This window comes from Nuphar pumila, chromosome 9, assembly GCF_984573655.1.
Source record: "Nuphar pumila chromosome 9, dmNupPumi1.hap1.1, whole genome shotgun sequence".
NCBI lineage: Eukaryota > Viridiplantae > Streptophyta > Magnoliopsida > Nymphaeales > Nymphaeaceae > Nuphar > Nuphar pumila.
The window spans coordinates 45,238,468-45,310,556 of NC_143257.1; positions in this window are offsets into that span (position 1 = coordinate 45,238,468).

Genomic DNA, 72,089 nt, shown 5'->3' on the forward strand with positions numbered 1-72,089 from the left:
GAGTATATCGGCGTACCTTGATTGAAATCAGATGATCTAAATCTTAGAGTTAGGATTAAGGTCCTATCAGCCATTTCAAATATTGCATATAGAGTCAGCTTTAGGGAGTGCTGTTTGTACATCCTTGTTTGTATATCTGTGATTGTGTGATACTTTATATCTTTCTTATATTTTCCAAAACCCTGGGTATATATTATTTAAAATTTCCTCTTTTAAAACCACAGGTGTATCTTTTTTTCTTCTTCTTTTCTTGATTTCTTTAAATTCTTTTCTGATCCTGCCTGCAATTTTTCCAACTTTTCAAAATTTACCATCCATTATTCTAAAATTTTCTTCTACATATCTTATAAGTCTATTTTGTAACAGAAATCTCTTTCATCAAGAGATGTCCTTTTAATCATATTCTAAATTGTTTATTTATTCTCACGGGAAAATAATACGACTGTCGTACCTCTCGTGCGGGCTCAATCCCTAGTAGTGGGATATCTCTTTGTCAATTTTGATTTCTTCCTTTATCAAAGTTTCCTCCAAAATCTTTCTAAAAGGGTCCCATTTTGTCCTACCAGAGAGAGCATTCGGTATTAACGGGTGGTTCAGACTAAGATCAGAGGCCGCACCAGTCAGAAGCAAGAATTGAGAAATGGACTCTCAGAGGTTTGCCAGAGAAGGAGGTCAGGACAGCCAGAATGAGATTGATCCGGCCATATATCGGTTGTTCAAAAAGATGATGGTTGAGATATTATCCGAGCAGGCTGAAGCCAGTTTTGGAAAAGCTCCCACCAACGAAGAGACACCTGTCACTTTCCGAACGAGCAAGCACAACGATGGCAGTGCAGGAAGTTCTAAAATTAGCAGGAGTGGCAACAAAGGCAACTCGGGCAATCAAAACAGCAATTTGGAGTCATCTAGGAACCAGAAGGGAAAGTTCAGCAGAAACCAAGATGAACCACTTCAATCCAATCCTCCGCAGAAGGAGAAGAATTAGGAAAAGCTAAAGCGTAAAGATTGGAGTAGTAACCGAGAGTTCACTCCCTTGGATGAGCCGCTGGATAAAGTTCTTGAATACATGTTAACCAAGAGACTAGTCAGGCTCTCAAAAGCCACGAGTCCTTCCACTATCTTGGGAAAATACAAGAACCAATTCTGCAAATTCCATCGGACAACAGGACATGACACTGATCATTGCTTTGTTTTCAAAATATTATTCAAGACTGCATTGATAGGAATCTTTTTGTTGAAGACGAAGAAGAAAAGTGCCTGATTCCCCTAACCAAGCATGCTCAGTCTAGCTCTCAAGAAAGGGACGACTCTCGACAAAAATCAGGCAAGCCAAAGGAGACAAAGCATGTTGGCTGGAGTTATGATCGCCAGTTTTCCTCTTTAGGTCAGCCAGTCGAGGAGGTTCTCAAATACCTGCTCACGGAAGATATGATCAAGCTTCCCAGGGGAGTTGATCCTTCAGTCACCATGGGAAAATGGAAAGAGTGTTTTTGCAAATTTCATCAAGTAAGGGGGCACGATACAGAGCATTGCTTCGTCCTCAAAAACATCATACAGGATTTCATCAACAAAGAAATTTTGGTACCAGAGGAAGGAAGGGAGCAACCTGCAGTTCCAACCTAGACTCTTCCGGATCACCTGAAGAATCGATGAAGCCAAAGTTTCCTGCTTTCGTCTCTTTTTGTTAGTCATCTTGTAGGGGCAAGTCAGCTCGGCCTTCTACAGATCTTTTCCTTTTTTTAAAAAAGTTCTTGTAAATATTCAGTTTTGTCACCAAAACTTTGCTTATGGAAATGTCAAGTTTTCTTTATATCTTTTGATATCTAAATACTTCCTTCTTTCACCATACTGGGGCATTTAAATTCCTGTTCTTTCCAGAATGCGGGACAATCCTGACATCATTCATGAGAGAAATGATATTACCTATGAGGGCTTTTCAAAAATCATGAAATTTTGAAAATCTTTGTTATGACCAAAGAGTTCAAATGTTCTTTGGCCCGACCTTTGTCAAAAATTAACCCTCGTGTTGATCATATCTTCAAAAATAGGTTTTCGAACCATTGCATTGGCAATCAACCCTCGTGTTGATCATGTTTTCCAAAATAGATTTTTTTTTTTTTGAGCCATTGCATTTAAGGATCAACCCTGGTGTTGGTCTTATCTTCCAAAAATAGGTCTCAAATCTTATGTTGATCATATTTTCCAAAAGTGATTTTTCAAAACCTTTATATTCAAAGATCAATCCTTGTGTTGGTCTTATCTTCCAAAATGGATTTCAAATCTTTATATTCAAAGATCAACCCTTGTGTTGGTCTAATCTTTCAAAATGGTTTTCAAATCATTCAAAAAATCAATCTTTGTATTAAATTTAAATCATTGTATTCAAAGATCAACCCCTGTGTTGGTCTTATCTTCCAAGATTGGTTTCTAGAACAGTATATCCAAAGATCAACCCTTGTGTTGGTCTTATCTTCTAAAATCGGTTTCAAAAGCATTTATTCAAAAAGATCAACCCTTGTGTTGATCTTATTATCAGTTTCGAACTATTACTTTCAGAAATCAGATCTACTATTGATATTCTTTTTCGAAATTTAGATTTCAAACCATTTTCTTCAAAAATTGACCCTCATGATGATCTCTCATGTTGATTTGAAGGATCAGTCCTCGCACTGATCATTCTTCTTACGGTGGATTTTCTTTCCAAAAATGATGTTTCACTTAAATAAACATTTTCCTTTAAAGATCCCACGTGCAGGCAGGATCAGACAAACTCTTTTTCAAAAAATCTTCTCAATTTTTTAGTTAATCTTATTATCTTTATTAGTTGCATTCATTTCATCTTCAATTTAATCAAATTTTCGTCAGTTTATTATCTTTATCAATTTTTTGTCAAGTTTTCATCAATTTCATTAAATTCTATCAATTTTTATTCTTAAAACCCTTTCAGGTTAAGGGATAAACCTGATGCCTCTTTCCCATGAGGTATTTTCTAAATCTTCTTTTTTTGCCCTTTCAGGTTAAGGGAAAAACCTGACCCTCGTTGTCCGAGCTGCTCCCATTCAGGATAAGGGAAAATCCTGAAACCCCTCGTAGGAGCAATAACGCTACCTATGAGGATTCTTTTGTAAATATAAGTTTTGTCAATCTTTGTTGATTTTTTTAAAGATTTATATCAATTCCCCTTCATTAAATCTCTTTAAATTCTATTCTTTTTCCCATTCAGAATAAGGGAAAATCCTGAAACCCCTCGTAGGAGCAATAACGCCACCTATGAGGATTCTTTTGTAAATACAAGTTTTGCCAATCTTTGTTGATTTTTTAGATTTATATAAATTTCCCTTTATTAAATTTTCCTTAAATCCTATTCTTCTCCCATTCAGGATAAGGGATAATCCTGAAACCCCTCGTAGGAACAACAACGCTACCTGCGAGAATTCTTTTGTAAATACAAGTTTCATCAAGCTTTATTGATTTTCCAAATTTATATCAATTTCTCTTCATTTAAATCTTATTCTTTTCCCTCTCAGGTTAAGGGATAAACCTGAATTATTTCTCATAAATTCCTCAATTCACATCAAATTCTATTCTATACTCCTTCAGGATAAAGGAAAATCCTGAAGCCATCATAAATAGATTCGAATCTTAGGCCATCTTGGGTCAAGGATCTCGAGTAAATCTCTCCTCTTCATTGTCGGAATCTAGTCATACATCTTGTCAATCCTTCTAAAATCCGACTCTTGGGTAGAAATTATCTCCTTCCTGTCTGAGTTCCGACTCAGGTTTTTGTTTTGTTTTTGTTTTCATTTTTATCTTTAAAAGATCCGGGTTCCGACTCGGGTTTTCCCTTTTTATATATCATTTGAAGTTTCGAGTTTTGACTCGGACTTCCAATCGGATTCAACGCTCGTGTTGGAACCGATCGTACCCCTGAAGATTCAAGTTTTTCAAAACTCGGGTTCTTCCATTTTTTATCATTATTTTTAAAGATCCGGGTTCCGACTCAGGTTTTCCCTTTTTATATATAATTTGAAGTTTCGAGTTCTGACTCGGACTTCCTATCGGATTCAACGCTCGTGTTGGAACCGATCATACCCTTGAAGATTCGAGTTGTTCAAAACTCGGGTTCTTCCATTTTTATCATTATTTTAAAGATCCGGATTCCGACTCGGGTTTTCCCTTTTTATATATCGTTTGAAGTTTCGAGTTCCGACTCGGACTTCCTATCGGATTCAACGCTCGTGTTGGAACCGATCGTACCCTTGAAGATTCGAGTTTTTCAAAACTCGGGTTCTTCCATTTTTTATCATTATTTTTAAAGATCCGGGTTCCGACTCGGGTTTTCCCTTTTTATATATCGTTTGAAGTCTCGAGTTCCGACTCGGACTTCCTATCGGATTCAACGCTCGTGTTGGAACCGATCGTACCCTTGAAGATTCGAGTTGTTCAAAACTCGGGTTCTTCCATTTTTTATTATTATTTTTAAAGATCCGGGTTCCGACTCGGGTTTTCCCTTTTTATATATCATTTGAAGTTTCGAGTTCCGACTCGGATTTCCTATCGGATTCAACGCTCGTGTTGGAACCGATCATACCCTTGAAGATTCGAGTTTTTCAAAACTCAGGTTCTTCCATTTTTTATCATTATTTTTAAAGATCCGGGTTCCGACTTGGGTTTTCCCTTTTTATATATCGTTTGAAGTCTCGAGTTCCGACTCGGACTTCCTATCGGATTCAACGCTCGTGTTGGAACCGATCGTACCCTTGAAGATTCGAGTTTTTCAAAACTCGGGTTCTTCCATTTTTATCATTATTTTAAAGATCCGGGTTCCGACTCGGGTTTTTCCTTTTTATATATCATTTGAAGTTTCGAGTTCCGACTCGGACTTCCTATCGGATTCAACGCTCGTGTTGGAACCGATCATACCCTTGAAGATTCAAGTTTTTCAAAACTCGGGTTCTTCTATTTTTTATCATTATTTTTAAAGATCCGGGTTCCGACTCGGGGTTTTCCTTTTTATATATCGTTTGAAGTCTCGAATTCCGACTCGGACTTCCTATCGGATTCAACGCTCGTGTTGGAACCGATCGTACCCTTGAAGATTCGAGATTTTCAAAACTCGGGTTCTTCCATTTTTATCATTATTTTAAAGATCCGGGTTCCGACTCGGGTTTTTCCTTTTTATATATCATTTGAAGAGTCGAGTTCCGACTCGGACTTCCTATCGGATTCAACGCTCGTGTTGGAACCGATCGTACCCTTGAAGATTCGAGTTGTTCAAAACTCGGGTTCTTCCATTTTTATCATTATTTTAAAGATCCGGGTTCCGACTCGGGTTTTTCCTTTTTATATATCGTTTGAAGTTTCGAGTTCCGACTCGGACTTCCTATCGGATTCAACGCTCGTGTTGGAACCGATCGTACCCTTGAAGATTCGAGTTTTTCAAAACTCGGGTTCTTCCATTTTTTATCATTATTTTTAAAGATCCGGGTTCCGACTCGGGTTTTTCCTTTTTATATATCGTTTGAAGTTTCGAGTTCTGACTCGGACTTCCTATCGGATTCAACGCTCGTGTTGGAACCGATCGTACCCTTGAAGATTCGAGTTTTTCAAAACTCGGGTTCTTCCATTTTTTATCATTATTTTTAAAGATCCGGGTTCCGACTCAGGTTTTCCCTTTTTATATATCGTTTGAAGTCTCGAGTTCCGACTCGGACTTCCTATCGGATTCAACGCTCGTGTTGGAACCGATCGTACCCTTGAAGATTCGAGTTTTTCAAAACTCGGGTTCTTCCATTTTTATCATTATTTTTAAAGATCGGGGTTCCGACTCGGGTTTTTCCTTTTTTATATATCGTCCGAAGTTTCGGTTCCGACTCGGACTTCCTATCGGATTCAATGCTCGTGTTGGAACCGATCGTGCTCTTGAAGATCCGAGTTTTTTGAAACTCGGATTCCTTATTTTTATCATTGTTTTAAAGATCCGGGTTCCGACTCGGGTTTTTCCTTTTATATATCATTTGAAGTCTCAAGTTCCTACTTGAACTTTCTTTTGAATCCAATGCTCGTGTTGGACAAAATTGTTGGGTTGAGAATTCGAGTTTTCAAACTCGATTCTCACTCATTTCTTATATTTGAAAAACCGAGTTCCGACTTGGATTTTCGCTTTTGTATATCCTTATTTTCTCAAAGTTCCTCCTTGAACTTCCCCTTCAGGATAAGGGATAATCCTGAAACACCAGCAATCATTCTCGCTTAATTCTCAAGTATCTTTGAATGTCGGTATCATTTTCAAATTCTCCTATTGAACCATCCAGTGCTCGTGCTGGTGTACATTTCGAAAACCCGGTGCTCGTACTGGTGTGTATTTCGAAAACCCAGTATTCGTGCTGGTGTGCTTTTGGAAAATCCAGTACTCGTACTGGTGTGCATTTTTCAAAAAAACCCAACGCTCATACTGAGGCATTTTCCGAAATTCAGTGCTCGTGCTGGCACATCTAGCGCTCGTGCTAGTGTTTGGCTGACTAATCAGTTAGCCCTCCAGGTTCAGTCTTTGTGCTAACCAAGCATCTTCATTTCAAATTCTCAATTTCGACCTTCAAGTCACCATTTTATCAAGAATCAATCTTTTTCTCTTGCAAAGGACCCTCTTCAGGGAGAGTTCGAGGGAGCTCGTTCTTTTCGCATGCAACCATCTTTCGTTCGCAAGGACCCTCTTCCAGGGAGAGTTTGAAGGGACTCGTTTTCTTCGCGAACAGTTTGCAAAACAACAACCAACTTTACACAAAAGAACCCTTTTTCTAGGGAGGGCTTCGACGGAAGCTCGTTTCTTTTGTGGCCCCTGTTTTATCATCTTTGGCCAACTCCTTCACAGAGGACCCTCTTCTAGGGAGAGTGTGATGGACTCGTTCCTCTGTGATACTTTCTCAACTTTGTTTTTCGGCCGCCTTTCCATAAGAGAAGCCTAGAGATAGGGAGTTTTGACGAAAACTTAATTTCTCTTCGAAAGTTCCGTTTTGCAAACACCTTCTCTTTCAGGGAAGAGAGGAGTATTTCCAACTTCCCATTCAGGTAAGGGCTTAAGCCTGAGTCTCTCTTTTTTGGGGAAAAAGAGAGGAGAATTTTGTCATAGACGTGTCAGTTCGATATCAAGCAATCTCTTTCATCAAGGACTTCTAGAATACGTTGCCAATTTGCTATCAAAAGTCATTGTTGATCTCAAAGCTTTCATCGCACAAAGAATTATCTCAAACTACCTTCAGTATCATTTTCAAAAGAGCAAGACTCTTGCGAAATAAGAGCTAAATTCAAGCTTTTTTTTGTTGGTCAACCAAGAGGTTCAAGAAAAATCTTTGATATGACCGACAAAGGAAAATTCAATGATGTTGAAAAGCCATAAGTGAACTGATATTAATCATAGCAGTGGCACATTCTTAAAGATTATTCTTTTGGCGGTAAGACAGTGGAAATATCCTGGGCAGTAAAAAGAGCCTACCCAATCCATATATCCTAAGTCATCCAAGCTAAGCTGCAATCAAATATCTGCAAAAGGGATCTCTCAATTGTCATCAAGATGAAGGCGAATTAAGCGAGTGGACCCCCAGGGCCAAAGAAGATTTGAAACATCTCCAAGATGACGGAGTTTGTGACGGATCCTTCCAGGGAAAGTTCGGATCACTGTCGAGATGAAGGCGGATGCGATGAACCTACCGACAAACCCTAAAAGATATTTGATTTCTGCTATCATTTAGAGATTTCAACCCAAGAATCAATGTCATAATTCCCGAGAAAGAAAAAGAAGGATCGGAGCATCTCCAAGATGAAGGAGTTTGTGACGTACCCTTCCTCGAAAAAGAGAGAAAAGTCAGGACATCTCCAAAATAAAGGAGGATGTAAAAGAACCCAGAAAAGATCCATAGTTCAAAAGAGTGCAAACAGACCATCATGGGAAATGCCCAGGATATCAAACTGCCCGAAACTGTCGAAGAATCATCTTTTTCTATATGGAATTCTTTATCAATATCTTTTCACTTAATTGCTTTTATGAAGCTGAGAATGTTTCCTCTCTTTTCATATCAGGGAAATTGATATCTCCCTTGAAGAAACTCAACAGCAACAAATTTGAATTTTAGTTCTCAAATTCTACAAAGTTAGCCCAATTGAAGCAAATACTCTAGGTAGAAAGAGGTGATATTTTCACACATGAGCACAATTCAATCATTCTGAATCAACTACAATTTTTGGCATCTTATTGGCAATATTTTCTAGTTATCCCAACATGAAGTGTGAACTTGAGAATCGTTTTGACGTATCCTGACGTCATCCCTCCTTAGGACTGAAAAGTCCTTTCCTTCCGTCTGATCTGAGCATTCTCGGATCCACACACTTCCCTGTGTCCCCCACTGTCCCGCCATGGACAGTTCCCGCTCAGGATAAGGGTTAAACCTGAACTTTTTGCAAAAGATCTGTTATTGTCAAAAGGCTATTTTTCAGTCTCAGCAATGAGACGCACAAGAACAACCCCTTTTCAAGCTTTAGGGACCCCCATTTTCATCCTTTTGCAAAAACCCCTCTTGGACTTGTTGTGCAAAGTCTAGAGGCCCATCACAGTTTTCCTCGCTCCTCGAGGATTCTGTATCCATTCAAGCTAAGGATTAAACCTGTTACCTCGCTCCTCGAGGTACCACCCAAAACTTCTGCGAGAGGTCATTTGTTTTTAGAAAGCTGATTTTAGTCTCAGCAATGAGGCGCCCAAGATCATCCCTTTTCCAAGCTTTAGGGAATCCCTTGATTTTCTCTTCTCGCAAACCCCTTCTGGATTTGTTCGTCCAAATTCCGAAGGCCCCATCACGGTTTCTCCATTCGAAGATTCTGCATCATCTCCCACTCAGGTCAAGGGTTAAACCTGAATCTCGCTTCGGCGATGCATTTGTTGTCCCATCACGGTTTCTTCACTCAAAGATTCTGTATGGTCATCCCTCTCAGGATAAGGGTGAAGCCTGAACCTCGCTCTACGAGGTACCTTCCTTTCAGGTTTGGGTTAAACCTGAGCCTCGTTTAGACGAGGTAATCCTTCCCGTCCCATCATGGTTTTCCCCACAAAGGAATCTGTGCTCTTTGTGCATCCATCCAGGAAAGGATCATCCTTGAGTTTCATCTCATGAGGCATTTCTCTCAAAATGTCCCATCGAGGTCCGTTTATGTTTCCTTTTCCCATCCAAATTATCTTGATCTTTCTTCGTCCCATCCAGGTTAAGGGCTAAACCTGAGTCATTCCAAAGGGCTGATCTTGTCTCGCCCATGAAACTTGATCAAAATTCTTATCTTTCACCATCCCTGGATTTTTCACCCAAAGTCCCATCACGATTTCCTCATTTTCTACTCAATCATATCAATTTTCGAGGATTTCGTCTCCCCCAAGTCATTCAGGATAAGGTTTTAAGCCTGAAAAAACATCTTTTTAAAAAATAATTATTCCACACCCAGTTCAGATCTGCTGACTGGGCATTTTTCAAAATTTGGAGTATTTTCTTTGCCACTAAGCTCCGCTTTCAACCGGCTTAGTAGCAAAGAGGGGCATCTGTGAACACCCCAAATTTTTCAAAATCTTTTAAATATTCCCTTTCTGCCCCTAAAATCATTTTTTGAGCAAATGAGTCATTTTAAATCTAAATTTCAGTTCATTTCTCTAGTTTTATTGAAATTAAATTCATTTCATATGTTTAAATTGATTTTGGATCTGGATCCATTATCCAGATCCAAATCTGAATCTCTTTGTTCAAATTTTAAATTAAAATTATAGAAAATACCAAAAATAGTCTTTAAATAGCTCGGATAGTCCATTCGACATCCGTTTGGATCCATCACATTGTATTTCTCGATTCGAGTGTCAAAACTCAAACATTTTCTCAAAACCTGGGTCCAAACCCATTCTTCTGAAGAAATTTACCCGAAATGGTCTGAAATTCTCAGAAAATTACTTTTGTAAATATTTCTCAGAAAAATACAAAAATTAGTGCTTAATCTTTGTTTTCGTGTAAAAAACTTAGATTTTGTTCCAAAAATACAAAAAAATGGAAAAATCATGCAAAAAAAAAAAAAAAAAATAGGAAAGACTACGTGGTTTTCAAAGATTTTGCCTAAAAAACTCACCCTTAACCACCTTTTTAGAAAAATCTGAAAAGGAGGCCCCTTTTTGGAAAAACTGATTTTCGATGTTTAAGGGTCGAGTTAGGGTTTTGAAAACCCTAACTCGCCTTCCTCCCTAAACACCCGATCTCCCTCCATGGCCTCCATTTACCCCTCTTCGCAGAACCGCCTTCCTTATCCTCCGCCCTCGATCGCCATGGCCATTGGCCTCCTCCGTTCATCTTCAACGGCCTCGCAGGCCTTCTGCCTCTCCCCGCCAGCCCCATGTGCGACATCTAGCTCAACCCTCCGATCCCCTGCTGCTTCCATAGATGAACAACCATCGGCCCTCCATCACCAACAATTTTTTCCATTCAATCTCTACCTTCCGATCGATGGCTCGAGACCATCCGCCCTCCATCTGCAACGGAAAACCCTCTCTTGAACCCTCCACGCCCTCCTTAAGAAGCGACCTCGATCCCCTTTGGGGGATCATCCATTTTTTTTCTTCCGAACATCCATTCCCTGTCTCTGGCATCCATCTTCTTTATCAGCATCCCTTCATCCCCATTATCTATAAAAGTCTTCTCGGCAAAACCCATTGTAATCCATCAATTCTACCGACTACCAACATTTTTCATACCATTATCAAGCTATTTTCTGAGGAATCCATTGCCAACATTCGGGAACGACATCCATTATCGAGTAAAAAGGAAGCTGATCTCCCCTCTCCAACATCCGCTTCTTCCTGATCAGGACGAGAGCTTCGAAGGAGATAAGAAGGAAAATCCTCCTTCCCCATTAAGGGACCTGCGAACAGAGAAATCAATCTGGTCTCTTCCTAAAAAAGGTAGGTCATCCTTCCTGTTTACTATTCCTTCCTAGTAGCATCGTCTAATAAGATATCGTTCATCTGCTTATCTTCTTTAATTCCTCTTCATTTCATTTATTTTCTTCTCACTATCTTATCTTTTTTTTTTTCTCTTCTTCATTGTTTATCTCCTAATTCGACCCCTTTTTTTCTTTTGTTTTTGTTGGAACACCACGGTGTCCTTGGTTCTTGCTTTTTAGTAAAACCAGTCTACCTTTCATGCGATAGTAATGGAATAACCATTCCTATATCTCGTTTCTTTTTTTTTTGGGGGGGGGGCTCAAATTCAATGACCCGATAGGGTCAATCTGAATTCCAGTTTAATTTTGCATGCTAGGATTTATCTTTTTATGTGTTGTTCGGTTCTATAGATCTGCTGCTACATTTTGTTGATTAATGGTGGAATCATACCCAATGATTGAGCATCGATTAACCACCATGGGAGATTCACTCAAAAGGGGGGAATAACAAGCTCTGCTGGATGCCTTCAGGCAATCATCAAAGTCGATTCCCACAAAGCCTCTGTGCCCTAAAAAAAAAAATGGAATGCTTAACAAGTGAAAATCTGGTTAGTAACAGTGGACATTCCATAGGAACAGAATCATTGGACAAATACTGTTAAGGAACAAAGGGCCACCAAGAGGTCATCCGTTCATTAACATGGTGGTGTTTCATTTCTCTTTAATTGTCAATGTAATCATAATTTACGTTCTGATATAAGCTCATATGTTAGCTGGGTAATATCTCCAAGCAGAAAATTTCAGTGTTATAATCCAGATAGCACAGCTATTTGCATCTGTTTCGTCTCTGATCATACACTAGGCTGACATTTTCAATTTAGAATTTAGCATTATAAATGCTGGGGAAATTTCTGCTATTCTGGTTTCCCTCTGAACACCATGGAGATGGGTCATGTAATGTAGAGGTTGAATGTTTCACACAGCATCTTGGATGCTCTTGGGAGCTTAATCCTGGGACCCTATCCGTTCACCCTTCCTGCTAGAACATGGTTCTGAGATGCTCGATTTCTGTGGAAGACGACATGCAGGCTGAAGCAATTCATAGCAAATGAGCCCTCATCTTGATTGTTTATCTAAGTTAAGTAGTTCACGATGAACGTGTTGCTGCTGGTAGTTGATGGTCAAATCCTCCCCTGTACAGTACCATCACCTATTACAAATTTTGTTTAGTCATTTTTTTTTTTTTTTTATTGATTACGATTGTTATTAATCAAATGCTACTGATTGATACCACTAGTGCAAGCATTCTCTCCTTGAATGTCTAGCACGATGAGGCTACAGATATTGGCCACCTCGGAGAAGTAAATTTTATGAGACGATGTTCAAGAACTTGATTCATGGAATGCTCCTGTGAGCATTGGCAGCCAGTGCCTGTCTCTTTTATCTTTGCTACATCTTCTTGAGCCCTTTTTTTTTTACTATCTTATACTTTGCTATAAAGTCTGAAGCTATCTCTTGCATTTAGTAATCTCCAACATGTAGTGTCTGCAACAGAAAGTCAAAAGAGCCCCCGTGCTTCAGCTTGTGCCAAGGGATGCGTCCATGGAGCCCAACTCACTCAGGAAACTTTACCATGCCTTAAGAAGATTGCTTGAATAATTGTTTAAAAGTGTGGATCAGTCTCTTCTGTGAAGAATCTCCTGTTTATTTTCCACTATGATTATCTACTGATTTTTACTTTTTTTTTTGCTCCTCTTTGTTTTTCATGCCATCATATGTTGGCTTAATTTTCTCTATATCCATCATCATCTCCCCGTTTTCATCCGATGCATGGTAACACTCTCTATCTTCTTTCATCTTTAGGTACCCTGTGTTTCTTTTTATAAGTAAGTCTCATCCAAGACTAAGGCTACCACCCATGATATCTTCCAATGTTTTGCCTTCTGTTTACATCTCATTCACACAAATACACATACTCCGCATGCTTCTACCCTGTCATTACTTCAGCTTCCAGTTACTTCCCATCACAAATATCCCCACAGCTACTCCTGCGGCTTAGCCTACACACAGCCATAGGTTCACCCACATCACTGCACCCCTAACATCCCACTAATCACTATCCTATACAGGTTTGCTTCCACAGCCAATCTCGCATAGAAGCATACTATCCAACATAGTTCAAAGTTGAATTAACTATCTCTGATCTAGATCCGAAGACACTAAAAAAAAAAAAATGAGTCGGGAGTCGTAGTTCCTGATATTTTCTCTTTCTTTATCTGGATTGTGGATATCAAAGGTCGAAGTGAGTAAAATTAGCGAACCGTATTCCTTGTCTTAAGCTGATATATTTGTTTGGTTTTTGGTAGGACCACAGTATTAGCCAGAAGCCACATCTCTGGGAAGGGCCCAGGTATGTTCTCAAGATCAGCAGAGCTCTACCAATGAAATTACCATTTTTTTTTTAGTATTGTTGTTGTCCCTTATGATTATTTCTGAAAACGATATCTTGAAGCATGTTTATCTTTGTTATCTGTTAAGAATCAGTATGAAACCATATTCACCTAAATGTCAAATCTGGAATAAACTCATTGTGTTTTCAACAAATCTGGGTTATCTGTACTCATGGCCTCGTTGATTCTCACACTTGTTGCATCCTGCAAGTTTTGTACCATTGAATTTTGTTTTCATGGCTAATCCATACTTCCCTCAGATCCATAGCAATAGCAGAAATAATAAAAAATTTACCAAGATATGCTGCTTCTTCGGATCCATATATGATGAAATTATGTCAAAAGATATGTTGTTGACATTGTAGCCAATTTCAGTGAGAGGACATTGGTTGATAGGATTAGATGGGAGGACTGGGGAGGAAGTTAATTTTTATCATTCCAGTGGATATGCTAAGTGGTCTTGAGGAAATGACCATCAGGTCAATAAGGGGCCTGTTCGGTAGCTTCAGAAATTTAAGGAGTCTAGACCTTCGGCTGCCTCAGATTAATCAACCTTTCCACCAGATCAGTCCAGCGCCACCAATTGCACAGGACTATCTTAAATAGCCAGATTGTCAGCCATCAGCCGTGCCACTCCACCTGTCAATCATTTCATCTAACTGAAGCCAAGCGGCAAGGGTCGACTCACAGAGAGTCTATCAGCTGCTAAAAACACCTCGTTAAGCTATTATGACAGTTTGTGAAGCTTACTTGCAAAATAGCGAGCTATGAACATCAGATTGTATTGATTCCAATACAGGTAAGTATATCAATCTGCCATCACAGACTTTTGCTGCCAGGTTCCCCACTCCATATATTTCCATAGGACTTCAGTCTTACAGTATTTTGTTGCCCATCATCATCCCTGATGGTGGTATATGCCTTCATACCCACCTATAGCAACTCCCCTAGTTGTCATGATATCGTGATTGCCCCAAGCAGCTTGGAAAACTGCTGTAAGCAATCTTCTAAACCCTCATCTGTCATAATAGTTCATGCATATTAGTTACTTATTGGGCTGCAGCTTTACTTTGCTATTCATATATATATACCACCATGCGGTATCATGCATTCTCATGATATCTTTGTATACTTTTAGATCATTACACTCATATACACATTTCTCATATAACATAACCATAGTATTTCAAATTTTACTTGGCATCTCTCATCATTACCCACATTCATGCAGTTTTGCTTTATGGTTAACTCTATCTTTTGCAGGGAATGTATAGAAAACATCATTTCTTCTTTGTGACTCAATATTGTAATAACTAGATTATAATGAAAAGTGTACATTTTCAGCTTTAGATAAAATGAATGAGCATATAAACATCATTTGTTGCATCATTTTTTTTTTTACTTCAAAAGTTTCACAAATGGTGAAGACACGAATGGCACATGCACCATTTCATAAGAGGTAAACCAGTCCTAAGTTGATGATTTACATCAACGATCATAGTCGGGATGTAAACAAGACTTAGGATTTTTACCTTTTATAAAATAACATTGGATCCACACTGGATGCCTTTTCAAAAAATCATCATATTTTCAAATATTTTCTCCTTTTATTAGAGTTTAACTTAGAATTAATTCAATATGTATACCAATGGCCATAGTCAGGGTATATTGAGAGTTAATTTCATTTTAAACTCTATAAAAGCACCAAAATGTATTTTATTCTTCACCTGAATCTAAATATAGATTATTATATAATACATCCAATGACCATAGTCAAGGATGTATTATATCTTCAATCTTATTTCAATTCATCTAAAGAATGAAATAGCTTTTCAAAAATCCAATTTCAAAAATTTAAATTCATTCATCACTTAGGATAGAATTGCATCATATTTTTAAAATTTTCTTTTTCATAAATCCAAGCCATTCTTTCCTTCATTTCTCAGATCAAATCCTATTCATAAATTCAAATTGAATTCTACTTCTCAAACGGATTCAAGAATTCAATTTCAAAGTACCATTTGACTTTGAAACTTTAGAATCATCTTGTATTTCAAATTCCAAATTCTATCTTAAATTTAAAATCCAATTTAACTTTGAAATTCATATATTCAAGATTCAATTTCTAAAATTCATTTTCCAAGTTCAAATTAAAACTTGGAAGTTCTTGATTCATCTCCTGAATTTAACTCCAAATCCATTTTAGGATCCAGGATTCAACACTCATATTGGATCTCAGACTTCAGATCCAATTCCTCTTTAGGATCCAGGATTCAACACTCATATTGGATCTCAGACTTCAAATCCAATTCCTCTTTAGGATCCAGGATTCAACACTCATATTGGATCTCGGACTTCATATCCAATTCTTCTTTAGGATCCGGACTTCAGTTTCACTTTGGATCTTAGATTTCAGATCCAAATCCATCTTAGGATCCAGAGTCAAACTCTATATTGGATCTCAGACTCAAGATCCAAATCCATCTTAGGGTCCAGAACCCAAATTTACATCGGCTCTCAGATTTCAAATTTTTAATCCATTTTAAGATCCAATTCCATTCCTAAATTCTAGATTTCAAATCCAATTCCATTTTCAGATCTCGTCTGAATCCATTTTCTACTTTCTAGATCTCTCAAGCTTGTCCTGATTTCAAATCTTAAGATTACACTTTCAAATTTCATCTTCTTCTCCTAAATCCATGATTAAATTCAAAGTCCATTTCTGACTTTGAAATTCCATTTTTCATTTTCAAAGCTTCAAATCTTTCTCTTCAAAATCAATATTATTTCTCAACTCTGAAAACTTAGAACTTCTCTGATCAATCTCAAGTTCTAAGTTAAATTCAAATATTTCTTCATTCCCTTACCAAATTCATCTCAGAACACTTGGAAATTTCCAAAGCATCTTTGAAAAGAGCATACATCCTCGCATTGCACAAGCATGATTCTTTGTGCATTTAGAGTTAGAATAAATTCTTAGATTATATTTAGGCAAAGCAAAAGGCATAAATTCGATCCTTGGTTCGATTACCCCTGGTAAAGGCGCCAGGAACGGTCGAACCTCGTACCGACGAGCGAATCCCGTCTCTCCATTTTTCCCGCAAATTTTCAAAACGGAGGCGAGTTAAATTTCTAAATTCTTTTCAAATCAAGGTCAAGTGAAAACCCGCAAAATAGTTCCTCTTCTCTCTTTCTTTCTTTCTTTTCTTTTCTCTCTTTCTTTTCTCTCTTTTATTCTTCTCCCTTCAAAAAGGAGGAAAATAGAGGTTAGAAAGGAAAAAGAGAAGGAAGAGAGAGAAACCACAAGAGAGGAAAAATTTTGCGATGATCACAGTTTTGGCGACCGTGATGGGACTTGTCTCCGTCCAGTTGGATCTATGCCTTTGCTTTGCTTTTATATAATCTAAGTCTTTATTCTAACATATGTCAGCTTCATTTTCATGCAAACCGTAGGAGCCTAGACTCTGTCCTAAAGCTGACATCATTGCATATAGGATATAAGTATGGTTTGGTAGGACCATATTGAGGAGATTATTCCATGTTCACATTAGACTTAGGTCTTAAATACAACTCTCCTCAATTCTAGGGATTGAATGTAAGAACAATGTATGCAAGTGTATGCTTCTTTTCATTTAAATCTATCTTCTTTAGGACTTACATTAGAGCCTTCTGGTTATATCTGCATGTTGATCATGTTTTGAAAACATCCCTACTTATATTGTCCCGGTCTTCACGTTGTTGGGCTGTCTCACTGAACCATAGTTCGGGAGAGAGCCTCACAACTGGACCACTTATTTGGGTTCGCGCCCCCCTACCACGTACCTAAGGGCCATAGTCCGAGGTATATCGGTAGGTGCTCAAGGATGTTGGGAAGCCTTTACCTTAGAACCGGAGAAATATCTTATATGCCACGTACTTCGAGCTTCGGCTTGAGTATATCGGCGTACCTTGATTGAAATCAGATGATCTAAATCTTAGAGTTAGGATTAAGGTCCTATCAGCCATTTCAAATATTGCATATAGAGTCGGCTTTAGGGAGTGCTGTTTGTACATCCTTGTTTGTATATCTGTGATTGTGTGATACTTTATATCTTTCTTATATTTTCCAAAACCCTGGGTATATATTATTTAAAATTTCCTCTTTTAAAACCACAGGTGTATCTTTTTTTCTTCTTCTTTTCTTGATTTCTTTAAATTCTTTTCTGATCCTGCCTGCAATTTTTCCAACTTTTCAAAATTTACCATCCATTATTCTAAAATTTTCTTCTACATATCTTATAAGTCTATTTTGTAACAGAAATCTCTTTCATCAAGAGATGTCCTTTTAATCATATTCTAAATTGTTTATTTATTTTCACGGGAAAATAATACGACTGTCGTACCTCTCGTGCGGGCTCAATCCCTAGTAGTGGGATATCTCTTTGTCAATTTTGATTTCTTCCTTTATCAAAGTTTCCTCCAAAATCTTTCTAAAAGGGTCCCATTTTGTCCTACCAGAGAGAGCATTCGGTATTAACGGGTGGTTCAGACTAAGATCAGAGGCCGCACCAGTCAGAAGCAAGAATTGAGAAATGGACTCTCAGAGGTTTGCCAGAGAAGGAGGTCAGGACAGCCAGAATGAGATTGATCCTGCCATATATCGGTTGTTCAAAAAGATGATGGTTGAGATATTATCCGAGCAGGCTAAAGCCAGTTTTGGAAAAGCTCCCACCAACGAAGAGACACCTGTCACTTTCCGAACGAGCAAGCACAACGATGGCAGTGCAGGAAGTTCTAAAATTAGCAGGAGCGGCAACAAAGGCAACTCGGGCAATCAAAACAACAATTTTGAGTCATCTAGGAACCAGAAGGGAAAGTTCAGCAGAAACCAAGATGAACCACTTCAATCCAATCCTCCGCAGAAGGAGAAGAATTAGGAAAAGCTAAAGCGTAAAGATTGGAGTAGTAACCGAGAGTTCACTCCCTTGGATGAGCCGCTGGATAAAGTTCTTGAATACATGTTAACCAAGAGACTAGTCAGGCTCTCAAAAGCCACGAGTCCTTCCACTATCTTGGGAAAATACAAGAACCAATTCTGCAAATTCCATCGGACAACAGGACATGACACTGATCATTGCTTTGTTTTCAAAAATATTATTCAAGACTGCATTGATAGGAATCTTTTTGTTGAAGACGAAGAAGAAAAGTGCCTGATTCCCCTAACCAAGCATGCTCAGTCTAGCTCTCAGGAAAGGGACGACTCTCGACAAAAATCAGGCAAGCCAAAGGAGACAAAGAATGTTGGCTGGAGTTATGATCGCCAGTTTTCCCCTTTAGGTCAGCCAGTCGAGGAGGTTCTCAAATACCTGCTCACGGAAGATATGATCAAGCTTCCCAGGGGAGTTGATCCTTCAGTCACCATGGGAAAATGGAAAGAGTGTTTTTGCAAATTTCATCAAGTAAGGGGGCACGATACAGAGCATTGCTTCGTCCTCAAAAACATCATACAGGATTTCATCAACAAAGAAATTTTGGTACCAGAGGAAGGAAGGGAGCAACCTGCAGTTCCAACCTAGACTCTTCCGGATCACCTGAAGAATCGATGAAGCCAAAGTTTCCTGCTTTCGTCTCTTTTTGTTAGTCATCTTGTAGGCGCAAGTCAGCTCGGCCTTCTACAGATCTTTTCCTTTTTTTAAAAAAGTTCTTGTAAATATTCAGTTTTGTCACCAAAACTTTGCTTATGGAAATGTCAAGTTTTCTTTATATCTTTTGATATCTAAATACTTCCTTCTTTCACCATACTGGGGCATTTAAATTCCTGTTCTTTCCAGAATGCGGGACAATCCTGACATCATTCATGAGAGAAATGATATTACCTATGAGGGCTTTTCAAAAATCATGAAATTTTGAAAATCTTTGTTATGACCAAAGAGTTCAAATGTTCTTTGGCCCGACCTTTGTCAAAAATTAACCCTCGTGTTGATCATATCTTCAAAAATAGGTTTTCGAACCATTGCATTGGCAATCAACCCTCGTGTTGATCATGTTTTCCAAAATAGATTTTTTTTTTTTTTTTAGCCATTGCATTTAAGGATCAACCCTGGTGTTGGTCTTATCTTCCAAAAATAGGTCTCAAATCTTGAAACCCCTCGTAGGAACAACAACGCTACCTGCGAGAATTCTTTTGTAAATACAAGTTTCATCAAGCTTTATTGATTTTCCAAATTTATATCAATTTCTCTTCATTTAAATCTTATTCTTTTCCCTCTCAGGTTAAGGGATAAACCTGAATTATTTCTCATAAATTCCTCAATTCACATCAAATTCTATTCTATACTCCTTCAGGATAAAGGAAAATCCTGAAGCCATCATAAATAGATTCGAATCTTAGGCCATCTTGGGTCAAGGATCTCGAGTAAATATCTCCTCTTCATTGTCGGAATCTAGTCATACATCTTGTCAATCCTTCTAAAATCTGACTCTTGGGTAGAAATTATCTCCTTCCTGTCTGAGTTCCGACTCAGGTTTTTGTTTTGTTTTTGTTTTCATTTTTATCTTTAAAAGATCCGGGTTCCGACTCGGGTTTTCCCTTTTTATATATCATTTGAAGTTTCGAGTTTTGACTCGGACTTCCAATCGGATTCAACGCTCGTGTTGGAACCGATCGTACCCCTGAAGATTCAAGTTTTTCAAAACTCGGGTTCTTCCATTTTTTATCATTATTTTTAAAGATCCGGGTTCCGAATCGGGTTTTCCCTTTTTATATATCATTTGAAGTTTCGAGTTCTGACTCGGACTTCCTATCGGATTCAACGCTCGTGTTGGAACCGATCATACCCTTGAAGATTCGAGTTGTTCAAAACTCGGGTTCTTCCATTTTTATCATTATTTTAAAGATCCGGGTTCCGACACGGGTTTTCCCATTTTTATATATCGTTTGAAGTTTCGAGTTCCAACTCGGACTTCCTATCGGATTCAACGCTCGTGTTGGAACCGATCGTACCCTTGAAGATTCGAGTTTTTCAAAACTCGGGTTCTTCCATTTTTTATCATTATTTTTAAAGATCCAGGTTCCGACTCGAGTTTTCCCTTTTTATATATCGTTTGAAGTCTCGAGTTCCGACTCGGACTTCCTATCGGATTCAACGCTCGTGTTGGAACCGATCGTACCCTTGAAGATTCGAGTTGTTCAAAACTCGGGTTCTTCCATTTTTTATTATTATTTTTAAAGATCCGGGTTCCGACTCGGGTTTTCCCTTTTTATATATCATTTGAAGTTTCGAGTTCCAACTCGGATTTCCTATCGGATTCAACGCTCGTGTTGGAACCGATCATACCCTTGAAGATTCGAGTTTTTCAAAACTCAGGTTCTTCCATTTTTTATCATTATTTTTAAAGATCCGGGTTCCGACTTGGGTTTTCCCTTTTTATATATCGTTTGAAGTCTCGAGTTCCGACTCGGACTTCCTATCGGATTCAACGCTCGTGTTGGAACCGATCGTACCCTTGAAGATTCGAGTTTTTCAAAACTCGGGTTCTTCCATTTTTATCATTATTTTAAGGATCCGGGTTCCGACTCGGGTTTTTCCTTTTTATATATCATTTAAAGTTTCGAGTTCCGACTCGGACTTCCTATCGGATTCAACGCTCGTGTTGGAACCGATCATACCCTTGAAGATTCGAGTTTTTCAAAACTCGGGTTCTTCTATTTTTTATCATTATTTTTAAAGATCCGGGTTCCGACTCTTGGTTTTCCTTTTTATATATCGTTTGAAGTCTCGAGTTCCGACTCGGACTTCCTATCGGATTCAACGCTCGTGTTGGAACCGATCGTACCCTTGAAGATTCGAGATTTTCAAAACTCGGGTTCTTCCATTTTTATCATTATTTTAAAGATCCGGGTTCCGACTCGGGTTTTTCCTTTTTATATATCATTTGAAGTTTCGAGTTCCGACTCGGACTTCCTATCGGATTCAACGCTCGTGTTGGAACCGATCGTACCCTTGAAGATTCGAGTTGTTCAAAACTCGGGTTCTTCCATTTTTATCATTATTTTAAAGATCCGGGTTCCGACTCGGGTTTTTCCTTTTTATATATCGTTTGAAGTTTCGAGTTCCGACTCGGACTTCCTATCGGATTCAACGCTCGTGTTGGAACCGATCGTACCCTTGAAGATTCGAGTTTTTCAAAACTCGGGTTCTTCCATTTTTTATCATTATTTTTAAAGATCCGGGTTCCGACTCGGGGTTTTCCTTTTTATATATCGTTTGAAGTCTCGAGTTCCGACTTCCTATCGGATTCAACGCTCGTGTTGGAACCGATCGTACCCTTGAAGATTCGAGATTTTCAAAACTCGGGTTCTTCCATTTTTATCATTATTTTAAAGATCCGGGTTCCGACTCGGGTTTTTCCTTTTTATATATCATTTGAAGTTTCGAGGTCCAACTCGGACTTCCTATCGGATTCAACGCTCGTGTTGGAACCGATCGTACCCTTGAAGATTCGAGTTGTTCAAAACTCGGGTTCTTCCATTTTTATCATTATTTTAAAGATCCGGGTTCCGACTCGGGTTTTTCCTTTTTATATATCGTTTGAAGTTTCGAGTTCCGACTCGGACTTCCTATCGGATTCAACGCTCGTGTTGGAACCGATCGTACCCTTGAAGATTCGAGTTTTTCAAAACTCGGGTTCCTCCATTTTTTATCATTATTTTTAAAGATCCGGGTTCCGACTCGGGTTTTTCCCTTTTATATATCGTTTGAAGTTTCGAGTTCCGACTCGGACTTCCTATCGGATTCAACGCTCGTGTTGGAACCGATCGTACCCTTGAAGATTCGAGTTTTTCAAAACTCGGGTTCTTCCATTTTTTATCATTATTTTTAAAGATCCGGGTTCCGACTCGGGTTTTCCCTTTTTATATATCGTTTGAAGTCTCGAGTTCCGACTCGGACTTCCTATCGGATTCAACGCTCGTGTTGGAACCGATCGTACCCTTGAAGATTCGAGTTGTTCAAAACTCGGGTTCTTCCATTGTTTATTATTATTTTTAAAGATCCGGGTTCTGACTCGGGTTTTCCCTTTTTATATATCATTTGAAGTTTCGAGTTCCGACTCGGATTTCCTATCGGATTCAACGCTCGTGTTGGAACCGATCATACCCTTGAAGATTCGAGTTTTTCAAAACTCAGGTTCTTCCATTTTTTATCATTATTTTTAAAGATCCGGGTTCCGACTTGGGTTTTCCCTTTTTATATATCGTTTGAAGTCTCGAGTTCCGACTCGGACTTCCTATCGGATTCAACGCTCGTGTTGGAACCGATCGTACCCTTGAAGATTCGAGTTTTTCAAAACTCGGGTTCTTCCATTTTTATCATTATTTTAAAAATCCGGGTTCCGACTCGGGTTTTTCCTTTTTATATATCATTTGAAGTTTCGAGTTCCGACTCGGACTTCCTATCGGATTCAACGCTCGTGTTGGAACCGATCATACCCTTGAAGATTCGAGTTTTTTAAAACTCGGGTTCTTCTATTTTTTATCATTATTTTTAAAGATCCGGGTTCCGACTCGGGGTTTTCCTTTTTATATATCGTTTGAAGTCTCGAGTTCCGACTCGGACTTCCTATCGGATTCAACGCTCGTGTTGGAACCGATCGTACCCTTGAAGATTCGAGATTTTCAAAACTCGGGTTCTTCCATTTTTATCATTATTCCGAAGTTTCGGGTTCCGACTCGGGTTTTTCCTTTTTATATATCATTTGTAGTTTCGAGTTCCGACTCGGACTTCCTATCGGATTCAACGCTCGTGTTGGAACCGATCGTACCCTTGAAGATTCGAGTTGTTCAAAACTCGGGTTCTTCCATTTTTATCATTATTTTAAAGATCCGGGTTCCGACTCGGGTTTTTCCTTTTTATATATCGTTTGAAGTTTCGAGTTCCGACTCGGACTTCCTATCGGATTCAACGCTCGTGTTGGAACCGATCGTACCCTTGAAGATTCGAGTTTTTCAAAACTCGGGTTCTTCCATTTTTTATCATTATTTTTAAAGATCCGGGTTCCGACTCAGGTTTTTCCTTTTTATATATCATTTGAAGTTTCGAGTTCCAACTCGGATTTCCTATCGGATTCAACGCTCGTGTTGGAACCGATCATACCCTTGAAGATTCGAGTTTTTCAAAACTCAGGTTCTTCCATTTTTTATCATTATTTTTAAAGATCCGGGTTCCGACTTGGGTTTTCCCTTTTTATATATCGTTTGAAGTCTCGAGTTCCGACTCGGACTTCCTATCGGATTCAACGCTCGTGTTGGAACCGATCGTACCCTTGAAGATTCGAGTTTTTCAAAACTCGGGTTCTTCCATTTTTATCATTATTTTAAAGATCCGCGTTCCGACTCGGGTTTTTCCTTTTTATATATCATTTAAAGTTTCGAGTTCCGACTCGGACTTCCTATCGGATTCAACGCTCGTGTTGGAACCGATCGTGCTCTTGAAGATCCGAGTTTTTTGAAACTCGGATTCCTTATTTTTATCATTGTTTTAAAGATCCGGGTTCCGACTCGGGTTTTTCCTTTTATATATCATTTGAAGTCTCAAGTTCCTACTTGAACTTTCTTTTGAATCCAATGCTCGTGTTGGACAAAATTGTTGGGTTGAGAATTCGAGTTTTCAAACTCGATTCTCACTCATTTCTTATATTTGAAAAACAGAGTTCCGACTTGGATTTTCGCTTTTGTATATCCTTATTTTCTCAAAGTTCCTCCTTGAACTTCCCCTTCAGGATAAGGGATAATCCTGAAACACCGGCAATCATTCTCGCTTAATTCTCAAGTATCTTTGAATGTCGGTCTCATTTTCAAATTCTCCTATTGAACCATCCAGTGCTCGTGCTGGTGTACATTTCGAAAACCCGGTGCTCGTACTGGTGTGTATTTCGAAAACCCAGTATTCGTGCTGGTGTGCTTTTGGAAAATCCAGTACTCGTACTGGTGTGCATTTTTCAAAAAAACCCAGCGCTCATACTGAGGCATTTTCCGAAATTCAGTGCTCGTGCTGGCACATCTAGCGCTCGTGCTAGTGTTTGGCTGACTAATCAGTTAGCCCTCCAGGTTCAGTCTTTGTGCTAACCAAGCATCTTCATTTCAAATTCTCAATTTCGACCTTCAAGTCACCATTTTATCAAGAATCAATCTTTTTCTCTTGCAAAGGACCCTCTTCAGGGAGAGTTCGAGGGAGCTCGTTCTTTTCGCATGCAACCATCTTTCGTTCGCAAGGACCCTCTTCTAGGGAGAGTTTGAAGGGACTCGTTTTCTTCGCGAACAGTTTGCAAAACAACAACCAACTTTACATAAAAGAACCCTTTTTCTAGGGAGGGCTTCGACGGAAGCTCGTTTCTTTTGTGGCCCCTGTTTTATCATCTTTGGCCAACTCCTTCACAGAGGACCCTCTTCTAGGGAGAGTGTGATGGACTCGTTCCTCTGTGATACTTTCTCAACTTTGTTTTTCGGCCGCCTTTCCATAAGAGAAGCCTAGAGATAGGGAGTTTTGACGAAAACTTAATTTCTCTTCGAAAGTTCCGTTTTGCAAACACCTTCTCTTTCAGGGAAGAGAGGAGTATTTCCAACTTCCCATTCAGGTAAGGGCTTAAGCCTGAGTCTCTCTTTTTGGGGAAAAAGAGAGGAGAATTTTGTCACGGACGTGTCAGTTCGATATCAAGCAATCTCTTTCATCAAGGACTTCTAGAATACGTTGCCAATTTGCTATCAAAAGTCATTGTTGATCTCAAAGCTTTCATCGCACAAAGAATTATCTCAAACTACCTTCAGTATCATTTTCAAAAGAGCAAGACTCTTGCGAAATAAGAGCTAAATTCAAGCTTTTTTTTGTTGGTCAACCAAGAGGTTGAAGAAAAATCTTTGATATGACCGGCAAAGGAAAATTCAATGATGTTGAAAAGCCATAAGTGAACTGATATTAATCATAGCAGTGGCACATTCTTAAAGATTATTCTTTTGGCGGTAAGACAGTGGAAATATCCTGGGCAGTAAAAAGAGCCTACCCAATCCATATATCCTAAGTCATCCAAGCTAAGCTGCAATCAAATATATGCAAAAGGGATCTCTCAATTGTCATCAAGATGAAGGCGAATTAAGCGAGTGGACCCCCGGGGCCAAAGAAGATTTGAAACATCTCCAAGATGACGGAGTTTGTGACGGATCCTTCCAGGGAAAGTTCGGATCACTGTCGAGATGAAGGCGGATGCGATGAACCTACCGACAAACCCTAAAAGATATTTGATTTCTGCTATCATTTAGAGATTTCAACCCAAGAATCAATGTCATAATTCCCGAGAAAGAAAAAGAAGGATCGGAGCATCTCCAAGATGAAGGAGTTTGTGACGTACCCTTCCTCGAAAAAGAGAGAAAAGTCAGGACATCTCCAAAATAAAGGAGGATGTAAAAGAACCCAGAAAAGATCCATAGTTCAAAAGAGTGCAAACAGACCATCATGGGAAATGCCCAGGATATCAAACTGCCCGAAACTGTCAAAGAATCATCTTTTTCTATATGGAATTCTTTATCAATATCTTTTCACTTAATTGCTTTTATGAAGCTGAGAATGTTTCCTCTCTTTTCATATCAGGGAAATTGATATCTCCCTTGAAGAAACTCAACAGCAACAAATTTGAATTTTAGTTCTCAAATTCTACAAAGTTAGCCCAATTGAAGCAAATACTCTAGGTAGAAAGAGGTGATATTTTCACACATGAGCACAATTCAATCATTCTGAATCAACTACAATTTTTGGCATCTTATTGGCAATATTTTCTAGTTATCCCAACATGAAGTGTGAACTTGAGAATCGTTTTGACGTATCCTGACGTCATCCCTCCTTAGGACTGAAAAGTCCTTTCCTTCCGTCTGATCTGAGCATTCTCGGATCCACACACTTCCCTGTGTCCCCCACTGTCCCGCCATGGACAGTTCCCGCTCAGGATAAGGGTTAAACCTGAACTTTTTGCAAAAGATCTGTTATTGTCAAAAGGCTATTTTTCAGTCTCAGCAATGAGACGCACAAGAACAACCCCTTTTCAAGCTTTAGGGACCCCCATTTTCATCCTTTTGCAAAAACCCCTCTTGGACTTGTTGTGCAAAGTCTAGAGGCCCATCACAGTTTTCCTCGCTCCTCGAGGATTCTGTATCCATTCAAGCTAAGGATTAAACCTGTTACCTTGCTCCTCGAGGTACCACCCAAAACTTCTGCGAGAGGTCATTTGTTTTTAGAAAGCTGATTTTAGTCTCAGCAATGAGGCGCCCAAGATCATCCCTTTTCCAAGCTTTAGGGAATCCCTTGATTTTCTCTTCTCGCAAACCCCTTCTGGATTTGTTCGTCCAAATTCCGAAGGCCCCATCACGGTTTCTCCATTCGAAGATTCTGCATCATCTCCCACTCAGGTCAAGGGTTAAACCTGAATCTCGCTTCGGCGATGCATTTGTTGTCCCATCACGGTTTCTTCACTCAAAGATTCTGTATGGTCGTCCCTCTCAGGATAAGGGTGAAGCCTGAACCTCGCTCTACGAGGTACCTTCCTTTCAGGTTTGGGTTAAACCTGAGCCTCGTTTAGACGAGGTAATCCTTCCCGTCCCATCATGGTTTTCCCCACAAAGGAATCTGTGCTCTTTGTGCATCCATCCAGGAAAGGATCATCCTTGAGTTTCATCTCATGAGGCATTTCTCTCAAAATGTCCCATCGAGGTCCGTTTATGTTTCCTTTTCCCATCCAAATTATCTTGATCTTTCTTCGTCCCATCCAGGTTAAGGGCTAAACCTGAGTCATTCCAAAGGGCTGATCTTGTCTCGCCCATGAAACTTGATCAAAATTCTTATCTTTCACCATCCCTGGATTTTTCACCCAAAGTCCCATCACGATTTCCTCATTTTCTACTCAATCATATCAATTTTCGAGGATTTCGTCTCCCCCAAGTCATTCAGGATAAGGTTTTAAGCCTGAAAAAACATCTTTTTAAAAAATAATTATTCCACACCCAGTTCAAATCTGCTGACTGGGCATTTTTCAAAATTTGGAGTGTTTTCTTTGCCACTAAGCTCCGCTTTCAACCGGCTTAGTAGCAAAGAGGGGCATCTGTGAACACCCCAAATTTTTCAAAATCTTTTAAATATTCCCTTTCTGCCCCTAAAATCATTTTTTGAGCAAATGAGTCATTTTAAATCTAAATTTCAGTTCATTTCTCTAGTTTTATTGAAATTAAATTCATTTCATATGTTTAAATTGATTTTGGATCTGGATCCATTATCCAGATCCAAATCTGAATCTCCTTGTTCAAATTTTAAATTAAAATTATAGAAAATACCAAAAATAGTCTTTAAATAGCTCGGATAGTCCATTCGACATCCGTTTGGATCCATCACATTGTATTTCTCGATTCGAGTGTCAAAACTCAAACATTTTCTCAAAACCTGGGTCCAAACCCATTCTTTTGAAGAAATTTACCCGAAATGGTCTGAAATTCTCAGAAAATTACTTTTGTAAATATTTCTCAAAAAAATACAAAAATTAGTGCTTAATCTTTGTTTTCATGTAAAAAACTTAGATTTTGTTCCAAAAATACAAAAAAATGGAAAAATCATGCAAAAAAAAAAAAAAAAAATAGGAAAGACTACGTGGTTTTCAAAGATTTTGCCAAAAAAACTCACCCTTAACCATTTTTTTAGAAAAATCTGAAAAGGAGGCCCCTTTTTGGAAAAACTGATTTTCGATGTTTAAGGGTCGAGTTAGGGTTTTGAAAACCCTAACTCGCCTTCCTCCCTAAACACCCGATCTCCCTCCATGGCCTCCATTTACCCCTCTTCGCAGAACCGCCTTCCTTATCCTCCGCCCTCGATCGCCATGGCCATTGGCCTCCTCCGTTCATCTTCAACGGCCTCGCATGCCTTCTGCCTCTCCCCGCCAGCCCCATGTGCGACATCTAGCTCAACCCTCCGATCCCCTGCTGCTTCCATAGATGAACAACCATCGGCCCTCCATCACCAACAATTTTTTCCATTCAATCTCTACCTTCCGATCGATGGCTCGAGACCATCCGCCCTCCATCTGCAACGGAAAACCCTCTCTCGAACCCTCCACGCCCTCCTTAAGAAGAGACCTCGATCCCCTTTGGGGGATCATCCATTTTTTTTCTTCCGAACATCCATTCCCTGTCTCTGGCATCCATCTTCTTTATCAGCATCCCTTCATCCCCATTATCTATAAAAGTCTTCTCGGCAAAACCCATTGTAATCCATCAATTCTACCGACTACCAACATTTTTCATACCATTATCAAGCTATTTTCTGAGGAATCCATTGCCAACATTCGGGAACGACATCCATTATCGAGTAAAAAGGAAGTTGATCTCCCCTCTCCAACATCCGCTTCTTCCTGATCAGGACGAGAGCTTCGAAGGAGATAAGAAGGAAAATCCTCCTTCCCCATTAAGGGACCTGCGAACAGAGAAATCAATCTGGTCTCTTCCTAAAAAAGGTAGGTCATCCTTCCTGTTTACTATTCCTTCCTAGTAGCATCGTCTAATAAGATATCGTTCATCTGCTTATCTTCTTTAATTCCTCTTCATTTCATTTATTTTCTTCTCACTATCTTATCTTTTTTTTTTTTCTCTTCTTCATTGTTTATCTCCTAATTCGACCCCTTTTTTTCTTTTGTTTTTATTGGAACACCACGGTGGCCTTGGTTCTTGCTTTTTAGTAAAACCAGTCTACCTTTCATGCGATAGTAATGGAATAACCATTCCTATATCTCGTTTCTTTTTTTTTGGGGGGGGGGGCTCAAATTCAATGACCCGATAGGGTCAATCTGAATTCCAGTTTAATTTTGCATGCTAGGATTTATCTTTTTATGTGTTGTTCGGTTCTATAGATCTGCTGCTACATTTTGTTGATTAATGGTGGAATCATACCCAATGATTGAGCATCGATTAACCACCATGGGAGATTCACTCAAAAGGGGGGAATAACAAGCTCTGCTGGATGCCTTCAGGCAATCATCAGGGTCGATTCCCACAAAGCCTCTGTGCCCTAAAAAAAAAATTGGAATGCTTAACAAGTGAAAATCTGGTTAGTAACAGTGGACATTCCATAGGAACAGAATCATTGGACAAATACTGTTAAGGAACAAAGGGCCACCAAGAGGTCATCCGTTCATTAACATGGTGGTGTTTCATTTCTCTTTAATTGTCAATGTAATCATAATTTACGTTCTGATATAAGCTCATATGTTAGTTGGGTAATATCTCCAAGCAGAAAATTTCAGTGTTATAATCCAGATAGCACAGCTATTTGCATCTGTTTCGTCTCTGATCATACACTAGGCTGACATTTTCAATTTAGAATTTAGCATTATAAATGCTGGGGAAGTTTCTGCTATTCTGGTTTCCCTCTGAACACCATGGAGATGGGTCATGTAATGTAGAGGTTGAATGTTTCACACAGCATCTTGGATGCTCTTGGGAGCGTAATCCTGGGACCCTATCCGTTCACCCTTCCTGCTGGAACATGGTTCTGAGATGCTCGATTTCTGTGGAAGACGACATGCAGGCTGAAGCAATTCATAGCAAATGAGCCCTCATCTTGATTGTTTATCTAAGTTAAGTAGTTCACGATGAACGTGTTGCTGCTGGTAGTTGATGGTCAAATCCTCCCCTGTACAGTACCATCACCTGTTACAAATTTTGTTTAGTCATTTTTTTTTTTTTTTTTATTGATTACGATTGTTATTAATCAAATGCTACTGAATGATACCACTAGTGCAAGCATTCTCTCCTTGAATGTCTAGCACGATGAGGCTACATATATTGGCCACCTCGGAGAAGTAAATTGTATGAGACGATGTTCAAGAACTTGATTCATGGAATGCTCCTGTGAGCATTGGCAGCCAGTGCCTGTCTCTTTTATCTTTACTACATCTTCTTGAGCCCTTTTTTTTTTACTATCTTATACTTTGCTATAAAGTCTGAAGCTATCTCTTGCATTTAGTAATCTCCAACATGTAGTGTCTGCAACAGAAAGTCAAAAGAACCCCCGTGCTTCAGCTTGTGCCAAGGGATGCGTCCATGGAGCCCAACTCACTCAGGAAACTTTACCATGCCTTAAGAAGATTGCTTGAATAATTGTTTGAAAGTGTGGATCAGTCTCTTCTGTGAAGAATCTCCTGTTTATTTTCCACTATGATTATCTACTGATTTTTACTTTTTTTTTTTTGCTCCTCTTTGTTTTTCATGCCATCATATGTTGGCTTAATTTTCTCTATATCCATCATCATCTCCCCGTTTTCATCCGATGCATGGTAACACTCTCTATCTTCTTTCATCTTTAGGTACCCTGTGTTTCTTTTTATAATTAAGTCTCATCCAAGACTAAGGCTACCACCCATGATATCTTTCAATGTTTTGCCTTCTGTTTACATCTCATTCACACAAATACACATACTCCGCATGCTTCTACCCTGTCATTACTTCAGCTTCCAGTTACTTCCCATCACAAATATCCCCACAGCTACTCCTGCGGCTTAGCCTACACACAGCCACAGGTTCACCCACATCACTGCACCCCTAACATCCCACTAATCACTACCCTATACAGGTTTGCTTCCACAGCCAATCTCGCATAGAAGCATACTATCCAACATAGTTCAAAGTTGAATTAACTATCTCTGATCTAGATCCGAAGACACTAAAAAAAAAAAAAATGAGTCGGGAGTCGTAGTTCCTGATATTTTCTCTTTCTTTATCTGGATTGTGGATATCAAAGGTCGAATTGAGTAAAATTAGCGAACCGTATTCCTTGTCTTAAGCTGATATATTTGTTTGGTTTTTGGTAGGACCACAGTATTAGCCAGAAGCCACATCTCTGGGAAGGGCCCAGGTATGTTCTCAAGATCAGCAGAGCTCTACCAATGAAATTACCATTTTTTTTTTAGTATTGTTGTTGTCCCTTATGATTATTTCTGAAAACGATATCTTGAAGCATGTTTATCTTTGTTATCTGTTAAGAATCAGTATGAAACCATATTCACCTAAATGTCAAATCTGGAATAAACTCATTGTGTTTTCAACAAATCTGGGTTATCTGTACTCATGGCCTCGTTGATTCTCACACTTGTTGCATCCTGCAAGTTTTGTACCATTGAATTTTGTTTTCATGGCTAATCCATACTTCCCTCAGATCCATAGCAATAGCAGAAATAATCAAAAATTTACCAAGATATGCTGCTTCTTCGGATCCATATATGATGAAATTATGTCAAAAGATATGTTGTTGACATTGTAGCCAATTTCAGTGAGAGGACATTGGTTGATAGGATTAGATGGGAGGACTGGGGAGGAAGTTAATTTTTATCATTCCAGTGGATATGCTAAGTGGTCTTGAGGAAATGACCATCAGGTCAATAAGGGGCCTGTTCGGTAGCTTCAGAAATTTAAGGAGTCTAGACCTTCGGCTGCCTCAGATTAATCAACCTTTCCACCAAATCAGTCCAGCGCCACCAGTTGCACAGGACTATCTCAAATAGCCAGATTGTCAGCCATCAGCCGTGCCACTCCACCTGTCAATCATTTCATCTAACTGAAGCCAAGCAGCAAGGGTCGACTCACAGAGAGTCGATCAGCTGCTAAAAACACCTCGTTAAGCTATTATGACAGTTTGTGAAGCTTACTTGCAAAATAGCGAGCTATGAACATCAGATTGTATTGATTCCAATACAGGTAAGTATATCAATCTGCCATCACAGACTTTGGCTGCCAGGTTCCCCACTCCATATATTTCCATAGGACTTCAGTCTTACAGTATTTTGTTGCCCATCATCATCCCTGATGGTGGTATATGCCTTCATACCCACCTATAGCAACTCCCCTAGTTGTCATGATATCTTGATTGCCCCCGGCAGCTTGGAAAACTGCTGTAAGCAATCTTCTAACCCCTCATCTGTCATAATAGTTCATGCATATTAGTTACTTATTGGGCTGCAGCTTTACTTTGCTATTCATATATATATACCACCATGCGGTATCATGCATTCTCATTATATCTTTGTATACTTTTAGATCATTACACTCATATACACATTTCTCATATAACATAACCATAGTATTTCAAATTTTACTTGGCATCTCTCATCATTACCCACATTCATGCAGTTTTGCTTTATGGTTAACTCTATCTTTTGCAGGGAATGTATAGAAAACATCATTTCTTCTTTGTGACTCAATATTGTAATAACTAGATTATAATGAAAAGTGTACATTTCCAGCTTTAGATAAAATGAATGAGTATATAAACATCATTTGTTGCATCATTTTTTTTTTTACTTCAAAAGTTTCACAAATGGTGAAGACACGAATGGCACATGCACCATTTCATAAGAGGTAAACCAATCCTAAGTTGATGATTTACATCAACGACCATAGTCGGGATGTAAACAAGACTTAGGATTTTTACTTTTTATAAAATAACATTGGATCCACACTGGATGCCTTTTCAAAAAATCATCATATTTTCAAATATTTTCTCCTTTTATTAGAGTTTAACTTAGAATTAATTCAATATGTATACCAATGGCCATAGTCATGGTATATTGAGAGTTAATTTCATTTTAAACTCTATAAAAGCACCAAAATGTATTTTATTCTTCACCTGAATCTAAATATAGATTATTATATAATACATCCAATGACCATAGTCAAGGATGTATTATATCTTCAATCTTATTTCAATTCATCTAAAGAATAAAATAGCTTTTCAAAAATCCAATTTCAAAAATTTAAATTCATTCATCACTTAGGATAGAATTGCATCATATTTTTAAAATTTTCTTTTTCATAAATCCAAGCCATTCTTTCCTTCATTTCTCAGATCAAATCCTATTCATAAATTCAAATTGAATTCTACTTCTCAAACGGATTCAAGAATTCAATTTCAAAGTACCATTTGACTTTGAAACTTCAGAATCATCTTGTATTTCAAATTCCAAATTCTATCTTAAATTTAAAATCCAATTTAACTGTGAAATTCATATATTCAAGATTCAATTTCTAAAATTCATTTTCCAAGTTCAAATTAAAACTTGGAAGTTCTTGATTCATCTCCTGAATTTAACTCCAAATCCATTTTAGGATCCAGGATTCAACACTCATATTGGATCTCAGACTTCAGATCCAATTCCTCTTTAGGATCCAGGATTCAACACTCATATTGGATCTCAGACTTCAAATCCAATTCCTCTTTAGGATCCAGGATTCAACACTCATATTGGATCTCGGACTTCATATCCAATTCTTCTTTAGGATCCGGACTTCAGTTTCACTTTGGATCTTAGATTTCAGATCCAAATCCATCTTAGGATCCAGAGTCAAACTCTATATTGGATCTCAGACTCAAGATCCAAATCCATCTTAGGGTCCAGAACCCAAATTTACATCGGCTCTCAGATTTCAAATTTTTAATCCATTTTAAGATCCAATTCCATTCCTAAATTCTAGATTTCAAATCCAATTCCATTTTCAGATCTCGTCTGAATCCATTTTCTACTTTCTAAATCTCTCAAGCTTGTCCTGATTTCAAATCTTAAGATTACACTTTCAAATTTCATCTTCTTCTCCTAAATCCATGATTAAATTCAAAGTCCATTTCTGACTTTGAAATTCCATTTTTCATTTTCAAAGCTTCAAATCTTTCTCTTCAAAATCAATATTATTTCTCAACTCTGAAAACTTAGAACTTCTCTGATCAATCTCAAGTTCTAAGTTAAATTCAAATATTTCTTCATTCCCTTACCAAATTCATCTCAGAACACTTGGAAATTTCCAAAGCGTCTTTGAAAAGAGCATACATCCTCGCATTGCACAAGCATGATTCTTTGTGCATTTAGAGTTAGAATAAATTCTTAGATTATATTTAGGCAAAGCAAAAGGCATAAATTCGATCCTTGGTTCGATTACCCCTGGTAAAGGCGCCAGGAACGGTCGAACCTCGTACCGACGAGCGAATCCCGTCTCTCCATTTTTCCCGCAAATTTTCAAAACGCAGGCGAGTTAACTTTCTAAATTCTTTTCAAATCAAGGTCAAGTGAAAACCCTCAAAATAGTTCCTCTTCTCTCTTTCTTTCTTTCTTTTCTTTTCTCTCTTTCTTTTCTCTCTTTTATTCTTCTCGCTTCAAAAATGAGGAAAATAGAGGTTAGAAAGGGAAAAGAGAAGGAAGAGAGAGAAACCACAAGAGAGGAAAAATTTTGCGATGATCACAGTTTTGGCGACCGTGATGGGACTTGTCTCCGTCCAGTTGGATCTATGCCTTTGCTTTGCTTTTATATAATCTAAGTCTTTATTCTAACATATGTCAGCTTCATTTTCATGCAAACCGTAGGAGCCTAGACTCTGTCCTAAAGCTGACATCATTGCATATAGGATATAAGTATGGTTTGGTAGGACCATATTGAGGAGATTATTCCATGTTCACATTAGACTTAGGTCTTAAATACAACTCTCCTCAATTCTAGGGATTGAATGCAAGAACAATGTATGCAAGTGTATGCTTCTTTTCATTTAAATCTATCTTCTTTAGGACTTACATTAGAGCCTTCTGGTTATATCTGCATGTTGATCATGTTTTGAAAACATCCCTACCTATATTGTCCCGGTCTTCACGTTGCTGGGCTGTCTCACTGAACCATAGTTCGGGAGAGAGCCTCACAACTGGACCACTTATTTGGGTTCGTGCCCCCCTACCACGTACCTAAGGGCCATAGTCCTTGGTATATCGGTAGGTGCTCAAGGATGTTGGGAAGCCTTTACCTTAGAACCGGAGAAATATCTTATATGCCACGTACTTCGAGCTTCGGCTTGAGTATATCGGCGTACCTTGATTGAAATCAGATGATCTAAATCTTAGAGTTAGGATTAAGGTCCTATCAGCCATTTCAAATATTGCATATAGAGTCAGCTTTAGGGAGTGCTGTTTGTACATCCTTGTTTGTATATCTGTGATTGTGTGATACTTTATATCTTTCTTATATTTTCCAAAACCCTGGGTATATATTATTTAAAATTTCCTCTTTTAAAACCACAGGTGTATCTTTTTTTCTTCTTCTTTTCTTGATTTCTTTAAATTCTTTTCTGATCCTGCCTGCAATTTTTCCAACTTTTCAAAATTTACCATCCATTATTCTAAAATTTTCTTCTACATATCTTATAAGTCTATTTTGTAACAGAAATCTCTTTCATCAAGAGATGTCCTTTTAATCATATTCTAAATTGTTTATTTATTCTCACGGGAAAATAATACGACTGTCGTACCTCTCGTGCGGGCTCAATCCCTAGTAGTGGGATATCTCTTTGTCAATTTTGATTTCTTCCTTTATCAAAGTTTCCTCCAAAATCTTTCTAAAAGGGTCCCATTTTGTCCTACCAGAGAGAGCATTCGGTATTAACGGGTGGTTCAGACTAAGATCAGAGGCCGCACCAGTCAGAAGCAAGAATTGAGAAATGGACTCTCAGAGGTTTGCCAGAGAAGGAGGTCAGGACAGCCAGAATGAGATTGATCCTGCCATATATCGGTTGTTCAAAAAGATGATGGTTGAGATATTATCCGAGCAGGCTGAAGCCAGTTTTGGAAAAGCTCCCACCAACGAAGAGACACCTGTCACTTTCCGAACGAGCAAGCACAACGATGGCAGTGCAGGAAGTTCTAAAATTAGCAGGAGTGGCAACAAAGGCAACTCGGGCAATCAAAACAACAATTTGGAGTCATCTAGGAACCAGAAGGGAAAGTTCAGCAGAAACCAAGATGAACCACTTCAATCCAATCCTCCGCAGAAGGAGAAGAATTAGGAAAAGCTAAAGCGTAAAGATTGGAGTAGTAACCGAGAGTTCACTCCCTTGGATGAGCCGCTGGATAAAGTTCTTGAATACATGTTAACCAAGAGACTAGTCAGGCTCTCAAAAGCCACGAGTCCTTCCACTATCTTGGGAAAATACAAGAACCAATTCTGCAAATTCCATCGGACAACAGGACATGACACTGATCATTGCTTTGTTTTCAAAAATATTATTCAAGACTGCATTGATAGGAATCTTTTTGTTGAAGACGAAGAAGAAAAGTGCCTGATTCCCCTAACCAAGCATGCTCAGTCTAGCTCTCAGGAAAGGGACGACTCTCGACAAAAATCAGGCAAGCCAAAGGAGACAAAGAATGTTGGCTGGAGTTATGATCGCCAGTTTTCCCCTTTAGGTCAGCCAGTCGAGGAGGTTCTCAAATACCTGCTCACGGAAGATATGATCAAGCTTCCCAGGGGAGTTGATCCTTCAGTCACCATGGGAAAATGGAAAGAGTGTTTTTGCAAATTTCATCAAGTAAGGGGGCACGATACAGAGCATTGCTTCGTCCTCAAAAACATCATACAGGATTTCATCAACAAAGAAATTTTGGTACCAGAGGAAGGAAGGGAGCAACCTGCAGTTCCAACCTAGACTCTTCCGGATCACCTGAAGAATCGATGAAGCCAAAGTTTCCTGCTTTCGTCTCTTTTTGTTAGTCACCTTGTAGGGGCAAGTCAGCTCGGCCTTCTACAGATCTTTTCCTTTTTTTAAAAAAGTTCTTGTAAATATTCAGTTTTGTCACCAAAACTTTGCTTATGGAAATGTCAAGTTTTCTTTATATCTTTTGATATCTAAATACTTCCTTCTTTCACCATACTGGGGCATTTAAATTCCTGTTCTTTCCAGAATGCGGGACAATCCTGACATCATTCATGAGAGAAATGATATTACCTATGAGGTCTTTTCAAAAATCATGAAATTTTGAAAATCTTTGTTATGACCAAAGAGTTCAAATGTTCTTTGGCCCGACCTTTGTCAAAAATTAACCCTCGTGTTGATCATATCTTCAAAAATAGGTTTTCGAACCATTGCATTGGCAATCAACCCTCGTGTTGATCATGTTTTCCAAAATAGATTTTTTTTTTTTTTTTAGCCATTGCATTTAAGGATCAACCCTGGTGTTGGTCTTATCTTCCAAAAATAGGTCTCAAATCTTATGTTGATCATATTTTCCAAAAGTGATTTTTCAAAACCTTTATATTCAAAGATCAATCCTTGTGTTGGTCTTATCTTCCAAAATGGATTTCAAATCTTTATATTCAAAGATCAACCCTTGTGTTGGTCTAATCTTTCAAAATGGTTTTCAAATCATTCAAAAAATCAATCTTTGTATTAAATTTAAATCATTGTATTCAAAGATCAACCCCTGTGTTGGTCTTATCTTCCAAGATTGGTTTCTAGAACAGTATATCCAAAGATCAACCCTTGTGTTGGTCTTATCTTCTAAAATCGGTTTCAAAAGCATTTATTCAAAAAGATCAACCCTTGTGTTGATCTTATTATCAGTTTCGAACTATTACTTTCAGAAATCAGATCTACTATTGATATTCTTTTTCGAAATTTAGATTTCAAACCATTTTCTTCAAAAATTGACCCTCATGATGATCTCTCATGTTGATTTGAAGGATCAGTCCTCGCACTGATCATTCTTCTTACGGTGGATTTTCTTTTCAAAAATGATGTTTCACTTAAATAAACATTTTCCTTTAAAGATCCCACGTGCAGGCAGGATCAGACAAACTCTTTTTCAAAAAATCTTCTCAATTTTTTAGTTAATCTTATTATCTTTATTAGTTGCATTCATTTCATCTTCAATTTAATCAAATTTTCGTCAGTTTATTATCTTTATCAATTTTTTGTCAAGTTTTCATCAATTTCATTAAATTCTATCAATTTTTATTCTTAAAACCCTTTCAGGTTAAGGGATAAACCTGATGCCTCTTTCCCATGAGGTATTTTCTAAATCTTCTTTTTTTGCCCTTTCAGGTTAAGGGAAAAACCTGACCCTCGTTGTCCGAGGTGCTCCCATTCAGGATAAGGGAAAATCCTGAAACCCCTCGTAGGAGCAATAACGCTACCTATGAGGATTCTTTTGTAAATACAAGTTTTGTCAATCTTTGTTGATTTTTTTTAAGATTTATATCAATTCCCCTTCATTAATCTCTTTAAATTCTATTCTTTTTCCCATTCAGAATAAGGGAAAATCCTGAAACCCCTCGTAGGAGCAATAACGCCACCTGTGAGGATTCTTTTGTAAATACAAGTTTTGCCAATCTTTGTTGATTTTTTAGATTTATATAAATTTCCCTTTATTAAATTTTCCTTAAATCCTATTCTTCTCCCATTTAGGATAAGGGATAATCCTGAAACCCCTCGTAGGAACAACAACGCTACCTGCGAGAATTCTTTTGTAAATACAAGTTTCATCAAGCTTTATTGATTTTCCAAATTTATATCAATTTCTCTTCATTTAAATCTTATTCTTTTCCCTCTCAGGTTAAGGGATAAACCTGAATTATTTCTCATAAATTCCTCAATTCACATCAAATTCTATTCTATACTCCTTCAGGATAAAGGAAAATCCTGAAGCCATCATAAATAGATTCGAATCTTAGGCCATCTTGGGTCAAGGATCTCGAGTAAATCTCTCCTCTTCATTGTCGGAATCTAGTCATACATCTTGTCAATCCTTCTAAAATCCGACTCTTGGGTAGAAATTATCTCCTTCCTGTCTGAGTTCCGACTCAGGTTTTTGTTTTGTTTTTGTTTTCATTTTTATCTTTAAAAGATCCAGGTTCCGACTCGGGTTTTCCCTTTTTATATATCATTTGAAGTTTCGAGTTCTGACTCGGACTTCCAATCGGATTCAACGCTCATGTTGGAACCGATCGTACCCCTGAAGATTCAAGTTTTTCAAAACTCGGGTTCTTCCATTTTTTATCATTATTTTTAAAGATCCGGGTTCCGAATCGGGTTTTCCCTTTTTATATATCATTTGAAGTTTCGAGTTCTGACTCGGACTTCCTATCGGATTCAACGCTCGTGTTGGAACCGATCATACCCTTGAAGATTCGAGTTGTTCAAAACTCGGGTTCTTCCATTTTTATCATTATTTTAAAGATCCGGGTTCCGACTCGGGTTTTCCCTTTTTATATATCGTTTGAAGTTTCGAGTTCCGACTCGGACTTCCTATCGGATTCAACGCTCGTGTTGGAACCGATCGTACCCTTGAAGATTCGAGTTTTTCAAAACTCGGGTTCTTCCATTTTTTATCATTATTTTTAAAGATCCGGGTTCCGACTGGAGTTTTCCCTTTTTATATATCGTTTGAAGTCTCGAGTTCCGACTCGGACTTCCTATCGGATTCAACGCTCGTGTTGGAACCGATCGTACCCTTGAAGATTCGAGTTGTTCAAAACTCGGGTTCTTCCATTTTTTATTATTATTTTTAAAGATCCCGGTTCCGACTCGGGTTTTCCCTTTTTATATATCATTTGAAGTTTCGAGTTCCAACTCGGATTTCCTATCGGATTCAACGCTCGTGTTGGAACCGATCATACCCTTGAAGATTCGAGTTTTTCAAAACTCAGGTTCTTCCATTTTTTATCATTATTTTTAAAGATACGGGTTCCGACTTGGGTTTTCCCTTTTTATATATCGTTTGAAGTCTCGAGTTCCGACTCGGACTTCCTATCGGATTCAACGCTCGTGTTGGAACCGATCGTACCCTTGAAGATTCGAGTTTTTCAAAACTCGGGTTCTTCCATTTTTATCATTATTTTAAAGATCCGGGTTCCGACTCTGGTTTTTCCTTTTTATATATCATTTAAAGTTTCGAGTTCCGACTCGGACTTCCTATCGGATTCAACGCTCGTGTTGGAACCGATCATACCCTTGAAGATTCGAGTTTTTCAAAACTCGGGTTCTTCTATTTTTTATCATTATTTTTAAAGATCCGGGTTCCGACTCGGGGTTTTCCTTTTTATATATCGTTTGAAGTCTCGAGTTCCGACTCGGACTTCCTATCGGATTCAACGCTCGTGTTGGAACCGATCGTACCCTTGAAGATTCGAGATTTTCAAAACTCGGGTTCTTCCATTTTTATCATTATTTTAAAGATCCGGGTTTCGACTCGGGTTTTTCCTTTTTATATATCATTTGAAGTTTCGAGTTTCGACTCGGACTTCCTATCGGATTCAATGCTCGTGTTGGAACCGATCGTACCCTAGAAGATTCGAGTTGTTCAAAACTCGGGTTCTTCCATTTTTATCATTATTTTAAAGATCCGGGTTCCGACTCGGGTTTTTCCTTTTTATATATCGTTTGAAGTTTCGAGTTCCGAATCGGACTTCCTATCAGATTCAACGCTCGTGTTGGAACCGATCGTACCCTTGAAGATTCGAGTTTTTCAAAACTCGGGTTCTTCCATTTTTTATCATTATTTTTAAAGCTCCGGGTTCCGACTCGGGTTTTTCCCTTTTATATATCGTTTGAAGTTTCGAGTTCCGACTCGGACTTCCTATCGGATTCAACGCTCGTTTTGGAACCGATCGTACCCTTGAAGATTCGAGTTTTTCAAAACTCGGGTTCTTCTATTTTTTATCATTATTTTTAAAGATCCGGGTTCCGACTCGGGTTTTCCCTTTTTATATATCGTTTGAAGTCTCGAGTTCCGACTCGGACTTCCTATCGGATTCAACGCTCGTGTTGGAACCGATCGTACCCTTGAAGATTCGAGTTGTTCAAAACTCGGGTTCTTCCATTTTTTATTATTATTTTTAAAGATCCGGGTTCCGACTCGGGTTTTCCCTTTTTATATATCATTTGAAATTTCGAGTTCCGACTCGGATTTCCTATCGGATTCAACGCTCGTGTTGGAACCGATCATACCCTTGAAGATTCGAGTTTTTCAAAACTCAGGTTCTTCCATTTTTTATCATTATTTTTAAAGATCCGGGTTCCGACTTGGGTTTTCCCTTTTTATATATCGTTTGAAGTCTCGAGTTCCGACTCGGACTTCCTATCGGATTCAACGCTCGTGTTGGAACCGATCGTACCCTTGAAGATTCGAGTTTTTCAAAACTCGGGTTCTTCCATTTTTATCATTATTTTAAAAATCCGGGTTCCGACTCGGGTTTTTCCTTTTTATATATCATTTGAAGTTTCGAGTTCTGACTCAGACTTCCTATCGGATTCAACGCTCGTGTTGGAACCGATCATACCCTTGAAGATTCGAGTTTTTCAAAACTCGGGTTCTTCTATTTTTTATCATTATTTTTAAAGATCCGGGTTCCGACTCGGGGTTTTCCTTTTTATATATTGTTTGAAGTCTTGAGTTCCGACTCGGACTTCCTATCGGATTCAACGCTCGTGTTGGAACCGATCGTACCCTTGAAGATTCGAGATTTTCAAAACTCGGGTTCTTCCATTTTTATCATTATTTTAAAGATCCGGGTTCCGACTCGGGTTTTTCCTTTTTATATATCATTTGAAGTTTCGAGTTCCGACTCGGACTTCCTATCGGATTCAACGCTCGTGTTGGAACCGATCGTACCCTTGAAGATTCGAGTTGTTCAAAACTCGGGTTCTTCCATTTTTATCATTATTTTAAAGATCCGGGTTCTGACTCGGGTTTTTCCTTTTTATATATCGTTTGAAGTTTCGAGTTCCGACTCGGACTTCCTATCGGATTCAACGCTCGTGTTGGAACCGATCGTACCCTTGAAGATTCGAGTTTTTCAAAACTCGGGTTCTTCCATTTTTTATCATTATTTTTAAAGATCCGGGTTCCGACTCAGGTTTTTCCTTTTTATATATCATTTGAAGTTTCGAGTTCCAACTCGGATTTCCTATCGGATTCAACGCTCGTGTTGGAACCGATCATACCCTTGAAGATTCGAGTTTTTCAAAACTCAGGTTCTTCCATTTTTTATCATTATTTTTAAAGATCCGGGTTCCGACTTGGGTTTTCCCTTTTTATATATCGTTTGAAGTCTCGAGTTCCGACTCGGACTTCCTATCGGATTCAACGCTCGTGTTGGAACCGATCGTACCCTTGAAGATTCGAGTTTTTCAAAACTCGGGTTCTTCCATTTTTATCATTATTTTAAAGATCCGCGTTCCGACTCGGGTTTTTCCTTTTTATATATCATTTAAAGTTTCGAGTTCCGACTCGGACTTCCTATCGGATTCAACGCTCGTGTTGGAACCGATCGTGCTCTTGAAGATCCGAGTTTTTTGAAACTCGGATTCCTTATTTTTATCATTGTTTTAAAGATCCGGGTTCCGACTCGGGTTTTTCCTTTTATATATCATTTGAAGTCTCAAGTTCCTACTTGAACTTTCTTTTGAATCCAATGCTCGTGTTGGACAAAATTGTTGGGTTGAGAATTCGAGTTTTCAAACTCGATTCTCACTCATTTCTTATATTTGAAAAACAGAGTTCCGACTTGGATTTTCGCTTTTGTATATCCTTATTTTCTCAAAGTTCCTCCTTGAACTTCCCCTTCAGGATAAGGGATAATCCTGAAACACCGGCAATCATTCTCGCTTAATTCTCAAGTATCTTTGAATGTCGGTCTCATTTTCAAATTCTCCTATTGAACCATCCAGTGCTCGTGCTGGTGTACATTTCGAAAACCCGGTGCTCGTACTGGTGTGTATTTCGAAAACCCAGTATTCGTGCTGGTGTGCTTTTGGAAAATCCAGTACTCGTACTGGTGTGCATTTTTCAAAAAAACCCAGCGCTCATACTGAGGCATTTTCCGAAATTCAGTGCTCGTGCTGGCACATCTAGCGCTCGTGCTAGTGTTTGGCTGACTAATCAGTTAGCCCTCCAGGTTCAGTCTTTGTGCTAACCAAGCATCTTCATTTCAAATTCTCAATTTCGACCTTCAGGTCACCATTTTATCAAGAATCAATCTTTTTCTCTTGCAAAGGACCCTCTTCAGGGAGAGTTCGAGGGAGCTCGTTCTTTTCGCATGCAACCATCTTTCGTTCGCAAGGACCCTCTTCCAGGGAGAGTTTGAAGGGACTCGTTTTCTTCGCGAACAGTTTGCAAAACAACAATCAACTTTACACAAAAGAACCCTTTTTCTAGGGAGGGCTTCGACGGAAGCTCGTTTCTTTTGTGGCCCCTGTTTTATCATCTTTGGCCAACTCCTTCACAGAGGACCCTCTTCTAGGGAGAGTGTGATGGACTCGTTCCTCTGTGATACTTTCTCAACTTTGTTTTTCGGCCGCCTTTCCATAAGAGAAGCCTAGAGATAGGGAGTTTTGACGAAAACTTAATTTCTCTTCGAAAGTTCCGTTTTGCAAACACCTTCTCTTTCAGGGAAGAGAGGAGTATTTCCAACTTCCCATTCAGGTAAGGGCTTAAGCCTGAGTCTCTCTTTTTGGGGAAAAAGAGAGGAGATTTTTGTCATGGACGTGTCAGTTCGATATCAAGCAATCTCTTTCATCAAGGACTTCTAGAATACGTTGCCAATTTGCTATCAAAAGTCATTGTTGATCTCAAAGCTTTCATCGCACAAAGAATTATCTCAAACTACCTTCAGTATCATTTTCAAAAGAGCAAGACTCTTGCGAAATAAGAGCTAAATTCAAGCTTTTTTTTGTTGGTCAACCAAGAGGTTGAAGAAAAATCTTTGATATGACCGGCAAAGGAAAATTCAATGATGTTGAAAAGCCATAAGTGAACTGATATTAATCATAGCAGTGGCACATTCTTAAAGATTATTCTTTTGGCGGTAAGACAGTGGAAATATCCTGGGCAGTAAAAAGAGCCTACCCAATCCATATATCCTAAGTCATCCAAGCTAAGCTGCAATCAAATATCTGCAAAAGGGATCTCTCAATTGTCGTCAAGATGAAGGCGAATTAAGCGAGTGGACCCCTGGGGCCAAAGAAGATTTGAAACATCTCCAAGATGACGGAGTTTGTGACGGATCCTTCCAGGGAAAGTTCGGATCACTGTCGAGATGAAGGCGGATGCGATGAACCTACCGACAAACCCTAAAAGATATTTGATTTCTGCTATCATTTAGAGATTTCAACCCAAGAATCAATGTCATAATTCCCGAGAAAGAAAAAGAAGGATCGGAGCATCTCCAAGATGAAGGAGTTTGTGACGTACCCTTCCTCGAAAAAGAGAGAAAAGTCAGGACATCTCCAAAATAAAGGAGGATGTAAAAGAACCCAGAAAAGATCCATTGTTCAAAAGAGTGCAAACAGACCATCATGGGAAATGCCCAGGATATCAAACTGCCCGAAACTGTCAAAGAATCATCTTTTTCTATATGGAATTCTTTATCAATATCTTTTCACTTAATTGCTTTTATGAAGCTGAGAATGTTTCCTCTCTTTTCATATCAGGGAAATTGATATTTCCCTTGAAGAAACTCAACAGCAACAAATTTGAATTTTAGTTCTCAAATTCTACAAAGTTAGCCCAATTGAAGCAAATACTCTAGGTAGAAAGAGGTGATATTTTCACACATGAGCACAATTCAATCATTCTGAATCAACTACAATTTTTGGCATCTTATTGGCAATATTTTCTAGTTATCCCAACATGAAGTGTGAACTTGAGAATCGTTTTGACGTATCCTGACGTCATCCCTCCTTAGGACTGAAAAGTCCTTTCCTTCCGTCTGATCTGAGCATTCTCGGATCCACACACTTCCCTGTGTCCCCCACTGTCCCGCCATGGACAGTTCCCGCTCATGATAAGGGTTAAACCTGAACTTTTTGCAAAAGATCTGTTATTGTCAAAAGGCTATTTTTCAGTCTCAGCAATGAGACGCACAAGAACAACCCCTTTTCAAGCTTTAGGGACCCCCATTTTCATCCTTTTGCAAAAACCCCTCTTGGACTTGTTGTGCAAAGTCTAGAGGCCCATCACAGTTTTCCTCGCTCCTCGAGGATTCTGTATCCATTCAAGCTAAGGATTAAACCTGTTACCTCGCTCCTCGAGGTACCACCCAAAACTTCTGCGAGAGGTCATTTGTTTTTAGAAAGCTGATTTTAGTCTCAGCAATGAGGCGCCCAAGATCATCCCTTTTCCAAGCTTTAGGGAATCCCTTGATTTTCTCTTCTCGCAAACCCCTTCTGGATTTGTTCGTCCAAATTCCGAAGGCCCCATCACGGTTTCTCCATTCGAAGATTTTGCATCATCTCCCACTCAGGTCAAGGGTTAAACCTGAATCTCGCTTCGGCGATGCATTTGTTGTCCCATCACGGTTTCTTCACTCAAAGATTTTGTATGGTCGTCCCTCTCAGGATAAGGGTGAAGCATGAACCTCGCTCTGCGAGGTACCTTCCTTTCAGGTTTGGGTTAAACCTGAGCCTCGTTTAGATGAGGTAATCCTTCCCGTCCCATCATGGTTTTCCCCACAAAGGAATCTGTGCTCTTTGTGCATCCATCCAGGAAAGGATCATCCTTGAGTTTCATCTCATGAGGCATTTCTCTCAAAATGTCCCATCGAGGTCCGTTTATGTTTCCTTTCCCCATCCAAATTATCTTGATCTTTCTTCGTCCCATCCAGGTTAAGGGCTAAACCTGAGTCATTCCAAAGGGCTGATCTTGTCTCGCCCATAAAACTTGATCAAAATTCTTATCTTTCACCATCCCTGTATTTTTCACCAAAAGTCCCATCACGATTTCCTCATTTTCTACTCAATCATATCAATTTTCGAGGATTTCGTCTCCCCCAAGTCATTCAGGATAAGGTTTTAAGCCTGAAAAAACATCTTTTTAAAAAATAATTATTCCACACCCAGTTCAGATCTGCTGACTGGGCATTTTTCAAAATTTGGAGTGTTTTCTTTGCCACTAAGCTCCGCTTTCAACCGGCTTAGTAGCAAAGAGGGGCATCTGTGAACACCCCAAATTTTTCAAAATCTTTTAAATATTCCCTTTCTGCCCCTAAAATCATTTTTTGAGCAAATGAGTCATTTTAAATCTAAATTTCAGTTCATTTCTCTAGTTTTATTGAAATTAAATTCATTTCATATGTTTAAATTGATTTTGGATCTGGATCCATTATCCAGATCCAAATCTGAATCTCCTTGTTCAAATTTTAAATTAAAATTATAGAAAATACCAAAAATAGTCTTTAAATAGTTCGGATAGTCCATTCGACATCTGTTTGGATCCATCACATTGTATTTCTCGATTCGAGTGTCAAAACTCAAACATTTTCTCAAAACCTGGGTCCAAACCCATTCTTCTGAAGAAATTTACCCGAAATGGTCTGAAATTCTCAGAAAATTACTTTTGTAAATATTTCTCAGAAAAATACAAAAATTAGTGCTTAATCTTTGTTTTCGTGTAAAAAACTTAGATTTTGTTCCAAAAATACAAAAAAATGGAAAAATCATGCAAAAAAAAAAAAAAAATAGGAAAGACTACGTGGTTTTCAAAGATTTTGCCGAAAAAACTCACCCTTAACCACCTTTTTAGAAAAATCTGAAAAGGAGGCCCCTTTTTGGAAAAACTGATTTTCGATGTTTAAGGGTCGAGTTAGGGTTTTGAAAACCCTAACTCGCCTTCCTCCCTAAACACCCGATCTCCCTCCATGGCCTCCATTTACCCCTCTTCGCAGAACCGCCTTCCTTATCCTCCGCCCTCGATCGCCATGGCCATTGGCCTCCTCCGTTCATCTTCAACGGCCTCGCAGGCCTTCTGCCTCTCCCCGCCAGCCCCATGTGCGACATCTAGCTCAACCCTCCGATCCCCTGCTGCTTCCATAGATGAACAACCATCGGCCCTCCATCACCAACAATTTTTTCCATTCAATCTCTACCTTCCGATCGATGGCTCGAGACCATCCGCCCTCCATCTGCAACGGAAAACCCTCTCTCGAACCCTCCACGCCCTCCTTAAGAAGAGACCTCGATCCCCTTTGGGGGATCATCCATTTTTTTTCTTCCGAACATCCATTCCCTGTCTCTGGCATCCATCTTCTTTATCAGCATCCCTTCATCCCCATTATCTATAAAAGTCTTCTCGGCAAAACCCATTGTAATCCATCAATTCTACCGACTACCAACATTTTTCATACCATTATCAAGCTATTTTCTGAGGAATCCATTGCCAACATTCGGGAACGACATCCATTATCGAGTAAAAAGGAAGCTGATCTCCCCTCTCCAACATCCGCTTCTTCCTGATCAGGACGAGAGCTTCGAAGGAGATAAGAAGGAAAATCCTCCTTCCCCATTAAGGGACCTGCGAACAGAGAAATCAATCTGGTCTCTTCCTAAAAAAGGTAGGTCATCCTTCCTGTTTACTATTCCTTCCTAGTAGCATCGTCTAATAAGATATCGTTCATCTGCTTATCTTCTTTAATTCCTCTTCATTTCATTTATTTTCTTCTCACTATCTTATCTTTTTTTTTTTCTCTTCTTCATTGTTTATCTCCTAATTCGACCCCTTTTTTTCTTTTGTTTTTGTTGGAACACCACGGTGGCCTTGGTTCTTGCTTTTTAGTAAAACCAGTCTACCTTTCATGCGATAGTAATGGAATAACCATTCCTATATCTCGTTTCTTTTTTTTTTGGGGGGGGGCTCAAATTCAATGACCCGATAGGGTCAATCTGAATTCCAGTTTAATTTTGCATGCTAGGATTTATCTTTTTATGTGTTGTTCGGTTCTATAGATCTGCTGCTACATTTTGTTGATTAATGGTGGAATCATACCCAATGATTGAGCATCGATTAACCACCATGGGAGATTCACTCAAAAGGGGGGAATAACAAGCTCTGCTGGATGCCTTCAGGCAATCATCAGGGTCGATTCCCACAAAGCCTCTGTGCCCTAAAAAAAAAAAATGGAATGCTTAACAAGTGAAAATCTGGTTAGTAACAGTGGACATTCCATAGGAACAGAATCATTGGACAAATACTGTTAAGGAACAAAGGGCCACCAAGAGGTCATCCGTTCATTAACATGGTGGTGTTTCATTTCTCTTTAATTGTCAATGTAATCATAATTTACGTTCTGATATAAGCTCATATGTTAGTTGGGTAATATCTCCAAGCAGAAAATTTCAGTGTTATAATCCAGATAGCACAGCTATTTGCATCTGTTTCGTCTCTGATCATACACTAGGCTGACATTTTCAATTTAGAATTTAGCATTATAAATGCTGGGGAAATTTCTGCTATTCTGGTTTCCCTCTGAACACCATGGAGATGGGTCATGTAATGTAGAGGTTGAATGTTTCACACAGCATCTTGGATGCTCTTGGGAGCTTAATCCTGGGACCCTATCCGTTCACCCTTCCTGCTGGAACATGGTTCTGAGATGCTCGATTTCTGTGGAAGACGACATGCAGGCTGAAGCAATTCATAGCAAATGAGCCCTCATCTTGATTGTTTATCTAAGTTAAGTAGTTCACGATGAACGTGTTGCTGCTGGTAGTTGATGGTCAAATCCTCCCCTGTACAGTACCATCACCTGTTACAAATTTTGTTTAGTCATTTTTTTTTTATTTTTTATTGATTACGATTGTTATTAATCAAATGCTACTGAATGATACCACTAGTGCAAGCATTCTCTCCTTGAATGTCTAGCACGATGAGGCTACAGATATTGGCCACCTCGGAGAAGTAAATTGTATAAGACGATGTTCAAGAACTTGATTCATGGAATGCTCCTGTGAGCATTGGCAGCCAGTGCCTGTCTCTTTTATCTTTACTACATCTTCTTGAGCCCTTTTTTTTTTACTATCTTATACTTTGCTATAAAGTCTGAAGCTATCTCTTGCATTTAGTAATCTCCAACATGTAGTGTCTGCAACAGAAAGTCAAAAGAGCCCCCGTGCTTCAGCTTGTGCCAAGGGATGCGTCCATGGAGCCCAACTCACTCAGGAAACTTTACCATGCCTTAAGAAGATTGCTTGAATAATTGTTTGAAAGTGTGGATCAGTCTCTTCTGTGAAGAATCTCCTGTTTATTTTCCACTATGATTATCTACTGATTTTTACTTTTTTTTTTTGCTCCTCTTTGTTTTTCATGCCATCATATGTTGGCTTAATTTTCTCTATATCCATCATCATCTCCCCGTTTTCATCCGATGCATGGTAACACTCTCTATCTTCTTTCATCTTTAGGTACCCTGTGTTTCTTTTTATAAGTAAGTCTCATCCAAGACTAAGGCTACCACCCATGATATCTTCCAATGTTTTGCCTTCTGTTTACATCTCATTCACACAAATACACATACTCCGCATGCTTCTACCCTGTCATTACTTCAGCTTCCAGTTACTTCCCATCACAAATATCCCCACAGCTACTCCTGCGGCTTAGCCTACACACAGCCACAGGTTCACCCACATCACTGCACCCCTAACATCCCACTAATCACTATCCTATACAGGTTTGCTTCCACAGCCAATCTCGCATAGAAGCATACTATCCAACATAGTTCAAAGTTGAATTAACTATCTCTGATCTAGATCCGAAGACACTAAAAAAAAAAAATGAGTCGGGAGTCGTAGTTCCTGATATTTTCTCTTTCTTTATCTGGATTGTGGATATCAAAGGTCGAATTGAGTAAAATTAGCGAACCGTATTCCTTGTCTTAAGCTGATATATTTGTTTGGTTTTTGGTAGGACCACAGTATTAGCCAGAAGCCACATCTCTGGGAAGGGCCCAGGTATGTTCTCAAGATCAGCAGAGCTCTACCAATGAAATTACCATTTTTTTTTTAGTATTGTTGTTGTCCCTTATGATTATTTCTGAAAACGATATCTTGAAGCATGTTTATCTTTGTTATCTGTTAAGAATCAGTATGAAACCATATTCACCTAAATGTCAAATCTGGAATAAACTCATTGTGTTTTCAACAAATCTGGGTTATCTGTACTCATGGCCTCGTTGATTCTCACACTTGTTGCATCCTGCAAGTTTTGTACCATTGAATTTTGTTTTCATGGCTAATCCATACTTCCCTCAGATCCATAGCAATAGCAGAAATAATAAAAAATTTACCAAGATATGCTGCTTCTTCGGATCCATATATGATGAAATTATGTCAAAAGATATGTTGTTGACATTGTAGCCAATTTCAGTGAGAGGACATTGGTTGATAGGATTAGATGGGAGGACTGGGGAGGAAGTTAATTTTTATCATTCCAGTGGATATGCTAAGTGGTCTTGAGGAAATGACCATCAGGTCAATAAGGGGCCTGTTCGGTAGCTTCAGAAATTTAAGGAGTCTAGACCTTCGGCTGCCTCAGATTAATCAACCTTTCCACCAGATCAGTCCAGCGCCACCAGTTGCACAGGACTATCTCAAATAGCCAGATTGTCAGCCATCAGCCGTGCCACTCCACCTATCAATCATTTCATCTAACTGAAGCCAAGCAGCAAGGGTCGACTCACAGAGAGTCGATCAGCTGCTAAAAACACCTCGTTAAGCTATTATGACAGTTTGTGAAGCTTACTTGCAAAATAGCGAGCTATGAACATCAGATTGTATTGATTCCAATACAGGTAAGTATATCAATCTGCCATCACAGACTTTGGCTGCCAGGTTCCCCACTCCATATATTTCCATAGGACTTCAGTCTTACAGTATTTTGTTGCCCATCATCATCCCTGATGGTGGTATATGCCTTCATACCCACCTATAGCAACTCCCCTAGTTGTCATGATATCTTGATTGCCTGCGGCAGCTTGGAAAACTGCTGTAAGCAATCTTCTAACCCCTCATCTGTCATAATAGTTCATGCATATTAGTTACTTATTGGGCTGCGGCTTTACTTTGCTATTCATATATATATACCACCATGCGGTATCATGCATTCTCATTATATCTTTGTATACTTTTAGATCATTACACTCATATACACATTTCTCATATAACATAACCATAGTATTTCAAATTTTACTTGGCATCTCTCATCATTACCCACATTCATGCAGTTTTGTTTATGGTTAACTCTATCTTTTGCAGGGAATGTATAGAAAACATCATTTCTTCTTTGTGACTCAATATTGTAATAACTAGATTATAATGAAAAGTGTACATTTCCAGCTTTAGATAAAATGAATGAGCATATAAACATCATTTGTTGCATCATTTTTTTTTTTACTTCAAAAGTTTCACAAATGGTGAAGACACGAATGGCACATGCACCATTTCATAAGAGGTAAACCAATCCTAAGTTGATGATTTACATCAACGACCATAGTCGGGATGTAAACAAGACTTAGGATTTTTACTTTTTATAAAATAACATTGGATCCACACTGGATGCCTTTTCAAAAAATCATCATATTTTCAAATATTTCCTCCTTTTATTAGAGTTTAATTTAGAATTAATTCAATATGTATACCAATGGCCATAGTCAGGGTATATTGAGAGTTAATTTCATTTTAAACTCTATAAAAGCACCAAAATGTATTTTATTCTTCACCTGAATCTAAATATAGATTATTATATAATACATCCAATGACCATAGTCAAGGATGTATTATATCTTCAATCTTATTTCAATTCATCTAAAGAATGAAATAGCTTTTCAAAAATCCAATTTCAAAAATTTAAATTCATTCATCACTTAGGATAGAATTGCATCATATTTTTAAAATTTTCTTTTTCATAAATCCAAGCCATTCTTTCCTTCATTTCTCAGATCAAATCCTATTCATAAATTCAAATTCAATTCTACTTCTCAAACGGATTCAAGAATTCAATTTCAAAGTCCCATTTGACTTTGAAACTTCAGAATCATCTTGTATTTCAAATTCCAAATTCTATCTTAAATTTAAAATCCAATTTAACTTTGAAATTCATATATTCAAGATTCAATTTCTAAAATTCATTTTCCAAGTTCAAATTAAAACTTGGAAGTTCTTGATTCATCTCCTGAATTTAACTCCAAATCCATTTTAGGATCCAGGATTCAACACTCATATTGGATCTCAGACTTCAGATCCAATTCCTCTTTAGGATCCAGGATTCAACACTCATATTGGATCTCAGACTTCAGATCCAATTCCTCTTTAGGATCCAGGATTCAACACTCATATTGGATCTCAGACTTCAGATCCAATTCCTCTTTAGGATCCAGGATTCAACACTCATATTGGATCTCGGACTTCATATCCAATTCTTCTTTAGGATCCGGACTTCAGTTTCACTTTGGATCTTAGATTTTAAATCCAAATCCATCTTAGGATCCAGAGTCCAACTCTATATTGGATCTCAGACTCAAGATCCAAATCCATCTTAGGGTCCAGAACCCAAATTTACATCGGCTCTCAGATTTCAAATTTTTAATCCATTTTAAGATCCAGTTCCATTCCTAAATTCTAGATTTCAAATCCAATTCCATTTTCAGATCTCGTCTGAATCCATTTCCTACTTTCTAGATCTCTCAAGCTTGTCCTGATTTCAAATCTTAAGATTACACTTTCAAATTTCATCTTCTTCTCCTAAATCCATGATTAAATTCAAAGTTCATTTCTGACTTTGAAATTCCATTTTTCATTTTCAAAGCTTCAAATCTTTCTCTTCAAAATCAATATTTATTTCTCAACTCTGAAAACTTAGAACTTCTCTGATCAATCTCAAGTTCTAAGTTAAATTCAAATATTTCTTCATTCCCTTACCAAATTCATCTCAGAACACTTGGAAATTTCCAAAGCGTCTTTGAAAAGAGCATACATCCTCGCATTGCACAAGCATGATTCTTTGTGCATTTAGAGTTAGAATAAATTCTTAGATTATATTTAGGCAAAGCAAAAGGCATAGATTCGATCCTTGGTTCGATTACCCCTGGTAAAGGCGCCAGGAACGGTCGAACCTCGTACCGACGAGCGAATCCCGTCTCTCCATTTTTTCCGCAAATTTTCAAAACGGAGGCGAGTTAAATTTCTAAATTCTTTTCAAATCAAGGTCAAGTGAAAACCCGCAAAATAGTTCCTCTTCTCTCTTTCTTTCTTTCTTTTCTTTTCTCTCTTTCTTTTCTTTCTTTTATTCTTCTCCCTTCAAAAAGGAGGAAAATAGAGGTTAGAAAGGGAAAAGAGAAGGAAGAGAGAGAAACCACAAGAGAGGAAAAATTTTGCGAATATCACAGCTGACAATTAGGAAATGTGAAGATGCATAATGTGGTTGGAAGTAAGTGGTGAATGGGTGCTACTCTGCTACAGCAAATGGTTTTGGGGCACCTAGCAAGTGAAGACAGGTGGATGTTGTGAAATGTGGTTCAACAATTGGAGCATACCACAGTGTGGAGTGGATAGGCTGTGAAGATGTGACAGGGATGCGAGGGTGTATATCATGCTGCTGTGAAGTGGGGTTGTGAGGGTGTTATGTGTTGGAGTGCTGTGAAAAGTAAAGACACAGGTAATGAAGATAGTGGGATATGCAGGTGAGTGCCATCAATGTATATTCAGACTAATGTATGAATTTGAAATAGTATGCAAATGATATACAAGTTTTGCAGGAGATACATGCAGTGAATAAGATTCCATCTGTTAGGATACCTATGAAGGTGCATCTATTGAGACATATAGGAAAAGGGCAAGGGCCCATGCGTGTGACAGAGCACATCCGAGGGTATTATGATGTCTTCTTTTAAATCGTTGTAATTTTGAAAAGATTTTTTATATGAAAAACATGTGAAAACCAGACATCAAATAATAAAAACCGGTTCTCACTAGTGGATGAGACCGGGTCGAACTCAGGGAACGGGAATATTTCGTATTCAAGTACACAAATCTAAACTAATCTTTATTGCCGAATTATTGAAATGTAAAATGTTCAGAAAAGGTAAAAACAACTAACTATTACAACAAATGAATACCCTTCGCAGAGGGCGTAAAGTGCAATATTTACAAACCCAATTAAATTCCTAATTCTAAACTGAAAAGTAAAAAGAAGCTTTATTCTTCGTACTTCGTGTCACGTAATCGCTTCCGCTCCAATCCTGTGCTATCCTGCACAAGTAGAAAGAACACGAGCAGTACCAGATCTAGAACATAAAAGAAATGCTAAAAGACATCTAAATGACTAATAACTAAGTAATTCTACGATTAACTAACTGATTATTAAGTAATTAACAATACTAATTACCTATCATTTACTCAACTAACAACTACTTAAAACTCAATGAACTAAGATCTATCAATAGAGTAAGCTAATTATGAAAACAAAACATGAGATTAAAATTTCAAGAATTAAAAGAATTGAAAATATCAAGAATGTAATGAAAATCAAGAATTTCAATATATAAAGAAAAACAAATAGGAAATGACTAAAAACTAAAAAAATCAATTAAACAGGCAAAAGCAAGAGATATAAAACTGAACAATATAGAAATTGAATACAAAATAAAAAAAAAACAAAAACATGAGAAAGTTAAAAACAGTAAATTTGAACGGTAAAGAAACAGAAATTAACTAAAAAAAAACAGGAAGATGATTAAAAAAAAAACAGGAAAATCAGGACATGAATTTCAGAAAAGAAAGTAAAAGAAACCAAAATTTAACAAGTGAACAATAAAACCGAATGTTAATGCAATGCAAGACATATAGAAAAAACAAACAAACAGGAACTTAATGCAATGAAAAATACTGTAAAATTACTAACAATTCAGGAAAAATATGAAATGGAAAACTTGGAAAATGAATTTAACGAAAGCATATAATGAATGTAAAAACAAGAAAAACAGGAAATTACAACATTCAGGAAAATAAGAACATGCTATGCTGCAAACAGAAATTTAAAAATAGGAAAATAACAACATTCAAACAGAAATCTACTCTATGTGATGAATGAAAAACAGAATTCAATAACAAATACTGAACTACTTATGAAACTAAAATACAGATCTAAGTAATTACTTAACAAAATACAAATCAGACAATGAACAGAAAAAGGAAAAAAATCTGAAACATAACTATCGGTTTTTTTTTTCTTTTTGTTTTTCACAATCAACGCAGCTGGAGAATCAATTAAAATGAAAAAAAAAATTAACGAAGCTGAAGAAGAAGAAGTAGTAGAAGAAGAAAAAACAGATAAGAAGAAGAAGAAGAAGAAGACGTAGAAGAAGAAGAAGAAGAGGAAAGAGAAGAACCAGATCGGAAGAAGAAGAGAAGGAAGATCTGAAGAAGAAGAAGAAGAAGAGAAAGAAGAAGAAGAAATCGGAGGAAGAAGAGGAAGAAGAAAAAAAAAAACTTACCGTGAAATGGAGCTGGAAGGGTTAGAGGAGGAGTGGCGACCTCCACCACCACGCTGTCGCCGGAATGAAGAGCTTCCACCACTACCGCCGGCTGGAGTGTAGACAGAGAAAGAGGGATAAGGAGAAGTTAGGGAAAGGGATTAGCCACCGGCAATGGTGGAGGAAGGAGAGAAGAGAGGGAATAGAGGGAAAGAGGGGCTTCAACCGTGAATAGGGGAGGCCCCAATTTCTCTTTTTTTTGGGTTTTTAAAGAGCTCAAACCGGTTGGAACTGGTTTGTAAAAAAAATATTCAGTTTCAAAAATTCCAAACCGGTTCCAGCCGGTTTGGTTTTTATTATTTTTTTCAATTTTCTATTAGAAATACAAACCGGTTCATGCTGGTTTGTATTATTATTATTTTTTTTTTCAGTTTTCCTTTAGTTTTCAAAAATTACAAACCATGTAATGGTTTGTTTTTATTATTATTTTTTTCATTTTTATTTTCAAAAGTAAAGAAAACTGTATAAATCAGTTTATTATAAAAATTTTCAAAAACAAAACTATTTATTTATAAAGAAACTTCAAAAACTAATCTAACTATATATTTTTTTTTCTTTTCTAAAAAAACAAACACTTAAAATGAATATAAAACTATTTTTCTCCATTTTTTTCTTTTTTAATAAAACTAAAACCAAATTACAAAAACTAAAATAGCATAAAAATGTAAAATAAAACTATTTTTCATGCATTTTCTATTTTTAAATCATTTTAGCACATTTACTCAAAAACTAACATAAAATTGGATTTTTGAAACATTATTTTATAAAATCATGCATATTTAAATGTTAATTAACCCTGATTTATATGCATGATCAAATACCCCCATGCTTATGTTTTGCTAGTCCTCGAGCAAACTAGAAAAATGCATGAAATCAAACTATCACCTAACTCACTTTCGTAGGAATCACGGTTGCATTTAGCTCATGCAACAAGCCCTTTCAACCCCTGGGTTACCCCAGTGGACGAGTAAGGTCTCGTGAGGGTTTGCAGTGATGCTACCCACAAACATCTCTGTCATGTATGCATAATATTACACATCCTCACAATCAATAGGTAATTAAAGACTTTGTTTTCACAAATATTTCCTGTTATCTCAAAATCAAAACATAATTAGAGTCTTTTATATACCACCACATAAAAAGAATTTCTTTCACTTTTCTAAATATCACAATTATTTATGTTTTATTCTTAGAAAATCCAATAAAAACATATTATTATTTACTTATCCTCACTCATATGTTTTCTACACAGGTTTTCTCAATCACACTTCTAAGCACTGAACTTTTCTTTCTTTTTCAGCTCTTTTCTCAATTTTTTCATTTTTTTCACGCTTTTTCTTTTTGCGCATTCATTCTTTTCTTATAGCTTGCGTGTGGTCTGCTTTTATGTCTTGTGCAATGTCAATATCTTCTATACTTATTCAATACATACCAAAAGATATCAACTAAGACATAAAAATGACTTCCTTCATTCACCTTTATAACATGAGAGTCAAACATTTCAACTTGTATCTGTTCTCAGTTACTTAGAATCACAAAGTTTTCCACTCTCCATTTCGAAAATGGAATTAAAAGTTTCAACTTACATCTAAGTTCCATCTACTAAGGATTGTTGAATTATCCAAACAACCTATCGCATGCTTTTTCTCACTTTTTGAGCTCATTTTTACGCTTTTGTTCATTTGCTTAGTTTTTCAAAAATAGAACTGTGCATATTCATATTTATGATTCAAAATAAATTCTAACATGTATCTATCATCATTTCTTTGAAATCCGCATAAACAACCATAATTTTTAGATCTATGTCAGAAAAAAAAAATTGTGGGGCTTAAAAATCCTCTAAAAACATCAGATTTGAAATAACAATCATATAAGTTCAAACTCTTTCTTTAAAAATCTACTTTTCATGAAAGATGTGTAAACATGTGCAAGAACAGAAATATCAAGGTGTGCAAACTACACCCTCCTCCATGCTTGAATGACACTGTCCCAGTGGCACTCCCCTATGCTTATATGAAACTACGTGAATGCACATGAGAGGAAATAAATGAGGGAAAAGAGTAGAATGACCTGTCATGAATTAAAAATACACGTTCTATGAATGCAATAAATGCAATGTATACATGACAAAACATGAAACTCATGAAAAAGATAGAAAACGAAAAATAAAACCAAATAAAATCTATAAATCCTAACAACAAATGTAATATTGTACAGAATATGGGTTGCCTCCTATAAAGTGCTAAGTTTCACGTCCCCAGCCAGACGGATCCCTGGAAAACCCTTCATCGTCCATGAGATCAATGGACATAAAGTGAGACTCAACCGGGCTCTATGAAGAAAAGAGTGTCATCTGTGACACTACGCACTGTGTTTTCATCCCTTCTACCTCCAAATGTAGTATCATGACTCTCTTGACATGAAGAACGGAGATTAGTCTCATCTGAGAGACTGGTCAAGAATCGAGAGTCTAGGACCGACCGACTATCAATGAATGCAACTTCAGACAAGTGGTGAATATGATCAGGCTTGACTTGGTCAAGCACCTTCTGCATTTGCACCTCTTGCTTAGTAAAAATTGGTGATCCTAAAGGCTGAGAAAATGGGGCTTTATATGATGAAAATGTATGCTGTGAGTAAGGCCCCTTTTGTTGAGGTATCATGGAGATCGACTCGTCAGCATAAATGATATGAGGTTCATGAGTTGATTCCTGAGTGGAGTGACATGCCTTCCCATACTGAAGGGATGTAACAGATTCGACTTGCTCATGATGTGAATCGGTGGGTTGCAAGTCAAATGACATGGAATTCTCTCCCTTTGAGACAACAGACTGACTATGAAGGTTCCTCTGGCTTTGCCTAGCGAAAGTCTCAACCAATTGTCCCATTTGAGTCTCTAGCTTGGCTATTGACTGCGTATGGGAGCTCAAAAGTTGTAATATCCTATCTTGGAAGGATTGACTAAATGAAGGCTCATGGGATTGAGTATAAGCAGGTTGGGCTGGGGGATGAACCTATGGAAAAATGGGATGCGAGTAACCTTGTGAAGGGTTATTGGGTCTATACTGTGTCTGGGAGGGCTGATGGGATAGGGGAATGGATTGATTTCGCCAACCTGGGGTATATGATGGTGTAACTGAATTAAGCATGGGTCTAGCAAAACCTTGGGCAACATTCACCTGCTCCTGAACGAATTCAGGATATAATGGCACTGCCGGACAATCCGCAACACAGTGTGCAGGGCTAGCACATAGCTCGCACACTCTTTCTACTGGATTTCTCGAGGAATTGGCTAGGAATTGATCTAACTTCCTAGTCAACTGGTCAACCTTGGTACGCAATTCTAACTCGGACCCAACTTCGGAAATCCCTATTTTCCTAGGACCACTAGACAGAGATGTAGTCTTATCGAGCCGTGAAGACAAGGTATGATGCATCGTGTTTTCACTCAAGGTCTCAAATAGAGACCATGCCTCGTCCTCACTCTTGATCATAAAAGTGCCCCCACAAGACGAATCAACCATTTGACGATGCTTTTCAGTAAGCCCGTCATAAAAATACTGCACCAACTGCCAACGAGGCACCTGGTGATGGGGACACTTGCGGAGAAGATCTTTCAATCTCTCCCAAGACTCGTGAAATTGTTCTCCCTCAATTTGAGAAAAACTGGTTATAGCTTTACGAAATTGGTTTGTCTTACCAATTGGGAAATATTTTTTTAAAAATTCTCTTTGCATTCCTTCCCAAGTAGTAATACGAACCGTCTCTAGAGATTTTAGCCAGTGCTTGGCTTTATCTTTGAGAGAGAACGGAAACAAAGTTAACCTCATAGCGTCGTCTCCAAAATTATTGATTCGCACAGTCGAGCAAATCTCAAGGAATTCGTCGAGATGACGATATGGGTCTTCATTGCTAAGGCCATAAAACGAAGGTAACATTTGAATCACACTGGCCTTAATCTCAAAATGGCTCGCTCCTACATCAGGTCTCGTGATGCAGGAGGTGGGAGTATACGTATTTGGCATGAAGTACTCCCTCAAAGGACGGATCAATTGATGATCGTCAGCCATTGCGTACACCTTGGAGTAGACCGTTTGTAACACACGTCCTAACTTTGGGTTTTCTACCTAAATAACGCACTAAGCAGCCAAACCACGCAAACCACAAAGCGAGTAAACTAAAAACAACAAAAACTAAACAAACACCACGCAGTTACACATAACAGAGATTATGCAAAGAAATATGAAATCTATGTGTACGGTATCAATCGTACACAGTCACCTCTAAGGGCTCCTAGTAGGTGGGCTGTGCAGAAAAGTAAGCTCGTCTCTAAGATATGCACATACGTGGTTCTAAACCTAAATGCACACAAACACTAGGCAATAAAGCAAATACTAATATTACGCCGTTCCCCGGCAACAGCGCCAAAAATTTGATGTCTTCTTTTAAATCGTTGTAATTTTGAAAAGATTTTTTATATGAAAAACATGTGAAAACCAGACATCAAATAATAAAAACCGGTTCTCACTAGTGAATGAGACCGGGTCAAACTCAGGGAACGGGAATATTTCGTATTCAAGTACACAAATCTAAACTAATCTTTATTGCCGAATTATTGAAATGTAAAATGTTCAGAAAAGGTAAAAACAACTAACTATTACAACAAATGAATACCCTTCGCAGAGGGCGTAAAGTGCAATATTTACAAACCCAATTAAATTCCTAATTCTAAACTGAAAAGTAAAAAGAAGCTTTATTCTTCGTACTTCGTGTCACGTAATCGCTTCCGCTCCAATCCTGTGCTATCCTGCACAAGTAGAAAGAACACGAGCAGTGCCAGATTTAGAACATAAAAGAAATGCTAAAAGACATCTAAATGACTAATAACTAAGTAATTCTACGATTAACTAACTGATTATTAAGCAATTAACAATACTAATTACCTATCATTTACTCAACTAACAACTACTTAAAACTCATTGAACTAGGATCTATCAATAGAGTAAGCTAATTATGAAAACAAAACATGAGATTAAAATTTCAAGAATTAAAAGAATTGAAAATATCAAGAATGTAATGAAAATCAAGAATTTCAATATGTAAAGAAAAACAAATAGGAAATGACTAAAAACTAAAAAAATCAATTAAACAGGCAAAAGCAAGAGATATAAAACTGAACAATATAGAAATTGAATACAAAAAAAAAAAAAAAACAGAAACATGAAAAAGTTAAAAACAGTAAATTTGAACGGTAAAGAAACAGAAATTAACTAAAAAAAACAGGAAGATGATAAAAAAAAAACAGGAAAATCAGGACATGAATTTCAGAAAAGAAAGTAAAAGAAACCGAAATTTAACAAGTGAACAATAAAACCGAATGTTAATGCAATGCAAGACATATAGAAAAAACAAACAAACAGGAACTTAATGCAATGAAAAATACTGTAAAATTACTAAAAATTCAGGAAAAATATGAAATGGAAAACTTGGAAAATGAATTTAACGAAAGCATATAATGAATGTAAAAACAAGAAAAACAGGAAATTACAACATTCAAGAAAATAAGAACATGCTATGCTGCAAACAGAAATTTAAAAATAGGAAAATAACAACATTCAAACAGAAATCTACTCTATGTGATGAATGAAAAACAGAATTCAATAACAAATACTGAACTACTTATGAAACTAAAATACAGATCTAAGTAATTACTTAACAAAATACAAATCAGAAAATGAACAGAAAAAGGAAAAAAATCTGAAACATAACTATCGGTTTTTTTTTTTTTTTTGTTTTTCACAATCAACACAGCTGGAGAATCAATTAAAATGAAAAAAAAATTAACGAAGCTGAAGAAGAAGAAGAAGTAGTAGAAGAAGAAAAACCAGATAAGAAGAAGAAGAAGAAGACGTAGAAGAAGAAGAAGAAGAGGAGAGAGAAGAACCAGATCGGAAGAAGAAGAGAAGGAAGATCTGAAGAGGAAGAAGAAGAAGAGAAAGAAGAAGAAGAAATCAGAGGAAGAAGAAGAAGAAGAAGAAGAAGAAAAAAAAACTTACCGTGAAATGGAGCTGGAAGGGTTAGAGGAGAAGGAGTGGCGACCTCCACCACCACGTTGTCGCCGGAATGAAGAGCTTCCACCACTACCGTCGGCTGGAGTGTAGACAGAGAAAGAGGGAGAAGGAGAAGTTAGGGAAAGGGATTAGCCACCGGCAATGGTGGAGGAAGGAGAGAAGAGAGGGAATAGAGGGAAAGAGGGGAAAGAGGGGCTTCAGCCGTGAATAGGGGAGGCCCCGATTTCTCTTTTTTTTGGGTTTTTAAAGAGCTCAAACCGGTTGGAACCGGTTTGTAAAAAAAATATTCAGTTTCAAAAATTCCAAACCGGTTCCAGCCGGTTTGGTTTTTATTATTTTTTTCAATTTTCTATTAGAAATACAAACCGGTTCATGCTGGTTTGTATTATTATTATTTTTTTTCAGTTTTCCTTTAGTTTTCAAAAATTACAAACCATGCAATGGTTTGTTTTTATTATTATTTTTTCATTTTTATTTTCAAAAGTAAAGAAAACCGTATAAATCGGTTTATTATGAAAATTTTCAAAAACAAAACTATTTATTTATAAAGAAACTTCAAAAACTAATCTAACTATATATTTTTTTTTCTTTTCTAAAAAAAACAAACACTTAAAATGAATATAAAACTATTTTTCTCCATTTTTTTCGTTTTAATAAAACTAAAACCAAATTACAAAAACTAAAATAGCATAAAAATGTAAAATAAAACTATCTTTCATGCATTTTCTATTTTTAAATCATTTTAGCACATTTACTCAAAAACTAACATAAAATTGGGTTTTTGAAACATTATTTTATAAAATCATGCATATTTAAATGTTTATTAACCCTGATTTATATGCATGATCATATTACATATATTCAAAATGCAGAAGAATCAATGAATCTAATACAAAGGCACAAAGGTCCCTGCAAAAACAAGAAAGTTATTATCAGTAGGCATATTCCAACACCAAGGTACTATCCTAGGAAAGAATGGAAGATTTGGCATTGAAAAAGACAGGGAACTTTTATAGCAGCAACTATATTGATATGATACTAATAAGCACAATAGAGCTGGCAAACAAATGTGAATGAGTTGTGCAATGTGAACAGGTATATAAGATATGAAACATATAAAGCCTACATCTGTGCTAGAATGTTAACTTAACGTAATGTAAGATATTACATCAGTATATGGCATAGAGTATACATGAGATAGTAGAAAATATTTATAAAACTCAAAGTAAACAGGAATCGCTAAAAAAAGAAATACACAAAGGCAATACTTAATTATGGGATCAATTTCTAACACAGAATATGAAGCTAGAATGCAGAGCTTACATTACTTGTTACAGTAAGATAATTGTGCGATGAGTAAAGCATGCAGTGAAGGGATAGCGATTTCGTTGGGCTCTCCATTGACATCCACCATTTTCCAGCCCCCTTTTTTTTTATAAAAGTCGACTGAACTATATTCCTTAGAAGTACCAACAACATTCAATTCTTTATTTGTTTCTTCAGTTTCAAAAATATCAGAAAGTGATTCCACCTTTTTCAAGTGATATGGGGGCAACCCTTGAAGTCCTGTCCCAACGAAAGAAAGAGGAAGTCCTGACAGTGAAATTACTTCAGATTAACCTATTTCCAGGGGATCTGCGTGTATGTAGATCATGTTGACCAAAGCACACCAAGATGGGACAATGCCTTTTCAGATCCTGGACTCTCTTATGAGTATGTAGATTGAGAGTTTTCATGGGTTTAGATGACATGTTATGGGCGCTCAAGAAATGCACTGTTAGTTCAAAAAAAAAATTGTGTAGGAAATACATCATGAGCAGGAATGGGGGAATGTGGCAGAAACTAATGAATACCTTGAATGTGATTAAATTCAATGGAACTTCAGAAACAATAATGCCTCTACCCTTACAGAGACCATGTGACATACAAAAGATGATGAATCATGGATACGTTACAGAGCATTTTATTATACAGCAAATAGAACACACTATCATGGGTGGGTAGGAAACAATGTATACAGGGGACCTTATGCAGGTGATGTAGGAGGCTTATGAGATATGGTTGGAATGTAAATAATGCAAGAAAACAGAGAATGTCGTTATGTGTTAAATGCAAAAAAAAAAAATGAGTATATAATAAACAACCGGATGGAATGAACAAATCCATGATGCTGAATGATGGTATGAAACAGATCTAAGTGCACGAGTGCATGGGTGATATTCAGTGAAATGTGAATGTTTAGTAAAAATGGCATTGACACTCGATGGAGGATGCCCAACAAATCGGTATGGAAATGGTACATGGAATGGGAGCTGCGTGAAGGCACGCACACGAATGATAAACGAAAGTGCCGCGAATAATATGGATGCAAATTGGAAGCCAAGATGAACACAGGAAATCGGGATTAATTAAAACAAAATAGAAGATCAAGAAAGAAAAGAAAAAAAAAATAATAATAAATGCAAACAAAAAACTAAAAGTCAAAAGGAAAATTAAAATGTAAGACGATTATCAGAATGGGACAAGAAATCATATGTCACTAAGAAATCAAATATAAATCGGGAATCAAATGAAAACAGAAAATCGAGCTGGAAAGAACATCAGATCATAATTCAAGCAGAAAATTGTAAAAGAAAAAAAAGAGTAAATCAAAATGCAAACAGGAAATCAGATCGAAATTGCGATACATAGGGCAATGATGGGATTGAATTAGAACAGAATGATACGATGATGAATTGTAAACGAAATGCAGAATCTAATATACGATGAACACAAATAAACCAAGGGAATTCATTAAAAAAAATTGATAAATAAAAAAAATAAATAAAAATAAGAAAACATAAAGAAATTGTTGGAACATGAGTGTCCCGTTGATATTGCAGTACGTGGATCGACACTGCTATATGCAGGCCGATCTTACGAATTATGCTCAAGGGTAAAAAACATAAAACAAGGCAAAGGAGAGTAAACTCAATAGAGAATGCTGTAAATGGAAATTTTACAGAAAAGAGGAAAAGGAGAGTGATACCAACAAAAGAAGGATTCTTACTTGAATCAGACTGGATTGAGGAGGAAGAGGTCTTCCTTTATGTGCTACTGCAGGCTCGATCGAGTTCTCACTGAGAGAGTGTGAAAGAGAAGAACAGAGAGGATGGGGAAAAGGAGTGGGCGGATGAGAGAAACTGCAGAAATGATCGATGATGAAGGATGTCTGAGCTTGGCAGATGATGGATGCCTCCCAACGAGACCCCTGTGCTCCTTTTTATAAGGGACCGAAGAGGGATCAAGAAGGGAGCGATATGGTTGAGGATCAATGGCTGAAGCAAGGGCAGCCGATCCAAGGGTTCTTCGTGATCGCTTCTCAGGAAACCGTTGGGTCTTTTTCAACAAGAATCCCCCTACAAAACCTTTTTTTTGAAATGACGGTCCTTCCTAACAATGTTTCTCAAGAGGGGGTTTAGTAAAAAACATTTCTTTTTCCATTTTGATTTTTTTGTTGTTTTTTTTTCATTATGTTTTCTATTTTATTTTATATATATATATATATATATATATATATATATATATATATTGAAATAAAATTCTAAAACTATGGGAAAATAAAAGATCTAAAACTATTTTTTGTATTTTTGAGAAATATTTACAAAAGGAGGGGTTTTCTGAGAATTCGGGTTTGAGTTTTGGAAATTTCTTCAGAAAACGAGTTTGGATCCGAGTTTTGAGGAAATATTCGAGTTTTGGATCTCGAATCAAGAAATATGAAGCAATGGATCCAAATGGGTACCAGATGGACTGTCTGAGCCTTTCAGAAATTAATTTTGATATTTTTGTAAATTTAATTTGAAAATTGGATAACGAGGCTCAGATTTGGGTTTTGACACTAGATCTGGATCCAAAATTGAGTCAAATATATAAAATGAATTTGATTCCAGCAAAACCAGAGAAATAACTTGAATTTAGGTTAAAACTGACTCAATTATTCAGAAAATGGGGTGAGGGACAAAAGGGGAATATTTATAAACTTTTGAAAAATTTGGGGTGTTCACACCACCACAAATGCCTTTGTGCGCCTTCCGCACGACTTCTTTGGCTTCGTCTTCGTCTAAGCATATGGAATACTCAGAACTGAATCCACAACGATAAAGGACATTGGCCAGAATAAAATATCGGGTAGACATACGCTGGATTGCTCGCTGCTCTTTCCTTGAGAGTTCTGAAGAAAATTCACCGGTTTCTATGAAATTTTGGATATTGTAATACCAAGGCTTCTTTTTTTGCTCAGCTTGGTTTACTTGTTCTATTGGAAGGAAGGCGGGTTGGTCAATTCTGCCAATTTCAAAGGCGCGACAAGATTCTCCATTTTTGAAAGTCATAATGGAGCCTAGATTGGCTAGGCTATCAGCCACTTGATTGAAATCTCTCTTGATATGGAAGAGCTGAAATTCTTCAAAATTGTTGGCAAGAGCTGAGACGATCTTTTGATAGGGAAGCAGTTTCTGATCCTTGACTTGCCATTCGGCCTGAACTTGATTGACAACTAGAAGCGATTCGCCATAGGCATGCACTCTTTTGACATTGAAGTCTAGTAGAATCTTTAGACCTTGAATTAGAGCTTCATACTCGGCCATATTGTGGGTGCATGAGAAATCGAGCTTAAGAGAAAAGGAAATCATCTCCTTATTAGGAGTGATTAATAAGATCCCAATGCCTATTCCTGCCATGTTTTTGAAACCATCGAAAAATAAATTCCAGACTGGAGATTGTTGAATATTACAAATTTTCTTATCAGGGAAGTCATCTTCGGCTTTCACTTCTTATGCCAAAGGAAAATCCGCCAATTGATCTGCAATTGCTTGACCTTTGATTGATTGTTGGGAGACATATTCTAAGTCATACTGCATTAGCAAGACTTGCCATTTGGCGATCCGTCCACTGAGAAAAGGTTGTTCTAGGATGTACTTGAGCGGATTGAGTTTGGATAGGATTTTGACTTCAGATGCCAGCAAGTAGTGTCTTAGCTTCTGACACATCTATACCAGAGCTAGGCAGGTCTTCTCTATTTGAGAGTATTTTTTTTCATGGTCTATGAAGGTCTTACTTATATAGTAAATGGCATGCTTAATCAGGCTACCTTCTTCGTATTGTGCCAAGAATCCGCCACATGCGACTTGATTAACTGAGATGTATAACAAAAGGGGTTTTCCCAATTCTGGTGGCTTCAGGATGGGAGGATTGAGAAGATAACTTTTGATATGATAGAATGATTGTTGACACTCTGGTCCCCATTCGAACTTCACTCCTTTTCTGAGTAAGTGATTGAAAGGCTCGCATCTCATTGCCAAATTGGATATAAATCGTCGGATTGATTGCATGCATCCCTGAAGGCTGCCAACTCTTTAAGATTAGTTGGAGGTGGCATATCAATGATGGACTTTGCTTTAGCTGGGTCTACTTCTATCCCCTTTTTGCTAACCAGAAAACCCAACAGTTTGCCTGATTCGACTCCGAAAATGCACTTTTGAGGATTAAGTCTTAACTTATAAAGAATGAGTCGCTTAAAAACTTGATCAAGAGCTTCGAGGTGATCTTATTCTTCTTTGGATTTCATGAGGATATCATCAATATATGCATCCATGATTTTACGCATCTGATCATGAAAAATGACGGCCATTAATCGTTGATATGTTGCTCCAGCATTTTTAAGCCCAAAAGGCATAACTGTATAACAAAAAGTGCTCCAAGGCGTAGTGAAGGATGTCTTTGATTGGTCGCGGGCATCCAATTTAATCTGATTGTAGCCAGAATATCCATCCATAAAAGAGAACATGGCATGCCCTGTCATGCCATCGATCAGAAGATCAATACTTGGAAGTGGATAATCATCCTTCGGAGTTGCTTTATTGAGGTCTCTGAAGTCTATGCAAATCCTTACTTTGCCATTATTCTTTGGAACAACGACAATATTGGCTAACCAATCTGGGTAGTCAATAGTTCGAATGAATCCTGCTTTGAGCAAATCTTCGAGTCCTTTTTTAACTTGTTCTATTCTGGGATCCATTTAACTCAATTTCTGCTTGATTGGCTTAGCACTTGACTTCAAAATGAGGCGGTGTTCGACTAATTTGGGATCTAAGCCCAGCATATCTTCATATGTCCATGCGAATACTTCCTCATGTTGTTTGAGAAAATTGGTGAACCTTTCCTTTTCTTCCAAACCCAGACTGGTGCCAATCTTGAGAATCTTGGGATTGTCTTCTGAACCGATATTGACATCCTTAGTCGGATCTTGTACTAGAGTGGATGGTTCATCCTGCTTCTGAACTGAGAAGAATTCTGGAAATTCTTGAAGAGACTGATCGAATTCTCCATATTCATCTGACTGCTTTACAAATTTGTCATCTTCTATGTTGGTTTTGACTCGGTGAATTGCTGCTGACTTCTGGAAAGCCTTTGGATTGAGAACGAGTATCTTGATTGCTCGAGAAGGCATTCTGAAATTTGGAGAAGAAACTTGATTCAGGGAAAATCGCTTAAATAGCATTTGAAAAGAATCATGAATAAAATGACAATGAAATTGTAAAACGAAGAGATAGAGTAAGGAGATAGATAGCATCCAGATAGATAAAGAAACTTGAAATTTTATTGATTTTGAATTGATCAAAGACATTGATAGAATGAGACATTTATTTTGAAAAGAATAGAAAGAAAATACAAAAATGGTTCTCAATGTGCCCCCTTAACAAAAATAGTCTTCTTTTGTGAGCTTTTGCCAGAAAATCCTAGTCCTGCTCTGAGAGGATGATGCTTCGAAATCATTGGTTCAATGCGACCATCTTCATTTTTGCCCAATCCTTTGAAGGGTTGGTAGCCACGCTTCAGAAGCAAATCAAATCCTTTCTTTTCTTTCATGAACTGGGGAAATAACGGGTGATCTCTGAGAGTGTTGTAGTTGAGTCGACCTTCAATCTTGAAGAACTGAGGACCTCTCCATCGGGTCATGGCTATAGTATGCATTGATGGCTCGATGTCTGGAGTATTTCTAAGCTCTCTCCGAGACTGACTTCTTCTCTTTCCCTGATGCTAGGGATATCGGCGGTGAACGCGGGCCTAGGAATCATGGGCTGTGGGAGTCTTTCTTCTGGGTTGTTATCGTCGCAAATTTTTTTCCTTCCCTGTGGGTGAGAGGGGAAACCTTCCTGCGAGTCTAACCTGACCGGAATTTGAAAATTGTTTTGAAATACTCGCCTCCGTTTTGAAAATAGCGGGAAATATTCTGTGGAATGGGACTCGACCTGTCGGTACGAGGTTGTAAACACCCCAAATTTTCACCCTCATCTAGTGTTTACATTTTATATGTCATTGCATATCATCGCATGCATTCGGCATACCATGTCATTTCATTGCATAGCATTGCAAGTCATTACATCTCATTTTCGAGATCTAGCACTTTTGTTTTCAAAATATTTAATCCAGATTCAAGTTTTAAAACTTTTCTTTCAAAATCAATTTTAAAATCTGGGTTTTTAATCAACATTCTGTCATTTGCCAACCCCCAGGACCTTATATTTTAAAATGTTTTTCTCAGAAAACAATCTGGATTCGTTTTAAACTCAATTTTCAACTGATTTCAATTCTCAGATGAGACCCATTTAGGTGGTGTCGCTTCTGGATTCCTTCACTTATCAAATTTCTTAAAATTTTTAGAGTCCTAGTTGGATCAGGACTTTATCTTTTTAACTTTTTAAAACATTTTCAAAACTTCATTTTGATTTTAAATCAGTTATGGTCATATCCCTTATCCATTTCCTTCATTTTGGCCAAAATCTTAGTCTTTGTTGGATCAGGACTCTTTTTCTAGAGTCCCAGTCGGATCAGAACTCTACTTTTTACTACCTTTTCTACCTATTTTTGGAGAAAACCTTTCAAAATCTTCCGTTTTGGCCAAAATCTCAGAGTCTTAGTTGGATTAGGACTCTTCTTTAAGAATCCCAGTCGGATTAGGACTCTTCTTCAGAGTTTCAGTCAGATTAGGACTCTGTCTTTCGTCACTATTTTTACCTATTTTTGACCAAATCTTTCAAAATGAGTCAAAAACTCAGAGTTTCAGTCAAAACAAGACTTTGTTCAGAGAGTCCTAGTTGGATTAGGACTCTGATCCTGATTTCAATTTTGAGAGAATCTTTCAAAAATCTTTCCATCTATCAAAACTATTACACTTTTATCAAAGAATTTCAAAATTTTGAGATTTTATCATAGAGTCCTAATAGAATCAGGACTCTGCCCCAAGTCCTGAAAAAATCAGGACTCTATCCAAAGTTTGTTTTTTCATTCCATTTTCACTGATTTTCAAATTTTCTGTTTAAATTTCATCATTTTCTTATCAAAAAACAAAAAATTCTTAGAGTTCTGATCGAATCAAGACTCTTTCTCTCAGAGTCCTAATCAGATCAAGACTCTGAACCAAAACTTCAAGTTTATCCTGTTTTTAACTGTTTATCAAAATCCTCTCATTTTGATTTCAATATTTGTTATTGTTTTCACTGTTTTCACTAGTTCTTTCATCTGTTTTTCAGAAAATACCAAAAAAAATCTAGAGTTTCAGTCCGATCAGGACTCCATCCCAGAGTCCTAATCCAGTCAAGAGTTTTGCTTCCATTTTTACTCTTTTCTATTTGTTTTTCAAAAATTAGTTCACTTTGCAGAGTCCCAGTTGATTCAGGACTCTATTTCAGAGTTCTGATTGAGTTAGGACTCTAACTCTGACTGCGTTTTCTGACTTACCTTACCATTTTTGATAAAATCTTTGAAAAACTTCTTTATTTAGCTTTTAAAATCCCAAAATCTTAGAGTCTTAAAGTTTCAGGACTCTAGCCTAGAGTCCTAGTTCACTTAGGACTTTATTTTTAAACCTTTGAATTCCATTTGTTGATTTTAACCCCTTTTCAAAGCTATTTTCGGTCTTTATTTCAAAATTTTCAAAACTTCGATGTGGGGCCCACCCAGTTGGCGCCATATCTAGAGGAGTTCTGACCTAGTCAGAACTCTGTGCTATTTCAAAATTTTCAATCTCAAAATCTACTTTTGAATATCTTTTGAAAAACCTCTCATTTTCAAGTTTTAAAATCGTTTTTTGAAAATTCAAGTGGGGCCCACTCTGGGTGGTGCCACATTTGCAAAAGTCAGGGTTAGACTAGGGTTAGTCATAGTTCTAGTTAGTTTAGAGGTTAGGAATCTATAAGAGTCCAAACTTGATTTTAAAAATCATATTTTTTTACTTTAGATTTTAACCTTGATTTTAAAGTTTTAAATTAAGGTTTTTGAAAAACGCCAAGTGGCGCCACATTTGGGAAGTTCCCTAAAATATTTAGAAGTTTAATTGGGGTTAGTTAGGATCCCTTTAGGGTTAGGAAACCACAAAAAATCATCCTCCCTTGGTGGTTTTAGATAGAGTTTGAAAAAGTCAAAGTTAGGTATTAATTAGTCCTAATTACATGGGTTTTGAAAAAAACTATAAAAAGGGGTCTTTAGAGGGGTTAAAGGAGGCTATTTTTCTCTCAAATTTTCGTGGTCTCCCATCTCTCCAGCACCACTTCTTCCTCCATTGAAGCTGCAACCCCAAGGTGAGTTTTTTTAACATTAATTTATTATTTTTTTTTATTTTATAATAGATTTCACCATTGGCACCTCCCCTTTCATGGATTAAACCATGGATTCAACCTCAAGAACCTCAAGTTCAATTCAAGAAGAGGATCTAACCCTATTCCATGCTATTTTCCATGATTCTAATCCATTAGAATCGTTTATTGCATTGTTTTTTATATTCTTAACCAAGAAAACATGAGATTTATCCAATTAAATGGATTAAATCCATGATTTCAAGGGTAAAAGCAATTTCAGCTATGGATTCCCTATTTTATTTTTAATTTTAGCACATTACTGTTTATTTCATGTATTACAACATGAAAATAGGATTCGTTTTTCTGTTTAGATATTTTTTTTTGTTGTTTTCATTAAATAAATCATGTTTTATTGGTGTTTCTTAGATTTCTGCATATTTTAATTTTAGATCAGTAGAAAGTATGTTAGTTCGTATTGAAATCTTTATTGGAAATTCCTAATTTTTTTTATATGTTGTTCACGGATATGTCAGTGAACTACTGTAAAAAAATCCGACATTTTAAGATTCGGGAACTCTGTTAATAAAATACAAAGTCAAATCGAGATTTCTGTTGATTAAAATCGTTATTTAATTTCAAGTACAACTTATAGATGTGTTATTTCTTTCATCAGATATCTGATTTGAGATCCGTAAAGTGAAGTGGCATTGTGTTGATGTAGGCTATGTACTTTAAAAACTTTATAATTTTTTGCCTCTGTTTGGTATTTTTCCTTTGTCAGAAAGTTGGATCCATCTTTTAAAACTCGTTATGATTTATCAAAACTCTAATCCGACTT